Source organism: Macaca mulatta, chromosome 7 (genome assembly GCF_049350105.2).
Source record: "Macaca mulatta isolate MMU2019108-1 chromosome 7, T2T-MMU8v2.0, whole genome shotgun sequence".
NCBI classification, from domain to species: Eukaryota; Metazoa; Chordata; class Mammalia; order Primates; family Cercopithecidae; genus Macaca; species Macaca mulatta.
Genome location: NC_133412.1, coordinates 126,478,373 through 126,550,461, shown reverse-complemented (window position 1 = coordinate 126,550,461; position 72,089 = coordinate 126,478,373). Strand labels below are relative to the sequence as shown.

The 72,089-nt window shown below is 39.9% G+C and overlaps 1 long non-coding RNA gene across 1 annotated transcript; it reads right to left on the bottom strand.

Moving 5' to 3' along the window:
- Positions 1-16,758: 16,758 nt before the first annotated feature.
- Positions 16,759-68,316, bottom strand: LOC114679563 (uncharacterized). The gene is made up of 3 exons (XR_003731586.2): positions 68,208-68,316; positions 27,097-27,218; positions 16,759-17,028 (listed from the first exon to the last, which is right to left on the bottom strand). It is a non-coding gene; the product is annotated as an uncharacterized LOC114679563 (long non-coding RNA).
- Positions 68,317-72,089: the final 3,773 nt, after the last annotated feature.

Genomic DNA, 72,089 nt, shown 5'->3' with positions numbered 1-72,089 from the left:
CACACCAATAGTGTTGAGAAATTGTAAGATAAGAGAGACAAAGCAGTTAAAGAGAATTAATTTTTCCAATTGCAAACAACACTTTCAAAAAGCTTAAGTAAGAATTTTAAATTATTGAGTAAATGAAAATCTCTGAGTTTTGGGGAATTTTCAGTGATCTGTATTTCTTTGGTGGCCACCTTCGTGCTGTGATTTAAGGAAAGTCACTCCATTCCTAAGCCCTCCTTCAGAGTACCCAAAAAGTCTTCTTTTCAGTTTTTCACATGGCTTGACACACACCATCTACTAGAGATTTATCTCAGTTAAAAAGTCTTTACAAAATGTGAACATTCCTGGGGATGGTAAAAATATCTGTTCATTCTCCATTTATGATTAATTAGTCAAATCCAGTTTTTGATCTCCAAAAATAGAAGGATTGACTGAGTTGGAGTTCTGTGGGGAATGAGGTGAACAAGAAAGAAGTAACTAAAGTTTTGGATTGGGAAGACATGAGAGGAAAAGCATTTCTGGGGTGTTTCTTAGAGTGGTCGAGGGTAGCTGAAGAGCAGATTAAGATCATTAGAAACAGAAGAGAAAGGAAGGTTGAGAAGAATGGAGGTGGGGAAGAGAGACTGAAGGGCACAAAGATGGAAGTGAGAGCTGAGAAGGCATCAAGGATGAATTTGACCATCTTGAAATTTTGCCTAGAGTTGACCATGAATGCTACAATATTTATGTGATCTCTTAGCAAAATATGCAAGAATAGAGCTTTTTTTCAATTAAGAAATTAAAAGGCATATAAGAAGTTAAAATGCAGTGCTCATCTAAACTGACAGTGTTTTGTGTACAATCAACAAAAGCAAAAGAAATTGCATTGTCTGGACTAAAAAACTTGTCTTACTGTTCTGGAAATGTATTAATTCATTTTAATTTAGCTGTTTTTTTAAAAAAATTCTACCTAACAACAATAACAATGATGATAGCATTAAACAAGTATACTTTGAGGAAGGCACCATACCAAGGGCTTTACATGTATTATTTCATTTAATGAGCACAGCATCTCTTTGAGGTAGATATTGTTATATCCCTTTTACAGAGAAGGGAACTGATGCTTAGGAAGGTTGGGTGACTTGCCTTAGTTGTGGCAGAGCCAGGTTCCAGACCTATAAAGCCAAGCTCCAGATTCCTTGCTCTTAATCCCTATACTGACACTGCCTCCCGACTTGGTGTTTGGTAGAAATAGAAATGATTCACATTTAGATCAAAAGTGACACCTGAACAGACTATATAATTTAGACGCCTTTCTCCATAAGGCACTCTCCATGTGGCTGACATCACTTCTGACTGCTTCAAATGTCCATTATGCGGATGACCTGCAACTTACTCCTAAAACCTTCTTCACTGTCTCTCCCTGGCTCCCTGCCTCACGCACCACCCCCCACCACCCTCACCACCACCTCCAGACAGCAGCCAAGGTGTTTTCTGTCAATTGTGTCACCTAGTGGTCAGAAGGTAGAACTCCTTTATTTGACTTCCCTTTTCTACACCCTATTCTTTATTCCTCTTCAAGGACTTTTTGGCAGAATCTATCTACCTCTATTAAGTCATCACTCAGGGTTCATTCAATTCGCCCTTAATCTTTTTCACTTACATACACTCATCTCCTTTAGCTCCCTTTCTCCTCATCCTCTCTCTTTGATGGAGGATCTCTCTCCCTTCATCATTTATTTCACTAGCCAAAATGTTGACCCCAATCATCAGAGAATAGTGAGCTCTGAAGTCAGACAGAACTGAATTTTAATTCCAGAGCCATCGCACTAATTGTGAGATGTTGAGCAAATTGTATGGCCTTTCTAAATCTCAGTTTTCAAATCCATAAAATGGAGATAAATTTCCTACTTCAGAGTACTTATAGAAATGAGATGACTTAAGAAAAGCCTTAATTATCTAATTGCACATAATCAGTATTTAATGAATATTACTCATCTCCACACCATCATGAGTAATGCATAAAATAATCATGCTGCTGTATCAAGAAAAAGGAAAGCCATATTCTTGGAGATTAAATTTGTTCTACCTAAGAACCAGTGTGTATAATACTTAAAATCTTTTCAATAAGTTCCCATCAAAACCTCCACAAGGGTCCATCTACTTGCTGATTTTCTCCTTGTTACAAATAGTATTTCTTCTTCATGATAGATAAATCAAATATTTATAAGATAGTCTGGGAGTGTAATGTTAAATCAAGCTTAGCCTAAAGCTAACCCTCCTTACATATTTCAAATTCGGCCTAAAGGTTTTGCTGTACATTGTGAACTATAGTAAGAGGAAGTGTAAACCAACTGTAGCCTACACTTGTGCCAATCACCACGTTTTGGCCAATCAACTGTAGCCAACTGTTTGAATGGTGTTCAAATAAGGCAAACGCCAAGCTGCAACCAATTTGGCTGTTTCTGTACCTCACTTCCATTTTCTGTATGTCACTTTCCCTTTTCTGTCCATAAATCTTCTTCCCCTACGTAGCTGCGCTGGAGTCTCAGAGCCTACTCTGGCTCGAGAGGCTGCCTGATTCGCGAGTTGTTCATTGCTCAATTAAACTCCTTTAAATTTAATTCTGCTGAAGTTTTTCTTTTATCAGTAAACCATCATTTACAAATACTACTTCTATGCAAAAGTGCATTCTAAATTCCAAAGAGCCATCAATTAGGAATGTATTCTAGTTTTGGTTTGAAAATTATGAAAAGCTTTAAACTAAGAAAACCCAAAAGTAAAGAGTCCATTTTGCTTTTTTCCTAATGGAGGTCAGGACTTCTTAATGGGTCAGCTGGCAAAATACAGTGGAATGTGTGCTGATACACTGCAGAAGAATGGGAAAATTCACCCTGCCCTGAGCAGCACTGATTATCCTCTTCAAGCATAGTTTGTTATCTCAGCTACACATGTGACACAAAACAAGCGTGTGAACTAGCATTTGACAATATATGCAGATTACTGGTTTGTGTTATTTATCAAAATGTAGTATACCAAAGACAATGCAATAAAGTATCATTTTTTAAACAAATGATACTGGAACAAATGGACACCCATATACAAAAGACTGAATCTTGATTCATACTTCATACCATATGTATATAAAAATTCACCTAATATCAACCATAAACTTAAATGTAAAAACTAAGCTATAAACTTCTAAAAGATACAGGAAATAATCTTGTGACCTTGGGTTAGGCAATGATTTCTAAGACATGACACAAAAAGCATGATACACAAAACAAAAAGCTGATAAACTGAATTTTATCAAAATTTAAAATTTTTATTCATCAAAGACACTGTAAATAAAATGAAAGAACCAGCCACAGACTGGAAAAAACATATTTTCAAAACACGTATCTGAAAGAGAGCTTGAATCCAAAATATGTGAATTCTCAAAATTTAATAAGTATATAAAAATGGGCAAAAGATTCAAACACTTTACCAAAGGAGATATACAAATGTCAAATAAGCACATTAAAAGATGTTAAACATCATTAGTCATTGGGTGAATGCAAATTAAAACCATGATGAGACACCAGTATGTATCAGATTGGCAAGTAACAAAGATGAAAATATCAAGTGCTGACATAGATGCTATGCAATTTGAATTTTACACATTTCTCCTAGAAATGAAAAATGGTTTAGCCACTTTGGAAAAGAATGTAGAAGTTTCTTTTTTTAAATTATACTTTAAGTTCTAGGGTACATGTGCACAAGGTGCAGGTTTGATACATAGGCATGCATGTGCCATGTTGGTTTGCTGCACCCATCAACTCATCACTTACATTAGATATTTCTCCTAATGCTATCCCTCCCCCAGGCCCCCACTCCACAATAGGCCCCAGTGTATAATGTTCCCTGCTCTGTGTCCAAGTGATCTCATTCTTCAGTTCCCACCTATGAGTGAGAACATGCAGTGTTTGGTTTTCTGTCCTTGTGATGGTTTCCAGCTTCATCCATGTCCCTGCAAAGGACATAAACTCATCCTTTTTTATGGCTGCATAGTATTCCATGGTGTATATGTGTCACATTTTCTTAATCCACTCTATCATTGATGGACATTTGGGTTGGTTCCAAGTCTTTGCTATTGTGAACAGTGCCACAATAAACATACATGTGCTTGTGTCTTTATAATAGCATAATTTATAATCCTTTGGGTATATACCCAGTAATGGGATTGCTGGGTCAAATGGTAATTCTAGTTCTAGATCCTTGAGGAATCACCACACTGTCTTCCACAATGGTTGAACTAATTTACACTCCCACCAACAGTGTAAAAGTGTTCCTACTTCTCCACATCCTCTCCAGCATCTGTTGTTTCCTGACTTTAATGATTGTCATTCTAACTGGTGTGAGATGGTATCTCATTGTGATTTTGATTTGCATTTCTCTGATAACCAGTGATGATGAGCATTTTTTCATGTGTCTGTTGGTTGCATAAATGTCTTTTTTTGAGAAATATCTGTTCATATCCTTTGCCCACTTTTGATGGGGTTGTTTTTTTCTTGTAAATTTGTTTGAGCTCTTTGTAGGTTCTGGATTTTACCCTTTGTCAGATAGGTAGATTGCAAAAATTTTCTCCCATTCTATAGGTTTCCAGTTCACTCTGATGATAGTTTCTTTTGCTGTGCAGAAGCTCTTTAATCAGATCCCATTTGTCTATATTGGCTTTTGTTGCCATTGCTTTTGGTGATTTAGTCATGAAGTCCTTGCTCATGGCTATGTCCTGAATGGTATTGGCTAGGTTTTCTTCTAGGGCTTTTAGGGTTTTAGGTCTAACATTTAAGTCTTTAATCTATCTTGAATTAACTTTTGTATAAGGTATAAGGAAGGGATTCAGTTTCAGCTTTCTACATATGGCTAGCCAGTTTTCCCAGCACCATTTATTAAATAGGGAATCCTTTCCCCATTTCCTGTTTTTGTCACATTTGTCAAAGATCAGATGGTTGTAGATGTGTGGTGTTATTGCTGAGGCCTCTGTTCTGTTCCATTGGTCTATATATCTGTTTTGGTACCAGTACCATGTTGTTTTGGTTACTGTAGCCTTGTAGTATAGTTTGAAGTCAGTTAGCATGATGCCTCCAGCTTTGTTCTTTTTGCTTAGGATTGTCTTGGCAACGTGGGCTCTTTTTTGGTTCCATATGAACTTTAAAGTAGTTTTTTCCAATTATATGAAGAAAGTCATTGGTAGCTTGATGGGGATGGCACTGAATCTATAAATTACTTTGGGCAGTATGGCCATTTTCACGATATTGATTGTTCCTATCCATGAGCACTGAATATTCTTCCATTTGTTTGTGTCCTTTTTTATTTCATTGAGCAGTGGTTTATAGTTCTCCTTGAAGAGGTACTTCACATCCCTTGTAAGTTGAATTCCTAGGTATTTTATTCTCTTTGTAGCAATTGTAAATGGGAGTTCACTCATGATTTGGCTCTCTGTGTTACTGGTGTATAGGAATTCTTGTGATTTTTGCACATTGATTTTGTATCCTGAGACTCTGCTGAAGTTGCTTATCAGCTTAAGGAGATTTGGGGCTGAGAATGGGGTTTTCTAAATATACAATCACGTTATCTACAAACAGAGACAATTTGACTTCTTCTTTTCTAATTGAATACCCTTTATTTCTTTCTCTTGCCTAATTGCCCTGGCCAGAACTTCCAACATTATATTGAATAGGAGTGGTGAGAGAGGGCATCCCTGTCTTGTGCCAGTTTTCAAAAGGAATGCTTCCAGTTTTTGCCCATTTAGTATGATATTGGCTGTGGGTTTGTGATAAATAGCTCTTATTATTTTGAGATACATTCCATCAATACCTAGTTTATTGAGAGTTTTTAGCATGAAGGGCTGTTGATTTTGTCAAAAGCCTTTTCTGCTTCTATCAAGATAATCAAGTGGTTTTTGTCATTGATTCTGTTTATGTGATGGATTACGTTGATTGATTTGCATATGTTGAACCAGACTTGCATCCCAGGGATGAAGTCAACTTGATGGTGGTGGATAAGCTTTTTGACCTTCTGCTGGACTCGACTTGCCAGTATTTTATTGAGGGTTTTCCAATTGATGTTCATCAGGGATATTGGTCTAAAATTCTCTTTTTTTGTTGTGTCTCTGCCAGGCTTTGGTATCAGGATGATGTTGGCCTCATAAAATGAGTTAGGGAGGATTCCCTCTTTTTCTATTGATTGGAATAGTTTCAGGAGGAATGGTACCAGCTCCTCTTTGTACCTCTGGTAGAATTCAGCTGTGAATCCATCTGGTCCTGGACTTTTTTTGGTTGGTAGGCTATTAATTACTGCCTCAATTTCAGAGCCTGTTATTGGTCTATTCAGAGATTCAACTTCTTCTGGGTTTAGTCTTGGGAGTGTGTATGTGTCCAGGAATTTATCCATTTCTTCTAGATTTTCTAGTTCATTTACATAGAAGTGTTTATAGTATTCTCTGATGGTAGTTTGCATTTCTGTGGTATCAGTGGTGATACTCCCTTAATCATTTTTTCTTGCATGTATTTGATTATTCTCTCGTTTATTCTTTATTAGTCTTGCTAGCAGTCTATCGATTTTGTTGATCTTTTAAAAAAACTAACTCCTGAATTTATTGATTTTTTGAAAAGCTTGTGTCTCTCTCTCTTTCACTTCTGCTCTGATCTTAGTTATTTCTTGCCTTCTGCTAGCTTTTGAATTTATTTGCTCTTGCTTCTCTAGTTCTTTTGTGATGTTAGGGTGTCCATTTTAGATCTTTCCTGCTTTCTCTTGTGGGCAGTTAGTGCTATACATTTCCCTCTACACAGTGCTTTAAATGTGTCCCAGAGATTCTAGTACATTGTATCTTTGTTCTCATTGGTTTCAAAGAGCATCTTTATTTCTGCCTTCATTTCGTTATTTACCCAGTAGTCATTCAGGAGCAAGTTGTTCAGTTTCCATGTAGTTGTGCGGTTTTGAGTGAGTTTCTTAGTCCTGAATTCTAATTTGATTGCACTGTGGTCTGAGAGACAGTTTGTTGTGATTTGTGTTCTTTTACATTTGCTGAGGAGTGCTTTACTTCCAATTATGTGGTCAATTTTAGAATAAGTGTGATGTGCTGAGAAGAATGTATATTCTATTGATTTGGGGTGGAGAGTTCTGTAGATGTCTATTAGGTCTGCTTGTTGCAGAGCTGAGTTCAGGTCCTGGATATCCTTGTTAACCTTCTGTCTTGTTGATCTGTCTAATATTGACAGTGGGGTGTTAACGTCTCCCATTATTATTGTGTGGGAGTCTAAGTCTCTTTGTAGGTCTCCAAGGACTTGCTTTATGAATCTGGATGCTTCTGTATTGGGTGCATATATAGGATAGTCAGCTCTTCTTGTTTAATTGATCCCTTTACCATTACGTAATGTCCTTTGTGTCTTTTTATCTTTGTTGGTTGAAAGTCTGTTTTATCAGAGACTGGGATTGCAACTCCTGCATAGCTGAAACTGCAGGAATGCACCAACATGCCTGGTTTAGATATTTTTTAAAATAAATAGTTTTCATTCTGAGAGTGAGAAATTGGTATGGTTTTTATTTGTGTTTTAATTATTAGTGAGATTGAACATTTATTATATATCTATTGATTACTGGGTTTTTTTTCCTTTGCAACTTGACTTTGCCCAATTTTCTATACGGGCATTGTTATTGTATGTATAAGAACTTTCCTTCACCATAAGATATACACAGGAATTCTGATAGGTACTAGAATAATGGCAATGCTTAAATGTAAATTCGTGCATCCCTTCTCACAAAAATCACAAGATCAAAAAGAATAAACCATACATGACCCAGAAGACAGAATACTCCAAACTTAAAAATACTATATTCCAACAGAGCTATTATTAGATTTCCTGCTGCCACTACAAGACAATTGATGTAAGGAATAGTGGGAGGGCAGTCCTAAGATTACTCCATGGAAAAGAGAAAAGACAAGTGGAGATCATAGGTAAGTCACAGGCAAAATCACTCCCCAAAAGAGAAGGTCCGGTGCTGTATTAGTCTGTGCTCACACTACTATGAAGAAATAACCAAGACTGGGTAATTTAGAAAGAAAACAGGTTTAATTTACTCACATTTTCACATGGCTGGGGAGGCCTCAGGAAACTTACAATCATTGCAGAAGAGGAAGCAAACACATACTTCTTCACATAGCGGCAGGAGAGAGAAGTGTAGAGCAAGGGGAGGAAAATCCCCTGATAAAACCATCAGATCTCATGAGAACTCACTCACTATCACAAGAACAGCATGGGAGAACTGCCACCATGATCTAATCACCTCCCATGAGGTCCCTCCCCCAACACATGGGGATTACAATTCAGATTACAAGTCAAGATGAGATTTGGGTGTGGACACAGAGCCAGACCATATCATTCTGCCCTTAATCCCTTCCAAATCTTGTCTTTCTCACATTTCAAAACACAATTATGCCTTCTCAACAGTTCCCCAAAGTCTTAACTCATTTCAGCATTAACCCAAAAGTCCAAGTCCATAGCCTCATCTGAGAAAAGGCAAGTCCCTTCCCACCTATGATCCTGTAAAATCAAAAGCAGGTTAGTTATTTCCTATTAATAGATACAATGGGGGTACAGGCATTGGGTAACTACACCCATTCCAAATGGGAGAAATTGGCCAAAACAAAGGGGCTACCAGCCCCATGCAAGTCTAAAATCCAACGAGGTAGTAATTAAGTCTTAAAGCTCTGAAATAATTTCCTTTGACTCCATGTCTCACATCCAGGTCATGCTGATGCAAGAGGTAGGCTCCCATAGCCTTCAGCAGCTCCAGTCCCGTAGCTTTGCAGGGTACAGTTCCCCTTCCAGCTGCTTCCATGGGTTGCTATTGAGTGTCTGCAACTTTTCCAGGTGTGTGGTGCAAGCTGTTGGTGAATCTACCATTCTGGAGTCTGGAGGATAGTGGCCTCTTCTGACAGCTCCACTAGGCAATGGCCCAGTGTGGACTCTGTGGGGGCTCTAATCCCATATTTCCCTTCTGCATTGCCCTAGCAGAGGTTGTCTATGAGGGTGCTGCCCCTGCAGCAGACTTGTACTTGGACATCCAGGCATTTCCATACATCATGTGAAATCCAGGTGGAGGTTCCCAAACCTCAATTCTTATCTTCTAAACACCTGCAGGACCAATACCATGTGGAAGCTGCCAAGGCTTGGGGCTTGCACCCTCTGAAGCCACAGCCTAATCTGTAGCTTGGCTGCTTTTAGCCACAGCTGGAGTAGCTGGGAGGCAGGGCACCAAGTTCCAAGGCTGCACTCAGCAGGGGGACACTGGACCTGGCCCATGAAACCATTTTTCCCTCCTAGGCCTCCAGGCCTGTGATGGGAGGGGCTGTCATGACATGCCCTGGAGACATTTTCCTCATTGCCTTGGTAATTAACATTTGGCTTCTTGTTACTTATGCAAATGTCTGCAGCTGGCTTGAATTTCTCCCCAGAAAATGGGTTTTTCTCTTCTATCACATCATCGGGCTGCAAATTTTCCAAGCTTATACGCTCTGCTTCCTCTTGAACACTGTGTTGCTTAGAAATTTTTTCCACCAGATATCCTAAATTGTCTCTCTCAAGCTCAAAGTTCTACACATCTCTAAGCCAGGGGCAAAATGCTGCCAGTCTCTTTGCTAAAGCATAGCCAGAATCACCTTTATTCCAGTTCCCAACAAGTTTCTCATCTCCATCTGAGACCACCTCAGCCTGGACTTCATTGTCCGTATCACTATCAGCATTTTAGTCAAAGCCATTCAACACATCTGTAGGAAGTTCCAAACTTTCTACATCTTCCTGTCATCTGAGCTATCCAAGTCTCTAGGAAGTTCCAAACTTTCCCACATTTTCCTGTCTTCTTCTGAGTCCTCCAAAGTGTTCCACAGTCTCTGCCTGTTACCCAGTTCCAAAGTTGCTTCCACATTTTTGGGTGTCTTTATAGCAGCACCCCACTCTCTACAGTACTAATTTACTGTGTTAGTCCATTCTCATGCTGCTATGAAGAAATACCCCAAACTGGGTAATTTATAAAGGAAAGAGGTTAATTGACTCAGTTCTGCATGGCTAGGGAAGCCTCAGGAAACTTACAATCATGGCAGAGGGGAAACAAACACATCCTTCTTCACATGGTGGCAGGAGAGAGAAGTTCAGAGCAAAATCAGGGAAACCCCCTTATAAAACCGTCAGATCTCCTGAGAACTCACTCACCATCATGAGAAGAGCATGGGGGATCCACCCTTATGATCTAATCCCCTTTCCCAACATGTGGGGATATCAATTCAGATTACAATTCAAGATGAGGTTTGGGTGGGGATACAGAACCAAACCCTATCAAATACTAAGAACTAAAATGATAAAGACAAGTCTGAAACTTTGTAGATCACAGCGCTAGTTACAGGGGATTTAGTAAAACTGGACATGGCAGTCTTGAAGACAAAAAAACTTCTGGAAGATTAAAAAGATAAATCAAGAGAGGGAAGTATCATTCTGAGATGTGGAGGTGAAAGAAAAGACGTAAGAGGGGAAAAGTAGTGATTCTGCACAAATAAAAGAGAATCAGAAGATATGCCAACAGCTCCAGTTCCCAACCACCACAAAGATGCCATTCATTAAAAAACTGCATTTTACTATACTGTCAGAAGAGAATGATTTTAAACCAGGAACCTTTATAAAATACCTAAAATTAGTAGAAATCAGAACACCTCTATTCAAAGCCACTAAAATTTTTTTAAAATGCAAATAAACATATTTCACCTGATAAATATTCCCAAAAAACTCCAAATCTGAAGAAAATTGTAACACAACACTCCAAATAAAACTAAATACCCTCAAACATTTATTTGGAGTATTAAAAAACACATAACATTAGAAATTCAAAAACTGTGAATGGAAATTGTACAAAAAGAGGAAGAAAGAGACAAGATTTAATTTAATGCAAGAAAAAAGTTGAAAATAAAAAAAACTCATCAGAAATGAAGAATAAATTACAAGCTGCCCAAAGGAAAGTATTTTCAAATGCAGAAAGGCAGGAAAACAGATCATAAAAATCAGATAATAAAGAAGTAAAAATGGGTCAGAGAGAAAATGGTTGAAATAGAAGACTGGCAAGGAAGAGCCAGGAAAACTGGAGTCCCTGAAGAAGAAAAACAACACTTTATGAAAAGAAGAGAAAATATAAGCAGACATAAAAAAGCCCATTGTGGACCTGGGAAAATTGATTTAGAATGGTTAACTCTGAGAATGCCTGTCTTTATTTTAAAGGAAAGTAAACACAATTAACATGACTCAACAACTACAAGAAAAATGATTGAACACATGTATCAGGAGATAAGAGTGTTCACAGCAACATAGTCTCAACTGGTAGAATGTTCAGCAATAGAAGAGATAAATATATTGTTGCATATTCAGACAATGGACTACTATACAGTAGTGAAAAATGAATAAGCCATAGCTACCCGCATCAACATAAATACATCTCAAATCAATGTCAAGCAGAATAAGCAAGTCTCAGAGGAATATATTCAATATTATCTTGCATATTTAAAAGTCATAAATAGGTAAAATTAAATGATATACTGCTTAGGGATGATAAATAGGCAATAAAACTCTGAAGAGAAGCAAGAGAATGACTAACACAAAGTTGAGAACCATGATTACCTCTTGGTGGAGAGAGTGGAAGATGTTTTTGGTGAGGGGCACAAAATATGTGTCTCATTACTAGTAATATTTTATGTCTTAAGCTAGGTGTTGGATATAACACTGTTTAAATTATACATACACTTTAAACAGTTGTATTTATGATACATTTCACCATTAAAATTCCACAGGAAAGCATTGTAGTGGAAACTGCATTTTGTGCTACCTTCTTCTGGGATGCTAGGCAAATAAAATTTGAACATTTAAACTAGTATCTCTTGGAAATCAAAAACAAAGCAGGTAGGCTCCATGCCTCAGATTTCTGAAGGTGGGTAAGTGATTTTGCTTGTGCTATCTGCTTTGGTTGTTTAAATGACTGATCTTCTCTATCTGCCCACGAGAAATTCATTTATGAAGCCGGAAGGCCCGAGCTACATTTAACTAATAAGGTGCCTGTGTGTCTCATCTTCTCTTTCCTTGACTTTTTGTTGCAATTTCACAGCTCCTGGGAAGACAGCTTTCCACTGGCACCTGTGTGTACCAGCATAAGTATCTAATACATTTTAGTGGAGGATTAATTTATATCATACTCTAAACCAGCTGGGCCAACTGTCTGATTTACAGATCTGTGAGCAGGCTCCTAAATAACTCCACCAAGCAGAAGAGTGTGAGTGTATGAGTGTGTGAGTGTGTGACAGAATGTGTGTGTTACCTATCAATAGACAATAGGCAAGTCATAGACAGTGATGAAACATGAAGATAAATATGTAAGCAAATGAGAAAGAATATTTTGACAGGATTTTTAACGTGCATGCTCATATGAACTCTAAGTATAAACAATCTAACCCCAATTCTTTCACCTCAGCTATTCTTAACATTTTCTTAACTCATGTAAATTCTATCTTTATGTTTTAAATGTATATTTCTTCCGACTGGTTCTTTTAATAGCAGTCACCTCCTTATATAATTATGTATCTGTACCATAAAATTCCTGTAGTCAGAGACTATGTTGTTGTATCTATAACGGCTTTCCCTTGCAACACACAGTACAGGCTTCCTCTCCCCTAGAGTAAATTGGGTCTCATCTCCCAGCCTGTCAAAACACAGGACCTCTCTGAGTTCTAACTCTTCTGTAGGAAGTAGGTATCTGCTGGTTATACCTATTGCACTCCCTTCCCGCTTTGCCACCAGAATCTATTTTTGTTATGGGGAACTGATTTCTCCTGGTTCCGGTGAGGCTGGCCCATCCTTATTGACCACAGGACCAGGCACGTGATCCAGCCCTAGCCAATCAGACTCTTCCATGACCTGGCCACAGTGATGGGCTCAGCCATGGGAAATAATCATTGCAAACAAAGCTGATCATATTCCTCCCTGAGATTGATCTGCAAAACCTATCAAAAAAGACTTTCTTCTCACCCTAGACTTTCTACACAGATACAATGTGAGTCTGCCTTTGAGTAGCCCTCTTGTTCATCACCTGACGATCAAGTTACCAAGAGATATAAAGCAAGATTGGCCGTAACAGTGTGATAGGAGCCCTTAGATCCAGCAAGCCTGAGGCAGGCCTCTACCCCATGCCTATTCCACCATATGAGTAAAAAAAATTTTTTTATTCCTAAAGGATCTAAATTTTATTTGTTTCTACATATAAAACTACTATAGCACAGTGATGCTAAAGGCCACTGGATGCAGCGTGACATAGTGGAAGGTTTGTGGAATGCAAGATACTGACTTCACAGGGAAAAGAACAATGATATTTTGTTGCAGAGAAAATGAAATCTGCAGCAATCTGGGTGCCCAGACACTGATGTGGGTGTGCAGCAGACCTATATTGAATGAGGCAAGGATAGCCAGATTTAAAAATCGTACTTCTCAGTCTCTTCCATTTAAGAATTCTTTCAATATTTGCACACATAATATCTTCACTGCCAAATCAATAAAATATCATTTTGATATGGACCTGTGTTGAGAATTTTCTGTTTCTCATGCAGCGTTCTTTGAACTGGTCAGTGGCTCCACCCTGGAAAGGAGAAACCCAAATAGAGAATATGGGCCCTTCTGCTCTCCTCCATGTTTTCTGAAGAGAACAGAAAACAGCTTCACCTAAGGAATGAAAACTTAAAATGCCTCAGAAACAAGAGCTCACTGAGATGCAAAGAGAGAGGATGGAAAGATATTAAGTTTGGCCATGACTTTCAATTAATGTAATCCAGATGTCAGTCTACAATCTAGATACAATTATCTTGAAACCGCTATTCCACCATTTGAAGAAACGTCCAGATTTCCGTGAATTCCTGAGTTTCTTATGTTCTCACAGTCACCTGAAGAACTCCTTCTGGTTTTGGATCATCTTCTCATCTTCCAATCCAGAAAGGGAAATCAGCTACCTTTCATTATTTCCATACCAAACAAGCAAAAGCAGAAATGGTGACAAAAAGCTTTGTGTGGGTGTGTTTCAATCCATAAACATAAAATGTACATCATTGTTCTTCAAAGTCCTGCATCACTCCACAGAGCTGCTTACCTTTCCCCCACCTCTCACCCCATCTCCTCAACCCACAGCCCTATTCAGTTCAAGAGCAGAGCCAGCCATCTATCTCTCTGCTTGCCCTTTCTACAGTTAACCCACACTTCTCAGTGTTTACCCCTGAGAGTTTAGCAAATGTTCTCCTACACAAAGCAACCAAGAATAATTTTGGCTTTGGGTGTTAGGATAATAAGGTTATCACGATGATACATTAATAACCAAACAGAATGGAAGTATACCCAGAGAAGTGCATTTTCTCTGTGTCCCTGAGTTTGCTGGAGAGGCTAAGGGTTCATAGGATAAGCTAGACCCTCTGCTCTGAAGGCTCAAATCTACAGGGTGTGCACCAAAGAGGGTCCAGAAAAAGGAGTCCCCAGGCAATGGTCCCTAGGGATAGTGCTAGACGCCCCTGACACTCAAAGACAGAAAGAGACCCTGCTCTTTGCTGGGGGCTAAGAGCGATATTTAAGTTTCCAAGACTGAAACGGTCTTCCTATGCAATTTGCAGGTCTAGGCATGTTGATCCTGTTTTCTACTCATTGAATCTTTTCCTAAAACACCATTTGGAGCTGATGATGGCAGGGAAGGAGGAGGGATAGCTTAAGTTTAACCTGTGCTTAGATATGCTTTTAAAAAGATGTTATTGGACATGCTTTTTAAACACATTAGCTACAGCAGATCTTATCTTGCCCATATGCCAATGATGGGAAAAGAAAAAAATATCGTATATGCCAATGAAAGCTATCTCAGCCCCTTCTTGGTCTCATTCTGTCTTACATAGGTTAAATATTCAGTCAATTCAAAGTTAGAAATCTGGAGCAAGGCTGATTATTTCTTCTTGGGATATCTTTCTTTATTCTTTCTCAAGATGTGTCTGTGAAGGAGAAGTTGCATGGCTATGTAGAGAACTGGAAGGAAGGACTTCAAGGGCTGAAATGGAGTGGCTCATCTTGGGACTGGAGGTACAGTTGGCCTTTAATGGTTCTTGAGACATAACCATGATGCCCTTTACTGAAGCCCTTGGTCCCTATCTCAGACTCCAAGTGGAAATCTCTGCTATTTACAATCTCCTAATCCTGGCTCTTCGGTTCTCAAGACTTTTGTGTCTCACCAAGACAGGAAAGAACATGGAGGTCCCTTTCATGTCATTTCCATACTGTAAGACACAGAAAACTAAGGGGCCCTGTCTCATCAAGTTTCTTCATAAAACCCCCAAGCAGCCATTTTTCTAGCTGCAGATGGCTGTACTGAGTTGAAAGTCTCAGCAAGACCATCTCACTGAATTCCAAAAAGGAAGTAAGAAACAAAATTCTTCTGTGTCAACCCTATTCCTCAGTTTATCTGGAGTTTTTGCCTCTTTTTGCCACACTTCCCTTCCCACGCCCAACCTTGGCTGAGGCACAGAGGAATGTAGTGGCGGGTCCAAGACAATTCGCTCCTGGAAACTGATAATCCATTCATTTGACATCTTTTGTTGAAATCTACCATGTACCAGGTACGCTTCTAGGCTCTGAAGATACAATAGCAAACAAAATGCTTTCCAGTCCCCTGGAGTTTACATTCTCTTCATGGTGGAGAGTGAAGAGCCGATATATACAAAATACAGGCCATGGTCAGTTTAACAGAAGTACCAAGAAGAAAAAATGAAGCAGAAAGGTGTATAGAATGTGATAAAGGTAGATTTCAGCCAGTGGATCACGTATAATTAAACTGGAGATGACTCAGCTATTCTCCAGCTAATATTTATACTATAAAGATGACTATAGATGCCTCAGAGAGAGAGAGAGAGAGTGATGTTGTGGGGGAGGGTGGGAATGATGAGGGGGTGAGGGATCCAAACACTGGAGACCTAAGAAACTTGCCCTTCTAGAGAAGAAAAATGTTGAAGGGGTGGCTCCCAGATTTTGCAGCACATACAGTTAGTACACATCTCATGGAAAGAAAAGGGGAGAGGGGAAAGAAGAATGCCTCTGAAGTTACCAACCCAATCGGTCATCTGTTTATAGAAGGCAAAGAAGGAGCACAGCTGTTGGAGACAGCGACTGCAGTTCTCCTGGGCCAGCTGTGGAGCCGTTCGACAGGCAGCGTTCTGGGTGTGTGGGACCAGCATCTTCAAGCAACCCACCCGCCAGCAGACATGCCTTGAGAAAACAAATTCCTCCCAATCCTGATTCAAACCAGTGCCAGGCTGGTCACCAGCTGGAGGGCTTAATCACTGGGGGCAGGCATTGCTAGAGAACCAGGAAACGTTTAAAAACCGGAAGTGATCTCAGAAACGATCCAGCCCAAATACCTCATTTCAAATATATCTCTCTGGGAACACATGGGAGAGATAAGGGAGGAAGGTAGTCTCGGGAAGGATTGAAAAAAAGAGGAGGTGTTAGTACTCAGACTTTCTTTAAAAACTAAAATTTATTTCAATAGCTTTTGTGGTACAAGTGGTTTTCTGTTACATGAATCAATTGTATATTGGTGAAGTCTGAGATTTTAGTGAACACGTCACCCAAGTAGTATACATTATAACCAGTATGTAGATTTTTGTCACTCACCCCCACCCACCCCTGCCTTCTGAGTCTCCAATGTCCATTATACCATTCTGCATGCCTTTGTGTACCGATAGCTTAGCTCCTATTAATAAGTGAGAATATACAGTATTTTGTTTTCCATTCCTGACTTACTTGCTGAGAAAAATGGCCTCCAGCTCCATCCAAGTTGCTGCAAAAGACGTCAGTTCATTCTTTTTTATGGCTGAGTAGTATTCCTTGGTGTATATATACCACATTTTCTTCATTTGCTCGTCCATTGATGGGTACTTTGGTTGGTTCCATATCTTTGCAATTGTGAGTTGCGCTGCAATAAACATACACATACGGGTTTTTTTATGCAATGACTCCTTTTACTTTGGGTAGATACTCAGTAGTGGGATTGCTATATCAAGTAGTAATCTACTTTTAGTTCTTTAAGAAATCTCCATACTGTTTTCCATAGAGGTTGTACTAATTTATATTCCCACCAAGTGCTCAGTATTGAAGGATGAACAGCAGTTTGCCAGACAAACAAGGAGGAAATAGGCAGGAGGAAACATTATCACAATAAACGCACCAAAACATCATCTCCCTGGATTTGCCCTGGCCAGCCTACCAGACCCCTGAGTCCGTCAACCTATCCTGGGGATGCCAGGGGAGGGCTCATGGTTCCTGCATGCCAGTCTTTTGGCTCTGCAATGGTCATCCCTGCTATGCTGCATAAACAGGACAACACACATAAAAAGAAAATGACAACATTTATCAACCATGTTAGATGACATAAGAAGAGTGGTCATTCCATGACTCAACTCCAAGTAAGCAGTGAAAACTTCAGAGAAAAAAGAAGTGATGTGGTTTCTCCAACCTCCTTTGCTCCAACCTTGGTAAAGGGGCCCTCCATTCCCTGCCCCTATAAGCTAGCTCACCAGAACCAGGGAGGGAACAGATACAAGTTTCTTCACCACCTCTTAGCCCTTCTTGATAGCCAGGAATGATCTTCATCAACACAGGTACAAGTTTTCAGTGACTATAAATTTCTCAAGTGTGAGGCTTTTAAAGGGATGGAGGAAGCACCAAGAATAAGTAAATGCGTAAAGACATAGAGCTATAAACCAAAAAATATGAATTCCAGTAACAACCCTGGACAAACTGGGTGACCATAAGCAACTCCTCCACCCTCTCTGATGCTTGGTGTGCATATCTGTAAAATGAGGAGGTTAGCAGATAACCTCTGAGGCCCCACCAGGTCTGACATTGAGTGGTTTCATGTTCACACTACAAAAACACTAAAAGTACCAACATCTTTTTTGGTCACAAACTCCTGAACTTTGGATTTAATTGCCATTTAATTCGTATTATTTTGTGTGATGCCACACCCCTGGAATGTCACACAGTAAGCATCTGAAATGATTGGCCCTACTTATTCCTGTTTATCAACCCTTAGGACAAACAAATCCCATAGCAACAACACACACATTCAAAACAGTTTTGATCTTTTGTCAGAAAATATTCTAAGCACACAAGTATAATGCTCTTACCATGTTACCCTTAATTGAAGCACCTATCATAATTCGAACTACCAAGATACTTTAAAATAGATATTTAGGTTCGGATTTGACTCAAAATGACTGGCTCTCATGATTTACCTTGACTACAAAGGGAGTTAACTGGTAAGATGTACGTGTTTTTGGGTCCCCTCTGTGCTTTTACACATTTTTTTTCTCTTTGATGATTTAAACCACATGTCAAGATATTTAAAGGATTATTTTATCAGGAATTCTCCAGTGTGAAATAAATACAGGGAAGAGCCCACAGGTTTATGCAAGATGTATATACACACACATGTGTACAGACACACACACAGCCTCACAGTCGGGTGTAAATCATCCCTTGTCCTCCATCAGCCTGTCTGCCATATTGATAAACAGGAGCTACTATATTAATTTAATTCTAAATTGCTGAAACATAGTTTGGGTATAATATAAATTTGGTAGAAAAATGGAATGTGCCAAGCCTTTAACAAATGAATGTTTAATGACTATTTGTGGAAAAAAAAATCAATAATGAGAAACAAAAACTTACAAGATTTGACAAAGTTATCCTCTAAGTTGGCAAAGCCTGAAAAATATTTAAGGGAGGCAATATCATATTATACTTCAAATAATGCCCTTGAAAAGCATTTCTGTGACAGACTCTGCCAACATACTAATGGAGCTCTTGCAACTGAATGAGTTCCGCATAGTGACTCTAAGAGCTGCAAAACATACGCACTAGGTGATGCTTCATTAACAGCTGTTACATATTTTAACTCGAGAGTCTGAGGTGGCAGTTGCTTTTTATCTTCTGCCCATTCTGATCGACAAATATGAAGGTCAAGAGTGCTGTCTCGAGAAGGGTTCTGAGGTTGCATCTGAGATCACAGTCCTAGTTTATTGTTGATGTCTGCTGTGGGGGAGGGAGGCAGGAGTGGGGGAGGGAGGCAGGAGTGGGGGAGGGAGGCAGGAGTGGGGGAGGGAGGCAGGAGTGGGGGAGGGAGGCAGGAGTGGGGGAGGGAGGCAGGAGTGGGGGAGGGAGGCAGGAGTGGGGGAGGGAGGCAGGAGTGGGGGAGGGAGGCAGGAGTGGGGGAGGGAGGCAGGAGTGGGGGAGGGAGGCAGGAGTGGGGGAGGGAGGCAGGAGTGGGGGAGGGAGGCAGGAGTGGGGGAGGGAGGCAGGAGTGGGGGAGGGAGGCAGGAGTGGGGGAGGGAGGCAGGAGTGGAGGAGGGAGGCAGGAGTGGAGGAGGGAGGCAGGAGTGGTGACACGTGCACATTTCACACATCCCACAGGTGTCCATAGCCTGAACCACTATGCATGGTGCTGTAAGCACAGTCTTCCTTACACACAGTTCCACAGCAATACCTGGGTAATTTATGGTTTGTAGTCCAAGAGTTCAAAATGGGAAGGGTAAGCGATATACTTCTCATCTACAATGTTTGTGTGTGTGTGGTGGGTGGGGAGAAGGGATGATATGGGAACTAGCAATACCACTACATCCAGGCCTCACCATGACACAAAATGGTACGAAATGTACACATCAGTCAGTTTACAACGTTAGGAGGTACAAATTCCTGAGTATAGTTGATGTGGGAACCTGGGCTCAAATCTGACACGTTAACATGTAGTTGGTGTATCTCTAATGTCCATAATCTCACTATAACATGTTTCATCATATTCATTAAGGAAGAAAAGAAGAATACATGTGGTCACCAGATTTGTTTTTGTTTCTAAAAGAAAGCTGCATCCTTTAATTACCCCTTACCATCTTATTGCTCCAATTATTACTGCAACTTTGAAATAATTTTTTTGACATAGGCTTTTTAATCAAGAACAAACAAGACCACACATCCTCCTGATTGATACATTAAAAACATATGTCTATTATGATAAATACCCTATGAAGAATATGTTTTAGTGAAAAACCAAAAGCTGAACAAAATGATGGAATGAGACTCTTGACTATTGATCACCTTTTCCAAGGCCGCCCCTCTTCAGAATATCAATCCCATAATGTGCTGAATAGGACCTCAATAACGTGTGTGCTTTCTGCCAGGATATCTGTTTGGTTTAGAAGGTCCAGAGTGTGATTCTGACCTCAACTTCGCCATACTCAAGAGTGAGAATAATAGAACCAATGGGAAGAGAAATTTACTTGTGACATAAAACTTGTAAACATTGTAAAAACTTGTAAAACTTGTACATGACAAGTAGGTCTGCAGCCAGATGTCACTGACATTTTTAATTTTTCCGTATAAAATTTTCCACGCTTAACCAGCTGGTATTGAAGAACAGTTGGATAAAAAAGAAATTCTAGATACTGACTAGAGAATTCCAATGCATGACATTAAATAATGAACATGTGAGCTATGTGCAAAAGAATAGAAAGATTGACATCTATTGGGGATAGTCCACACATAAAATATTTTTATACAAAAGCAACATAAGAAGAGCAATTTGAGATCCAGCAGTACAGAATAATGGCATAGAAGAACATCAAATACAATGTGCAAAAAGGAAGAAAGGAAGAGGAAGAGAAACAACACACACAAAAAAATAGAACACAGAACACCACCACTACTAAAAGGGGAATCGCTAAAGACACAAGAGAAAATAAAGATCAACTGATAGGTTCACAGAATAAAATACTGCTTTTAAACATAACAAAATTGTGGGATTTTTGGCAGAGTTATAATTAAGGATTCATGATTTGTTTTGTTTTCACTTCAGATATTATTGAAGATTGAAGAAATTCCAGACTTCCAGGCTGAGAAATTGAAAATGAATGAGACCTAGATTGGTATGGAAGAATCAAATTGTAAGAGTCAGAGGAAAGAGAACCGTGTATCTCAAGGGACATGATTGGCTGCTCTGGGAATTGTGTAGTTGTACCATGTCAAAGCTTGAGGCATAAGTTGGAGGGATAAATCCCCATGAAGAGAGGATTTTTACGTTGTGAGAATGAGTAAGCGCATCAAACATAGTCCACACTCAATAAATATTAGAATAAACTGAATGAAAAGCAGTTGATTAAAAAATAAACAAAAGCAGGGAGCTAAAGAGCCTTAGAAGATCCCCTCGGTTGTCAAACAGAAACCTAGAAGTAATTTCAAAAGTGGAAGGAGGCGAAAAAGTCAGGTACAGTGTTAAGAAAAGTCAAAGTTATGGACATTATGCTGCTACACAAATTCTTTTTCTTCCGCTTTCTCAGATGAAAATGAAGCAGTGGAAACTAAGATCTTCCTGTGAGTATGTAGAAGTAGTTACAGAAAGAAGCTGGTTGCAAAATATCAAGAGTCTTCAACTAGGATGCTTGGGTCTTTGACCCCTGCTACACAGCATTCCATTCTCACTATTCATGTGTGAAAGATGGTCCATGGCTTCTACCAGATTCTCAAAGAGCTTGTTACCTTAACAAAGGTTAGGAACCACAATTCTAGAGAAAGTAATCTTTTTGGCCACTGGGGGGCAAGTTTGAAGGAGTTGATGGAAAGTTGGCTGACATGCGCCCATCCTTATTCATCCTCACCACTTTCCCTTCCATCTCAGCGGAAGTATTGCTGTCCTCTTGAGCCTTCTCTGCATTTTAAATCTCACCCCACCCCACCCACCCCATCTCCACTGCTTTTTCTCACTTGCCTTTGTTCCATAAATAATGTTGTTCCCAAGACTCTATATCCAATCCCTTTCTCTTCACACTTTATACATTCTGTCTGGCTGATCTGTATTCTATCTGGCTCCAGCCAATTTATAAATGATGGCTCCAAAGTCTGGAAACATAGGTGAATACATAAGAAATGATTTATTGATACAGTATTAAAATACCTGACAAAATATTATTATCTATGTTTCCAGAATTTATGGCCATCTGTACATATTTATGGTTTCCAAATCAAGCTCAAGCCAAGACGTCTTTCTTGAGCTGGATGTGATTTTTAGACTGTGGAGTGTCAATGGAACATCTCCACCTGGCATCCCCCAAACACTTCTTACACAATGTCCAAATCAAAGCTCACCATTTTTCCCCAACATCCTTCTGCACACCCCATCTCAGGGATTGGTATCCCCATTCTTATCCAACTCCCAAAGCAGAAACGTGGGAATTATCCTCAGCAGTTCCCTCCTCTTCACCACTTCTCTTTCTAACTGGTCACCAATCCCGTCTATTCTAACTCAAATACTTTACAACTCTGCTCCCACCCCAGCCCATCTTTACTGATATTACTTTAGTTTAAGCACTTACCATTTCTTGCCTCCTCTTTTATTACATTAGAGCTTCTCCCCACTGGTCTTCCTCCTAATCCAATCTCACCTCTTTTTAGGCCCTCCTCCAAAGAGCCTTTCTAAAATACAAATCTGATTGTGATAATTCATCACAAGCATACCTCAGATATTGTCAGTTTGGTTCCAGACCACCACAATAAAGCGAATATTGTAATAAAGTCAGTCACATGAATTATTTTTGGTTCCCAGTACATAGAAAAGTGGTGCACACATTGTTTCTTTAGTCATACTATTGCACACTTAATATGTGTGCACTTATTAAGTGTATGTATAATGTGTGCACTTAAGTGTACATACCTTAACATGTGTGCACTTAAGTGTATGAAACAATGTATGTACCTTAACTAAAAAATACTTCATTGCCAAAAATTACTAATGATCATTTGAGCCTTCAGCAAGTTGTAATCTTTTTGCTGGTGGAGGGTCTTGCCTCAATAGTGATGTCTGCTGACTGATTAGGGTGGTGGTTGGTGAAGGTTGGGGTGGCTGTGGCAATTTCTGAAAATAAAACAACAGTGAAGTTTGCCACTTCGATTGACTCTTCCTTTTACAAAAAGATTTCTTGTAGTGTCTGATGCTATTTGATATCATTTTACCCACAGTGGAACATCTTTCAAAACTGGAGTCAATCCTCTCAAACTCTGCTGCTACTTTACCAACAAAGTTTATGTAATATTCTAAATCCTTTATTGTCATTTCAATGATGTTCACAGCATCGTTACCAGGAGTAGATTTCATCTCAACAAACCACTTTATTTGCTCAACTACAAGAAGCAACTCCTCATCTTTTAAAGTTTTATCATAAGATTGCAGCAATTCAGTCACATCTTTGGGCTCAACTTCTAATTCTAGTTCTCTGGATATTTCTAACACATCTGAAGTTGCATCTGCCACTGAAGTCTTGAACCCTTCAAAGACATCCATAAGGACTGAAATCAACTTCTTCCAAACTTCTGTTGATATTTTGACCTCTTCCCATGAATCACAAATGTCCTTAATGGCATCTAGATTGGTGACTCCTTTCCAGAAGGTTTTCCATTTATTTTGCCAAGATCCACCCAGAGGAATCACTATCTATGGCAGCTATTGCCTTATTAAATGTATTTCTTAAGTAATAAGTCTTAAAAGTTAAAATTACTTCTTGCTCTATGAGCTACAGAATGGATGTTGTGTTGATAGGCATGAAAACAACATTCACCGGCTTGTATATCTGCACTAGACCTCTTGAGTAACTAGGTACATAGATAATGAGCAGTAATATTTTGAAAGAAATTTTTTTCAGTAAATGATGCTATAAACAGATATCTGACCATCTAGGCTTTGTTGTTCCATTTATAGAGTACAGAGCAGACTTAGCATAACTCTTAAAGGCCCCAGGATTTTCAGGATAGTAAATGAGGACTGGCTTCAACTTAAAGTCAGCAGCTGCATTAGCCCCTAACATGAAAGTCAATCTGTCCTTTGAAACTTTGAACCCAGGCATTGATTTCTCCTCTCTAGCTAGGAAAGTCCTAGATGAAATTTTCATCTACATTGAAAACCTGTTGTTTAGTGTAGCCACCTTCATCGATTATCTTAGCCAGATCTTCTGTATAACATGCTGCAGCATTTGCATCAGCACTTGCTGCTTCACCTTGCACTTTGACATTACAAAAGAACAGCTTCTTTTTTAAAAATGCATGAACCCATCTCTACTAGCTTCAAACTCCTCTTCTGTAGCTCCTTCACCTCTCTCAGCCATCACAGAATTGAAGAGAGTTAGGACCTTGCTCTGGATTAGGCTTCCATTAAAGGAATGTTGTGGCTCATTTGACCTTCTATCCAGGCCACTCAAACTTTCTCTGTATCAACAACAAGGTTTTTTCACTTTCTTATCATTTATGTGTTCACTGGAATAGCATTTTAAATTTCCTTCAAGAGCTTTTCCTTTGCATTCATGACTTGGCTGACTGGTGCCAGAAGTCCAGCTTTCAGCCTGTATTGGCTTTTGAATGCTTTCCTCACTAAGCTTAATCATTTCTAGCTTTTGATTTAAAGTGAGAGATGTAAACATTTCTCTGCCTTTTGGCTAAGATCAAGTGTAAAGAGAGAGACACGTGACTTTTCCTTTCACTTGAACACTTAGAGGCCACTGTAGAGTTATTAATTGGCCTAATTTCAATATTGCTGTGTCTCAGGGAGTGTAAGGTCAGAGGAGAGGGAAAGAAATGGGGGATTGTCCAGTCTATGGAGCAGTCACAACATATACAATGCTTATTAAATTCGCTATCTTATGTGGATACAGTTCATGTTCCCCCAAAATAATTACAACAGTAACAAAGATTACCAATCACACATCACCATAGTAGATGTAACAATAATGAAAAAGTTTGAAATATTGCAATTATTAAAATGTGGCAGAGACAGGAATTGAGCACAGGCTGCTGGAAAAAAATCGTGATAGGCTCGCTTGGCACAGGAGTGCCACAAACCTTCAATTTGTAAAAAAAAAAACAAACAAACAAAAAAAAAAAACACACACACAATATAAAGTGTATGCCTTTACTTCAAACCCTCCTATAGCCCAGTTGCTGAACAACAGAATCCAACTCCTTAGCCTGGCATAAAAGGCTATCGTCTTCTACCTTTTCGGCTTATCTTTGGTGCTATAACCACACCCACTGACTTGACCTTCCTCTAATGTGTGTAATCCCCTGCTTGGACTTTCCCTGGAACTACTCCTTCCCTCACCACTGTTGGAAACCCTCAGAGTTTGGACTTCTTATTCTGCATTCTGAGAGCAGCTTACATCACTATCAGAATGTATTACAATTGTCTGTCCATTTAGAATCTCTTCCCCACTATATTGCAAGCTCCCAATTTATTAACATATGTTTAACGGAAGAATGGCAGGTGCGAGAGAGAAACTGGAGAGTTTGGAACTGGAAAGGAATTTGTACTTTGTATTTTCTGATAAGCAAATGGTGTTATGTAAAATACTAGTCCCTGACACAGATCAGGCATGGAAGGTTTAACTGGAGTAGAACTATAGGAACCAGTGGTGCAGGACTTAGATCCCGTCGTTGTTACTGAAGAACAAATTGGTGAATGAGAGGAAGCCTAGCCTGGCAAGCTAACCCGGGTGCCCAAAAGGATAACAGACAACTGATTTTCTTAAGAAAGAAGTCTGTGAGGGGATGAATTCTCAGCAAGATCTAACAGCATGGCCTGTCAGGTAGATAGTACACAGCAGGATCCTGAAATAAGCCATATTTTGAGATTTTGATAGAAGGTAATCAGCATCGGCCAGGCACAATGGCTCACACCTATAATCCCAACATTTTGGGAGGCAGAGGCAGGCAGATCACTTGAGGCCAGGAGTTTGAGATCAGCTGGCCAACATAGCAGTCTCTACTAAAATGACAAAAACTTATCTGGGCATGGTGGTCCATGCCTATAATCTCTCAGCTAGTTGGGAGGCTGGGACATGAGAATTGCTTGAACCCAGGAGGTGGAGGTTGCAGTGAGCTGAGATAATGACACTGCACTCCAGCCTAGGCAACAGAATGAGACTCCGTCTAAAAAAAAAAAAAAAAAAAAAAAAAAAAAACGCAATTAGCGTCACAGAAGACTTTGAACAAGAAATAGTGTAGTGCCCAATCCTGGGGAGGAATTAGTAAGGCAGGCCTGGTGGGACTAAGATTCTCAACAGGTGATCAGGACTGGGAATCGGGCACAGGGAAACAAGGTGGATTTTATTTCAATATCGAGGCTAAGGGGGAGCCTGGAGTCAGGGATGCAACTGAACTGAGAGCAAAGTCAAAGTCAGAGCCCCAGCAATACTGAAGCTAAGTTATGAGCATCTTGCTAGGGCCCCTGGAAATCCCACCAAGGAGAGGATCGCTCCAGCATCTAAGGCAGAGCAGAGTTGAAGCTAAGAAGTTCTCTGAGCAGGAGGAGCAGACCTGCGGTCAGGCACTAGGGCAAGCCATGGCTATATCCATAGAACACTACATTTAGGAAACGTGAACATCCTTTTATGAGTGCAGGCCCAATTTTTTTTTACTTTTAGTAAGATACTTATCTGTTGGCTCTTTTTCTAATAACACCTTATGTATTCCAAGGAAACAGAGGTTTTCCTCCTTCACAGCAGAAATAGAGGTTTTTCCTCCTTCACAGCACAGTCAATTAAGAGAACTAAAAACAGGTTAAAAAAAATATTAGGCTTGTTTACATCTTAGTTAAAAAATTGGGAAATACAATCCTGGCAAAACAGTCATTATTTCTGGATTCCTTCAAGATGCAAAAAATCAAAATCTTTCAGAGCAGAATGTAAGCATGCTGCACCCAGTCATTTTGTGCTCCAGGTTTAAGGCAGTGGTGACTCAGGTCAATGTAGGAGACCAAGGAACGTCATCTGGAGGTCAGGGAGGCAAACTTAGGGGGTCCCACTTTACATGTTGAGGTTCAGGTCAGATTTAAAAAAAAAAAAAGGAGTTTTGAGGCTAAGTTTTTAAATGACCCATTACACATTTCTTCTTTTACAGATGCACAATAAATTGAGGCACAGAGAAGTTACATAAAATTCCAAAATCATACCTCTAGTTGGTGACAGAGATTTGATGACACAAAGGGAGACCAAGTCAAAAACTATTCAGACATTCTCTAGGAGCTTTCCATCTATGAGTAGAAAAATCAGTGTTCCATGTTCCAATACCCACCTGCAGAAAATCCAGAGTGGTATATATAAGTATTAAACAAAGACATGACTGAATAGGTATATACATCCATACAGACTAACATCAATATTCTCAGTTTCATATATTGAAAAAAACTCAAAAATAATGTGATAATTTATAATATCTAATTTATAAAATTTAGAAGTTGCTTTAGCTAAGCAGACCAGTGGGGGTACAGTCAATAAAACAAAAATCATTCTGTATCTTGAAAAACAAAAGTGTTTTGGGTACACAGAATTGGTTTCATATCTGATTAAAAAAAAAACAAAAAAACTGAGAATCTCAACAAATGGTACAACTTCCCCCAGACGAGCAATTGCAAGAAGGCATGGCCCCTCTTTGGGCTGGAGGTAAGCAGGAGGAGTTGGTGTCCCTAGAGCTAGGCCAGGAAGGGTGTTTCCAGCCAGGGACCAGGCCTGTAGAGGAAGAAGCTGTCCAGTGGGGCCTGAAGTCTTGGAAAAGACTCAGTCTCAACTTTATCCTCAAGAACCACAAAAAAAGGTAAGAAAGTCAACTTAAATTAGGAAATGACTCTTCCCCAACTCCACCCTATCTTTCCCTTTCTGTGTTTTGATTGCAATCCGATTCATCTTCACCCCCGAGGCATCTCTCCAAAGCAAGAAAGCCATCCAACGGTGCTGATCTGAGTCAATCTCTCTTCTCCTTTAGGGTTAGGAATAGCTGCATGAGGAGTGAGCCATCACATGAAAAGTGACCCAGAGGAGTGTGGTTCCTGAGCATAATGAAAATGCCAAGGTTAAAGATGATGACTAACTGCAGTTAAATCACCTTCCAAGTTCTACTTTGCTTAATTAATCCTTTCGTCACTCTCTGGCATATAATGAAATTCTTAAAGGAACATTTTAAACCTACACAGTCAATTTCCCCATTCAAGCCAGCAAAAGTATGATCCAGAAAGATAGGAAACAGAAAAATCAATTCTATTTACCAGTGAGGTGTTTTTGGAAACCCGCTATTCTTCATATCTATTCCTTAGGGGACAGGGGGATACCAGAAAGAGTCTCTGCCCTTCTGTTAACCATCTAGGGGGAATATGCAACAAGGGAGTGTGAATTCCCAACTTTCAAGGTCACCTTGACATGTGGAGGTTTTCCAACATTTTGGAACCTGACTCATTCCAGCACATTGCTTTGTTGTGGCATCAGCTGTCAGTGGGCTGGATGACAGGAGCAACCAAGCCTGAGTCCCTAAATTAAGAGTCTTCTATGTGCTATCTCATTTAATTTTTAGAATGACCATATGAAGACAGAACTTCTACCTCCTTATGAGGATGAGATGGCTTAGGAAGCCCTAACATGCAGAATTTAAATTCTCTTTCCTTCCAGTTCACACTCCCACATGGACACACAGGCCACACCTAATCCATTCCTCTCCCCTCATTCATTCATTCATCCATTCTTTCACTTAATAAACAGTTATTGGTTGGGCACAGTGACTCACACCTTTAATCCCAACCGAGGCTGGAGGATTGCTTGAGCACAGGAGTTTGAGACCAGCCTGGGTAACATAGCAACACCTCATGTCTACTAAAAATATTTTTTAAATTAGGCAGGCATGATGACATGTGCTTGCAGTCCCAGCTGCTTGGGAGGCTGAGGCGGGAGGATTGCTTGAGCCCAGGAGTTAGAGGTTGCAGTAAGTTATGATCTGCACTCCAGCCTGGGCAACAGAGCAAATCAAAAAAAAAAAAAAAAAAATGATTGCACTCCAGCCTGGGCAACAAAGCAAGACCCTGTCTTAAAAAAACCCAAAAAACAAACAAAAAAAAAGACCCTATTGATCACCTACTGTGTGCCAGGCACTAGGGATATAGCAGAGAATAAAAAAAAAGAAAAAATTCCCACTGTCATGGAGTTTATATTCTAGTCTAAGAGGATAGCCAAAATAAATCAAAATATATCATTTATCCAATGATACTATGGTGTTATCAATAAAAACAACAATAATGTAAGGAAAGGCCATGTATTTTCCTAGGATGAGAACAATTGACATTTTTTAAGAGGTCAAGGAAAGCTTTTTTTGTAAAGATGAACTATTGAGGAGAGCTCTAAAGTAGGTGAGAATGGGAGCCATACTAATAGGAAAGAGCATTCCAGCCAGAAGGAACAGCAAGTGCAGAGGCCCTCGGGTTGGAACATGCCTTGTAACATGCTCCACAAACAGCAAAGGGCCTACGGTAACTGAAGTGGAGTGAGGGTAAGAAAGAAATAGTGGGAGATGAGCTCAGAAATGTGAGAGAGATGAGATTTTGTAGGGCCTTCTGGGCTTTTTTAAGAACTCTGGCATTTACTCTGAGTGAGATGGGGAACCAGTAGAACAGAAGACTGACATGCTCTGACTTGCTTTTTAAAAAGGATTGCTCTGTCTGGTGGATGGAGAAAGGAATGGAGGGGCACAAGTACAAAAGCAAGGAAACCAATTGCAATAATCCAGAGGACAGATGGAGTTGGAGGCGATAAAAAGGTCAGATTCTGCATATATTCGAGACAAATTTTTAAGATCCTCCAGAGTACAAATTTATGGCCATTCATTCTTTCCCTGAGTCTTTAGGCTAAATCTGCGATGTTCATAAATCCAAGGTCCAGGAACTTGGACCAGTGAGGAGCTCAGTTACCAAAGCTTGGATTTGGTTAGTGTCTTTCATTGATTTTAAAGAAACTGAAGCAGAGAGTCTAATGAAAAGGAAAGGAGTTAAGTAGTTAATATTGGTCAGGATAAGGAACCACAGCATCAATATACTGAGTTCGTAATGTTTTTTGTTGTTTTTGTTTGTTTGTTTGTTTGAGATGGAGTTTCACTCTGTCACCCAGGCAGGAGTGCAATGGTGCGGTCTTGGCTCACTGCAACCTCTGCCTCCTGAGTTCAAGCAATTCTCCTGCCTCAGCCTCCCAAGTAGCTGGGATTACAGGTGCCCACCATTTAATATGTTAAGTCCATATATTTAAAAGATTTCTATATACTATCTCATTTAATCCTTAAAACAATCATGTAAAGACAGAACTTATTTTATGGGGAAGCAACAGCTCAGGAAGGCTTAGTAACTCGGTCTGAGTCACATGATTAAGACAAGGCTAAGCTGAAACTTAAGTCTGGCTCACTTGTCTCTAAAGTCTGTGGCATTTCCTCTACACTACAATTATTCATTCACTCAATGAATGTTTATTGAATCCCTAGTGCAGCCGCATAAGACACAGACATGAGCAAGATAGAAGTTTGTTGAGGTCAAGTACCCTAACCGTAAATGTGGCACTGATGCTTAGAAAAGAAGCTATTTCTGGAAAATATCATTTTCTTTCATTCATCGAACAAATATTTATTGAGTGCCTACTAAGTACTAGCATAAATATCTTTCTCTCCCGAAGCTTACATTGTGGTAGGGGGATCCAGACAACACACAAAATGTAAAACCCCTCAGGCAGGGATACATACTAGAGAGAGAAATAAAGTCGGGCTGCAGAGCTCTGATTATTCTACGTGGATTGGTCAGGGATGCTTCTTCTGTTAGGATCATGTGTAAGCAAGGACCTAAAAAAAAAAAGTGATGGAGCATGGCATGCAAATATCTCAGGAGAGAGCCTTCCTGCCAGAAGGAAGAGTTACTGCAAAAGCTCTGGATACTCCAGGAAGAGCAAGAAAGCAAAATGGCAGGAGTGGCAGGAGCAAGGGAGATGGTGGTAGTGGATGGCCTAGCCAAGAGATCAGCTGGGAGGCTATTGCCATAATTCAGGAGAGAAATTATGCAAATTTAGACCATGTGAGAAGGAGTGGCCAACAGTGAGAAGTAAAAAGATTTGGGATATATTTTGAAAGTTGGGAATTTGCTGACACATTTTATATGGAGTGTATGAGAAAAAAATTTGACCTCAGCTACAGGAAGCACAGAGTTGTGTATTTGGAGTTGGGGAAGACTACAGGAAAAACAGACTTGGAAGGGAATCAAGACAAATTAAGTTTTAGGTGTTGGATGGGGATTGATGTGTTAGTCCGAAGTGCAAGGGGGAGAAGCAGGCTGAAGATATAAGCATAAGTGTATACCTGGTATTTACATCTCTGAGTCCAGATACAATCACCTAGGGAGCAAGCACAGCTGGAGAACAGAAGACATCTGAGCCTGCGGACTCTCCAAACCTTTAGATGAAAAGGAGGCAGCAGAAAAATCCTAACCCCATACCTACTAAGTCAGAATCTTGGGAGTTTGAGTTTAGATATTTATATTTTTAACAAGCTCTCCCAACCATGGTAATGTACAGTTGAGCCTGGGAACAACTGAAAAACTTAGACCTGCACTCAATGACACACTTTGTCATAATTTAGTAAAGTACTTTTAATTGTTTGTGTCACTAATTTTAGGTAATCTAGTAAAGTGCTTGTGAGATGGGAATTATGAATAGACAGCCAGGGAAGGAGGAAATATCCGATGCTATAGCTTATGCTTCCAACCAAAAGATGTGATGATTTCTATAAATTCCAAAAAATTGGCTGTCCCAAATTTCCATTCCTATACGCTCTCAGATGTGTTTCTAGTTTTTGAATAGAGAAAGGTGGGGAGATGTTTTTAAGCATCTTGGTTGGGTTTTGTTAATTCATTGTTTCATCACATGAGGTAGCCAAAGAAACCTTAGCTTGCTTCTGTGTGCCTATTAAACAAGGGAGCAGATGACAAAAAGATTGATGCTAACCAATTTTTCATGGGGTTAGAGTTATCCAGGAAAGTGTCAAGAGTAGATACCCTAAAAAGGGATTCTGATAGATAGATATGTATCACTGGAGTTTCACAAAGCCGTGCGTCTGAATGTGAGATCAACAAAAGGGAGAGTAAGAGCCAAAAGCCAGTGCAAGCAAAATGGCCCCAAGAGAGTCACTGCAGCTGACTACACATTTATATATAGTATATACTGCTTGTCACAGCAATAGCCACATATGCAAGGATTGAAATTCTAAGTGGATGATAAATAACAACACAAGAGGAACTAATCAAGAGGAGTGGAGCTGATTAAGGCCGCAGTGTTTAGCACTGCCAAAAGATAAAATGATCAGAAAGCTCAAACTGAGGATTCAGGGAGGAAAAATGGCTGTATTTGCTGAAAGGTTCAATAAATGTTTGGAGAATCAAATCCCTATAGAACCTCATATATATAACTTGGGATGAAGTTATACTTGATCTCTTGATCTGTTTACTGGCAGCATGGGAATTACCTGGAAACTTATTAGAAATACAGAATCTCAGGCCAACCCCCAACCTCCTAAATCAGAATCAGCATGTTAATAAAGATCCCAGAGGATCTGTGTGCACACTAAAGTTTGAGAAACTCTGATGAAGGAGTCTGTTGCCTTTAAAATTATCACCGACAAGGAGGGTGGAAGGAAGGGAAGTAGTGGCTGGCTCAGCACTAGACTTAAGAATGAACAGATACCTAAACTTGTCTTCTCAGAGTTCAATAAAAAATCCAGGAAGCTCCTCAGTTTGTTTTAGAGACAAGGTCTGAGCCCTCAATCAAGTGCAATCCCAGACTAGTTACTTGGGCTCCAACTGTTCCCATAGCAAGGCACAGATATGGAAGCATAAACTCTGATTTAGGGGACATTCTGTGTGAGCCGACAAGGCACTAAGAGAAGAATCAAGGTGGTTTGGGTAGTCACAGCAGTCACTAAGAGGAGCAGGCACTCACCCTTCAGAAAGTCCTTTCCATTCAGAAAGGAATGGAAATTATGGTCAAATAGCAACAATTCAATTTTGGTAAGTGGAATTTCCAGATGCACGGAAAATATGAACTTTAGAGGACTTCACAAACATTAACATTTCTGCAAAGGCTTCAGTGGCCATGAATCACACTTTCTTGCATAGCACTGAATTCTAACCATCTCCTATACAGTGAACCTCAACCCCACAGGCCTAACCAAGCCCATCAGGAACAGAATCCGAGAACTATGTGTTCTAAGACAAACCAACACACGTGCTCTTGCCATTCTGAAAGTGTTTTCTGAAGAGGCCTCTTCCTTCTATACCACAGTGTTGAGCAAGGAGAGGAAAGAGTCCTATCATTATCCCATATATTCTTTTCATCCAGCCACAATTACAGGGGGGCTTGCAGCATGTTATGTGAGCCTGTCATCAAGGCTGAAGCTAAAAAATTTGAATTACACAACAGTAAGACGGGCCCGTGCATCCCGCTCAAACAAGGGAATTCAACCTCAAACCAACTTACTTAAGGCACTTCTGCCATCCATGCCAACTGCCAGTTACCCTGAAGAGCTTAAACACACATTGGTACTGATGGTTTGCAAAGGGATCAGAAAAAAATATATATTCTTAAAGCATTTAATAGTATTACCTTCAAGTCAGGTGCTATGCTAAGTGCATTCCATGCATTTTCACATTTTCTCTTCAAATGTAACACCTTCAAAAATTATGATTAGCTGTATTATCACCATAGTATAGATATGGGAACCAACACTCAAAAAGGTTCAATAACTTGTCCAAGGCCACATGGTAAGTATACAAGCAGGATTCAAACTCAGGCCACTTGACTCTAATACCTTATAGTTCACTGCCAAAGGGCTCAACTTCCCATTATCAACTGCCCAGCCTCCCAACGTGAATTATAATAGAATAGAATTTATGAGACAGACACATTTACCATCTGCTTAAAGAGAACTTGTCTGGACAAGTGCCCACTTGCAAAGGAATGCCATAGAATACGTATTTATGGTATCTACTAAGCATGGGAAATAAATAATTGAAGTGAAAGATCTATGCAGAAGTAGAGCCATCTGCCTTTCCAATGTCACTTGGCCAGTAGACTTGGGCTCCCACTGTTCCCATAGCAAGGCACAATTATGGTAGCATAAGCTCTGATTTGGGGGACATTTCTGCCTGAGCTAACAAGGCACCAAGAGAAGAATCACGGGGGTTTGGGTAGACAGCAGTCACTGAAAGGAGCAGGCACTCACCCTTCAGAAAACCTCTCTGATTCTAAGAGAGATTTCTACCACACTGTTACCACATTCTAGAAAAGGGTCAAGGGGAGTCCACTCTCTTCCTTCGAGGTGGGTGGTTAGCAGCCAACCCTCATGCAAGCCTCCAGGAGCACTCCATGGGGCAGTGGCAGATTTATATGTCAGCAGGAAGCCAGCTTGCCACCCAGACACTAAACTATTATTGGAGCAGGCTAGACCTTGGCATCTGGCTGGGTCCAGCTGCCAACACACCTTGCCAGTAACTGCAGGTGCTGGCTGCTGCTCTGGCACTGTCTCAGGAAAAGGAGAGTGCTAGAAAATATTGCACGGACAAATTTTCAGCTAAGGGGCAGTGATTCTATCAATGTGCCAATGTGCCTTATCATTGTGTTGCTAGATAGAAGTTGGGTTATGATGTTACTGTGAGCCTATCTTAAGCATGGACACATAATCAGGGTTAGGAGGAGGCCTTTCTCATAATATTATAGTTCTCAGTCAAGAGAGCTTCATCATTGAGAACACACACACTCGCCAAATAAATATATTTAAACATCAGCGGAAAATTTTTCTGAGTTTGAGGAGGTTCTATATAAAGGATCACAGTGGGGAGGAGAAAACATTAATTTATTATGGAAAGAAAGGATGACATCTTCAAACACCCAGATGAAACAGCATCTCCTTCCTGGCTGGGAATTTGTGGTGCTACGTGTGTGTCGTGGAGGAGGTGGTTGGGGGAGGCCGGGAGATGGCAGAAGTCTAAATAGAGCATAGTGTGGGTTGTTGGGCTCCCCAGGGTGAAGAAACCTTACTGGAAAACTAGTTTTAAAAGAACAGAGTGTTTGTAAGCAGGGTTCCTATATGACACCAGTGAAAGGAAAGAAGATGGAAAACATCTTCCAATTCCAAAAGTTGAAAAAGAAGATAAAGACTAAGTTTCACGTGAGAAACGTCCTCTCATCGATAAACAGCTATTTGTCACTGCTTCCAAGAAGTCATGTGTTTGATCTGGAAGGTTTCTGGCCTCCACTATGCCACACCTGGAACCTCAGGTGTAGGTCTCCTGATCTCTTGTAACCTGAGATTCTCCATCTACACACAGAAGCTAATAATGCCTCCAGGCCCAGCACTGTCCACACCTGCAACATACCTGCCAGGAGAAGGTGTCTAACCTCTCCAGAACATAATTAGTCACCCATCCCCAAGAAAATAAATACAAGGAGGTGTTAGAAAATGATGTCATTGCATTTAATTCACCAGTATTCGCTGCACTGGACATGTCCAGCACTGTGTGCTAACCAGCTAACCAGGATCAGAAAGGTGCTAAGGATTAATTTGTCCATTCCTCAGCCACTTAGTAAGTACTTAGTCAATGTGGAACATTGGATTAGGTCCAGAGAAGGGTACCTGTCCCATGTCCTCAAGATGCTTGCTCCACAGTAGAGAATCTTAAGAAATATACATAAATCACAATGAGTTACGGTATTCTGTGGGATGTACCAAATGGTGTAAGCTGGATTTGTTCACTGCTTGCCTTATAAAGGCCTTATTCTTCTTAAGGTTGATTTTGCTGGTTAAAAGGCTAAGAAGTTTTCAAGAGTAGTTGGCAGGGTGGGTTCAGTAATTAGTTCTGTGTGAATCCTACCATTTAGAAAGCAAGAATGAGGCTGGATGTAGGAAAAGGGTAAAAGGAGCTCAACTTCTTCTAAAAAACAAGGCTGTGGACTCACTTTGCTGAAAATTATCTTTTTTATTCAAGCTAGAAGAGTTGCCATGGGTTTTGAAGCATTCTTACACCAATAGCATAATACTCAGTTCCAAAAACGTTGGGAAGCTTTATTATTTTTCCTAATACTTCATCTTTTACCTTTACACTAACAAAATTATATTTCAGTTGTATCCTAAAAAAAAAAAGTTGAGGTAATATACCAAAGATTCCAAGCTCCTCATGCAAACAAAACCAAGTTCTTTCCTGCAGCAATATATCATTAACTTGCCAACATCTGGGCTGGGAGGTTTGTGATGTTTTGAATAAAACTTCAAAGGTCAAGGGTAAGCAAGGACCTAGAATTACTATTGCATCTAAAATTATTTTACAGCCTTCAAAAGAACATGGAAAAAATGATTGCAATTCTCAAAATTATATACTGCCTTTGGGGAAAACACATTTTGGAGTCCTTGGAAGTACACAGGTAATGTAAGAAGAGCCAGGCCATTTTCCACATTATAGTCAGTGCCAGACAGGAGGCACGGAGGCCCGGGTACTGCCTTAGAATCCCAACCTGTTGTCTGAAATTTGCATACGGGTTTTCATCATTACCCCTACAAACAGATACTCCTTCTCATTTTTTTCTATTAGTTTCTTGGTTCCTAAGCTTGCAGACCTCAGTTGGTTTTTCTTGCTCTTCCTCGTCTCACATTGTTTATTCACTTATTTGACAACTACCTAAATGGCTGCCTGTACCACATTAGGCCTTGTCCTGGGTATTAGGATTATAATGGCCTCTGCCTTTCCAGAGCTGCAGTCCAGTTGGGATTACTAATAAGTAAACAACCAATTACAATACAGCAGTGTTTCCAAAAGTGTGGGTTTGGTCAAGCTCTACTACATCAGTCTTTAGCCTGAGCCTGGAAGTGGGCATTTAGGAAGCACTGGAGGTTAATTTTGTGCCCACCAAAATTTGAAAAGACTTTCAGTATAATAGTTTGTGCTAAAGTAGGATGCACTTGTGCTGGGCTGGGTAATAAAGAGACCCATGGGAGAAAACATTAGCCCTAGTTGAGGGAAGGGAGGCTTGTCAGGAGAGATTTTCTGCCGAGTGATGTCTAAATTGAGATCTCAAGTATACATAGGAATTACCCCTATTCAGGGGAAAAGGTAGAGGGTAGGTACAAAAAGAAGAAATGTCCCAGGAGAGCCATTGCTTACAAAATCCAGAAGAGTGGAGAGAGTTCTTCAAGGTGGCTAGAATGAGAGGCAGCAGCAAGGAGACATGGGTGTTTGGAGAGGCAGGCAGGAAACAGATTAGGAAGAACCTCATAGTATTATTGTGGAATTTGGACCTTATCTTGACCACACTGAGGAACTACTGGAGAATTCTTAAGGCCAAGAAGAGAAAATTAAATGAGCAGTATGAGTCCCTTTCCCATTACTAGGGGTTTGTGCTACCCTTAGAGAGAGCCCATGAGGTTCTGGGAACCACCTTTAAAAGGTAGAGTTTTTTTTCCACCATCTGTCCTCAATTTGTTCCTCTCTCCTTTCCACCTCTGCAGACAAAATCTTATTGCAGTATTTCTAATCTCTCCTGTCTGGATTATGATAACATCTTTCAAAGTGGCTGCCTTGTCATTGTGCCCAAACTTGTCTATTGGCTATGCTGTCAAAATGACCTCAGCCATTGATTTCATCATGTTATTCTCCTCCATAAGAATCTTCCTCTTTCTACCAGTGACTAAACTTCTTGTCCTAACACTCAAGGCCTGCCACCATCTTCTCTTCTCATCTCTGTCTCCTTAGCACTTACGGTCTTCATGCTTTTTCAGCCCTTCAGGCCCAGCATGGAACCATCGGGTACCTCTTGATAAAAAAGTTTACTCTTGAGTATCGACTCCCAATTATATCACATGTTCAAGCCTGTTAGCTTTAATTATAAAGCAAGCAACCTTATTTTTTATCTAAGGAATATTAGGCATCAACAAAGGAGGAAGGAAAGATTTTATGAGAGCGAAGCTTCTTCTGACTTTCCAGTGTCATGTGCGGTCTGACAAAGTTGCCCAGTGAAGCACCACCTGAGGCACAGTAATAGGAAAAGACGTCTTGTGTTTAGCTTCTGTCCTGCCCTTCCCCATCCTCTCCCCTGTGTGATTTTGCATTTCACAATGTCTAGAGGTGGTTGGGTTTTCTTCCTAATGAACTGTCAGATTTTATGTTTTTCCATTACCTCTTTGTTTCCTGTTTATGTTTTGGGTAGTTACCAAAAGGTTTTCTTCATCTCGAATACCAGGACCTTATTTGGATTGTTTCATTGCAATATTGGGGACTGGTATGCTGCTGTACTAAATTCTCTCCAACCCTCTGACTGGTAGAAAGGAACTTAGTATCTGTTCTTGATGGGAGTGGCAATGTCCCTTCCCCAGCCTCTGGTCCAGTACCCGAATCTGAATCCACCCCACTTTAAGGTTATGCTAGCGCCCCTCCTCCCCATCCCAAACACTAGAATGGGTGAGTGGCTTACCCAGTTACCTATTCAGCTATCTAAGACTTCTACCAATTCTCTTGAAAGATTTATAGAAATTGTGTAAGAAATATTTTTTCTTATTTCTAGGTTGAGTTTTCCTTTTCTCAGTTTCAAGTTGGTTACCTAAAAGTCAATCATAAAATTTGTGAGTCATAAATTATGTCTCTTGTGGAATAAGTCACAAGGGAGAGACAAACAAATGAAAAGAGACAGACAGAGGTAGGAGGAGAGAGGCTGAAAAAAAAAAAAATGTGTGAGCTCTTTTAAGATCAAAAGAACATTTTCATTTAGCTTTAGTGATGCCCAGCAAAATGGAATCCTTTCCTTTTTTAAAACAGCTTTATTGAAATATAATTCACGTATCATGCAATTCATCCACTTAAAATGTACAGTTCAATGGTTTTTAGTCTATTCACAGAGTTATGCTATCACAATCTAATTTTAGAACATTTTCATACCCCTACTCCGCTCCCATTCATGGCAACCACTAATCTACTTTTGTCTCTATAGATTTGCCTATTTTGGACATTTTACATAAATGGAATTATACAGTAGGTGGTTTTTTATGAATGGCTTCTTTCATTTAGCATAGTGTTTTCAAGTTTCACCCATGTTGTGGCATGTGTCAATATTCCATTCCTTTTATTGCCAAATAATATTCCGTTATATGGATATACCACATTTGCTTATCTATTCATCAGCTGATGGACATTTGGGCTCTTATAAATATGCTGCTGTGAATATTCATATACAAGTTTTTGTGTTCATGTTTTTAATTCTCCGTGGTATCCTAGGAGTAGAATCACTGAATCACGTGCTAATTCTGTATTTAACATTTAAGGAATTGCTAACATGTTTTCCATAGCAGCTGCACCATTTTACATTCCCACTAGCCTTGTATGAGGCTTCCAATTTCTCCACATCCTTACCAACAGTTATTATCTGTGTTTTTCATTATAGCCATCCAAGTGGGTTGAAGCAATATCTCATTGTGATTTTAATTTACATTTCCCTGATGACTAATAGTTTGAACATCTTTTCATGTGCTTATTGGCCATTTGTAAATCTTTGGAGAAATGTATATTCAGATATTTTGCTCATTTTTAATTAGGTTGTCTTTTTTATTATTGAGCTATAATAATGTTTTTCATGTTCTGGGTAAAAGTCCCTTATCAAATACATAATTTGCAAATATTTTTCTCCCATTCTGTGGGCTGTCTTTTCGTTTTCTTAATGGTAACTGTTTGCAACACAAAACTTTTTAATCTCACCGAAATCTAACTTATCTATTTTTTCTTTAGTTGCTTATGCTTTTGGTGTCATATTTTCAGCAAAGTAACACAACAAGAGAAAACCAAACACCGCATGTTCTCACTCATAAGTGGGAGTTGAACAATGAGAACACATGGACACAGGGAGGGGAACATCACACACGGGGGCCTGTCGGGGATGTGGGGCTGGGGGAGGGATAACATAAGAAAAAATACCTAATGTAAATGACAAGTTGATAGGTGCAGCAAACCAACATGGCATATGTATACCTATGTATCAAACCTGTACATTGTGCACATGTACCCCAGAACTTAAAGTATAATAATAATAATAAAAGCTGTTGCTCAACCCAGGTCACAAAGATTTACACCTATGTTTTCTTCCAAGAGCTCTACAGTTTTAGCTCTAAAATTTATATCCATACCCCATTTTGAGTTAATTTTTGTGTATGCTGTGAGGTAAGCATCCAAATTCATTCTGTTGCCTGTGGGTATACAGATGTCCCAGTACCATTTTGTGAAATTACTATTCTTTCTCCTATCAAATTGTCTTGGCACCTTCTCAAAGATCAATTGACCATAAATGTAAGGGTGTATTAATAGACCCTCAATTATGTTTCATTGATCTGTGTCTATCCTTATACCAGTTCAATTCAAAAGGCATTATACCAGTACTGCACTATCTTGATTACTGTACTTTGTAGTAAGTTTTGAAATTGGGGAGTGTGAATCCCCCAACTTTGATTGTAGTGTTCTTCTTTCTTAAGAGTGTTTGCTATCCTGTGCCCCTTGCATTTCCATATGAATTTTAGAATCAGCTTATACGAACTTTAGAATCAGCTTATTAATTTCTGAAAGAAAAAAGCTAGCTGTAATTTTGATATGTATTGAATTAAATCTGTAGGCCAATTTGGGGGATATTGTCATCTTCACATTAAGCCTTCCAATTCATGAATATGAGCTGTCTTTCCATTTACATAGATCTTCTTAAATGACTTAACATGTTTCATGGTTTTCAGTGTACAAGTTTTGCACTTTTATGATAAATTTATACCTAAGAATTTTATTCTTTGGATACTATCATAAATGGATTTTTAATCTCATTTTTGAATGTTCATTACCATTCTACAGAAATATTTTTAATTTTTGTATATTGATCTTATATCCTGCAACTTTGCTGAACTTATTTCTAATAGGGTTTTTAGTTTGTTTGTTTTTTAGTAACTTGTTTCGAATTTTCTATATACAACACCATTTTCTATATACAACTATTTCCACTGCAACCAGAAATAGTTTTACCTTTTCCTTTATCATCTGGATAGATTTTATAGTAGTTCTCCCTTATCTGTGGCTTTACTTTCTACAATTTCAGTTACACAAAGTCAAGAAAGTAACAAAAATGTTAAATGGAAAATTCCAGAAGTAAACAATTCATACATTCTAAATTGCACACCATTCTGAGTATCATTATGAAACTGTTCAGAGTCCCATTCTGTCCCACCTGGGACATGAATCATCCTGTTGTCCAGCATATCCACACTGTATACACTACCCACTTAGTAGCCTTCTTGGTTATCAGATTGGCTGTTGTGGTATCAAAAGTGCTTGTTTCAAGCAGCCCGTATTTTACTTAATAATGGCCCCAAATCACAAAAGTAGTGATGCTGGCAGTTCAGATATGGCCAAAGAGAAGCCACAAAGTGCTTCCTTTATGTGGGAAGGTGAATGTTCTTGACTTAATAAAAGAAAGAAAAAAAAAATGTATGTTGAGGTTGCTAAGATCTATGATAAAAAAAAAATCTATCCACATGAAGAAAAAAATTGTACGAGTTTTGCTGTCACATCTCAAACTGCAAAATTGTGAAAGACATGAATGGAAACATGTTTCAATTGACAGCAACTGGGTTCAGTACAATCCATGCTTTCAAGCATCCACTGGAGGGGTCTTGAGTGTACCCTGGATAAGTAAAAGATATACAGTAGTCACCACTTACCTAATTACCCTAGATAACACTTCCAGTATAATTTTAAACAGAAGTGATGATTGTGGATATCCTTGTTCTGTTCCTGATCTTTGGGAAAGGATTGTTGTTGAGAATTGTTCATCTACATTCAAAAGTAGTTTCCTTGTGATAACTTTGTCTGGTTTAGTTTGTAATGACCGCCTCATAGGATGAGTTGGAAAATGCTCCCTTCTCTTCTATTTTTTGAAAGAATTTGTGAAAAATTGGTGCTAACTCTTTTTTACATGTTTGTTAGAATTCACCAGTGAAGCTGTCTGGTCCTAGGCTTTTCTTTGTGGGAAGTTTTTTGATTACTAATTCAATCTCTTTACTTCTTACAGGTTTGTTCAAATTTCTATTTCTTCTTGAAGCAGTTTCAAAAACTTTTGTCTTTCACAGAAGTTGTCCATTTCATCTAAATAATCTAATTTGTTGGCCTATGGTCGTTTATAGTATTTCTCCATTATTCTCCTTACTTCCGTAGTGTCAGTAATGATTCCCCTTCTTTCATTCTTGATATTAGTAACTTGAGTCTTCAAGTTTTTTATTTTTTCCTGGCCCATATATTTAAAGGTTTATCAATGTTGTGGATCGTTTTAAATATCCAACATTTGGTTTTATTGCTTTTTCTATTGTTTTTCTATTCTCTGTTTTACATATTTCCACTCGAGTCTATTTCCTTCCCTCTGCTTACTTTAGGTTTACTTTGCTCTTTTGTATTCTGGTTTCTTAAGGGAGAAGTCAGGTTATTAGCTTGAGATTTGTATCATTTTAAAAGCATTTATAGGTGTAAGTTTTCCCTGAACACTGTGTTAGATGCACCCTGTAAGTTTTGGTATGTTGTATTTTCATTTGCATTTATCTTAAAGTCCTATGTAATTTCCTTGAGATTTGACTCATTGATTACTTGGGAGTATGTTTAGTTTCCATACATTTGTGAATTTTCCAAGTTTAATTCTGTTATTAAATTCTAATTAATTTAATTCCATTGGAGTCCTTTCAATTTCTAAGTATTTTTAAAGTATCCAATCAAAACTACTCTTGTCGCAATTCCACTCTGAAAGTAAAAAACAACTAAAGCCTGTACCCAAATAAGCCTGTACCCAAATTGAACAAAGCAATTTAAGGAATGAACTCTGCAAAGGAGGAAAAATGTAATCAACATCCTGGTGACCTTTTTTTTTTTTTTTCAGTGAATCTCACCCTTATTACTTATTTTTAAATTAAAAATAGATATAAAAATACCTTCAAGATTTTCACAGGGAGCATTTAATTTATGGAACTTACAAATACAAGCACAAAGAAATCACAGATTTTTTAGACAGAGAAATGGTGGAGTGGAGGAGGACTAAAAAATGTGAGTGGTTTATTCAATCTAGTTTTCAGTGATTTCAAATAACAAGACTGTACCACTTCCCTTGGCAGATTTATGGAACTTGGGTAGAAATATTTTCCTGACATTCAGGCTGAGTTTTCCTTTTCTCAATTTCATCATGTCAGGCATAGCTGTGCCTCTGTGCACCACCCCAAATAGTTCCTCTCCTTATTTGGTTTGAGTTTCAGTCCCTCAAGGACCTGCAGGTGGCTATTATATCTCCGTTTTTTCATTCTTCATCCAAGTCAAAGATATTTAGGCCTCTTAATCTGTCCTCTAAAGCCAGCTCTTACACTTTTGCATTTCTGTTCTTTGAATTTGATCCAGTACATTCGTTCTTTCTAATTCATGAAGACCCCAAATTGTGTATGAGTCACTAGGACTCACTCTCGATGTCACATAAGCTACTGTCCACCTCTGCACCTCTGGCATTTTACTTGGGGTGTGAAGCCCAAAATAGTACTTAAAATTAAAAAAGAAAAATAAAGACATTTACTTTCCTTTACCAGCCACAGGTGGTTTTCAGTCTCACTGCTTTCCAAGTACTGAACCACTGTCCTGTTGGATGTCTGTCATTTGGATTATTTTTTCCCTCTCTCAGGCAGCAGAAATAACCAAGTTCTTTCTCTGGCTCTCTCAACATTCCCAACAGTTCATCTGGTCTGGTGCAACCATTCACAGCTCATGCCAAGTTTACAAGTGCACAAGTTTTTTCAGAGTGCTGCTAGTGTATCCTAACTATTTCTGAAACCCTCGGCTAATCTTTTACCTTTACATGCCTCCCAGTGGCTCAGCAGATTTCCAAGCAAAACCTAAGTCTGATTCTTTTGTATGTTTTCTCAAACCCAGCTAAAAGTATAAGATATTCTTTAATCTTTAGAACAGTATTCTCTATAAGGTTCAGTAGCTCTTAGTACAGTATTACTACTTAGTGCTATATCAGTACTTAGTTCAGTAGCTCTTAGTATTAGTACTTACACAAGATACAAGATTCCCACAGGCACCCTCTCAACGCTATTAATGACTGAGCATTTTGCATTCGTTCCTACCCACTAACTTTTCTGCATGAGGTATACTCATATCTCATTCATTTGAATTCCACTAATTAAGAATGTAATGTTGCCTGGGCTGAATTTTATCTTTGCTCCATTGATGAAGATTCAAATAAATACTGTGTGAGCAGGGGTGGTACATTTGGCATATATAAAAGAATAACGCTGCCTGAGAACTAATACATCCTTTTTTTGTCCATCAAAGTGTTTTACATATGTATTTATTAAAGCAGGCTTGGTAGCATCTCTCCTTGAAAGAATGTGTTTAAAAATTAATTCAAATTACATGTGGTATAGAGGAGACTACATTGCTTTTCTTATGGGAATTCAGACTTTCTCTACTTCTAACAATGCTAGAAAAACTACGTGTGTCATTCATTTAGGTTCCATCCACAGATGAAAAGCCAAGATCCTAAAATGAAATCCATCTCCTATCAAAATGGCTTGCTTTCATTTAACATTTTACCTTCAATGGTCACTCCTTTGCTCAAAAATAACAAGAAATGTTATCATGTGACCTATTTCAGATAATGTATTTGTTAGATTGTGAGCTCCTAAGAGCAGAAATTGGATGTGCAATGCATTTCATATAGTATGGCCTGAAGAAATGTAAATTAATGTACAGACAAGGCTTGAATGCTTAAGACAAAGGAGTAAATAATAGTAAAAATATCAGGCATTCTGGATGACCCTTGAAATGGATGGGATCTTTATTTTTCATTTTTTTATACCAGGAAGAGTTTTTATGTGTTCTCCCAACAGGTCGTGTATCACAAAGTGGTGTGCAGGATTAAATGGAGCCCGACATTGGCTCAGATAACTGGACTTTGACAATAAACATTCCCTGGCAAAAAGAGACAAAGTAGAACCAGCAGCAAGATTAGACATTAAACCTAATGAGTCTAGGACAATTGAATCTAGGCATGCTTAGGTGAGATAAATGACAAACCCAGATATACGATTAATATCCTAGAACTGGAAGGGACCTTATTGAGTACTTTGCTCAATCCGTTTATTTTTCAGATTCAGAAATTGAGACCAGGAGAGATTAAGGGACTTTCTCAGGAACATAAAACAAGTGCTACAGCCAAGACTAAAATACACTTCTCCTGCCCGCCCCCCAATTCCTTGTTCCTCCAGCTGTGTCTCAGGTTCATTATTTATATTGCCAGTTGAATTGATGATCTTCCATACAAACAAAGACTTGCCACTGACTCTGATTTTTAAAGCTTGGATAGGAAAAACATTTGCTCATATATAACTGAAAAAAAAGCCTAAACCTCATGCTTTGCATAACATTATTTGGTTCTTCTTTATGCCAGGTGTCATATTTAATTACTCTTCATGGTATCCATTAAGATTTTTGTTTTAAAATAGTCATTATGTTACCACTGGGCCAAAAAAAAATATGTAAAATAACTTGGCTCCCCTGACTAGGGTGGTAAGTAGGATAACAGGCTGTCTTTGAAAGAACACCACTCAAATGAGCCAACTCAACTGTTTATATAGGTGGATGAATACACAAAGCTTTCTGGGTACAGGGCTGTTCTGCTGTGTCTTGGGGAGCCCAGAGGACCTGCAAGAGAACAGTTACTATTGTTCCTGGCCACAGTCTCATTTGGATGCTGTATCTGTACAGCAGGCAAAACAAATGGCAGAAAGTAGATTCCAGAAGAGAACAGCAGACCCCAGCTACATAGTTTTTCACATTTATAATGAGCAATAGCAGGTTTTCCTTCTCTTTTCTTAAATCCCAAGGTTTCTGACATTTCCCAGAACTTTGCCAAGGTATTCATGTTGGTGTCAAGTATCCATAACAAATGTTAGAAGCCAGCATGGCAAACCCAAGGAAAAATTATGAGATGCTTTCCCATATCTCAGCACCTCCTCAACACCTCTGTGCTTTCTTCAGGCTTCTGTTTCCTTTAAAAGTATCTTGTGTCCCAGGCATCCTGCTAAATCCTCATGGGAGGGATGGCAAATGCGTAACCTGTGTGCCTCGACTCCCTGCCTCCTGTGCCTATTGCAGACATTGCCAATCACAATTGTTTCCCCAAGGGATGTGGCCTCACAATTTACCTCAATATAGAACTCCAGACAAGTATTCCTCATCAACATACCACACAAATAAAACTGTTTGCCATCCCTGCCTTAAGATAGCATCACAATTAAAAAAAAAAAAAAGTAGCCTGGAGGGGAAATTCTTGAACCCCAAAAGTCTCCACTGACTCAATGGGCTTGGACAATAGTATGCAAAATAACAAGCAGCAAGGTTGCCATTTTGCCCCTCAAATTATATCATCCTAATGAAGAGGCAGTCTATGCTTGCCAAGATGAAATAGGAATATCTTTGAGAACTTTGTCCCCTAGGTTTACAGACCCTTCATTTTCACATATATGGGGGTGGGGGTGTGTGTGTAAAATATATGTGCGTGTATATATATACATATATATGTGCGTGTGTATATGTAATTTGTTTAAGACAGGGACTCACTGTCTCCCAGGCTGGAGTGCAGTAGTACTATCACAGCTCACTGCAGCCTTTACCTCTTGGGCTCAAGCGAGCCTCCTACTTTAGCCTCCCCAGTAGCTGGGATTACAGGTATATACCACCATGCCCGGCAAACTTTATAGACTCTTCAACAATCAAATTTAACACCTAAGAGCTCTAGGGCTTCACAGTCTCCTGTGTAGTCCCATAACACAGTGGTTCTCAAACTGTCAGTCATGAGAATCACATGGAGGGCTTGATGAAACACAGATTGCTGGGCTCCACCCTCAGAGTTTCTGATTCAGTAGGCCTAGGGTGGAGCCCAAGAATTTGCAGAAATGAGTGATACTGACACCGCTGATCTAAAGGCTACATTTTGGGAACCACTGCCATAATCTGTTGCACTGCAGACTCCAGCCTCACCCTTCCTCCTTTGCCTGCTCACCTGAAACCATGTTTTCAGGGTCACATAGTTGTAAAACAGCAATTCCAATGGCTGCTCTGTCTCTGCTCTGCTCTCCCTGGCCTCTCAGCCATACTTGGCATTCCATTTTCATACCCACTCCTCTCTCAGTTGCCTGAATGCTGAACCACCCAGAGTTCCTCCTAAATATATTACTGAGCAAATCTCCCTCTGTATCTCCTTATGCCTATAGAAATACAAAATACAAGATTTTGCCCTTAGTTTGTCTCTCTGAATGTCCTTTATCTCACCTATTTCCACAAATGACATCACTAATGAATTTAGATTAGATCTGCATCTCTAAAATGAATTATGTACTCACAGTTGTGCTTCCTATGGTTTTTGCTTCCAAACTTCAGGGTTTCATTCATTCTGTGTCTCCACCTGGAAGGCCCTCATGCTTACAGCTCCCTGCTCAAATCCTATACAGCCACCAAAATCCAATTATATGCTGCCACTTTTACAGACTCTTCCCTGATTACTCCAAATGGGTGAGCTCTCTCCCTTTCCTAGTCTCCTCTGGTAAAAGCTTCTCACATGCAGCCTCTATTACTCTCATATGTTCATACCTTCTTCCTTCTGTGCTGAGATAATTGCAAGGCATATCTTGGTGACCACATAGTCTCCTATTTACCAAAACAATCTTGATTGCAGGTATCTTATCCAATTATCCTCATCAGTATGCTCATACTTATCACACCATGTGTTCTCATTTTTGGTTCAAAGTATATGTTTCCCAGAATAAATAACCCATAATTTTTTCTGGAACATCAGCATGCTTCTCTTGGTATAAAACCACCCAGAAATATCACAAATCTACCCTTGATAATAGTTCAATGCTTTCCCCATTAATACTAACTGTTCTCTGTCACAAAGACTTTTTACTACCTTCAGGGAGAGAATGTTTGCCCCCACTCCATCCAGCCAAAGGTGTTAAAGATTTAATCTACATGTTTAGCCCCAGTTAGACCTTGAGCCACTTCTAACCCTCCCAGCATGGTAATCTTTCAGCAGCTTCGTTCCCACCAGTATGTAAGGGCCTAGGATTTGATTTGATGTGGCCAGCATGATATCCAGTGTCCCTGAAGAGAACCACTGAGACATATGTCTGCTGACTGTAGTCTCCTTGCCAAGACCTGCTGAAATTCTACCCAATTTATATGACTTTGCTTTCTTCCCAACTTCCCAACTTCCCAACTTGCACTCTAGTTCTTCCTGCTCTGAGCCACCTTCTTGACTGGGGGCCTACAGTTGACTTAGTCCTTCACCAGGCACCCTTCTGCAAGGACTTGGACCCTGTCACTATTCCTCCAGGCTTCCAAACAGATCTCCCCTGATGACAGTGCTAGCTTCTAAGTACAAGTATTGCTGCTTTCCAGGGATCTCTGCTGTTGAGCACCACTCACTAAATTAGAGCCTTCCCACCATTCCCCAGGACTCATTGGATGTAGTGATTTGAGCAGCCTCAGAGTCATGCCATTTTGGCTAATGATAGGCTAGGGCCTCACCAAAAGTCTATTTGATACCTTCCTTCCAAGAACCCCAAAACCTAAATCCCTGCCATGGACTCCCTTTCTCATGGTATCGCATGGCCCTGGGTCCACTGTTCCTTTTGGGTCTTCCTCTGCATGGAATTGAGGAAGGCCTTGCTGATATTACTACTGACTACTACGTGCTTCTCCCAGGGGTTCCACAGCATGGGCTTAATTATCATTAACTCATCGCCTCCATCACCCACCATCTCATGATGAACGAGACACACCATACTAGTCACAAAGGGTGAGGTCTCCTCCAGAGCTTTCTCCTGTGCAGTCTCTCATCCTCTAGTCAAGAGGATAACTACTCTACTCTCTCCTCCCAACCATCTCCAGAATAATTGTAAAGATTGGGTTGGGGAAGAGAAATCTTGGTCTTACCTTCATGGGAGGCCTCAAGGCTTGAGATTTCTTTTACTGAAACTTTCACCCACCCTTTGGGTACCAAAGATTGAAACCTCACCAATGACCATCAAGAAGCCCCACTGTCTACAGCTAGCATTGGGCCAGATGTCTGATAGGTTGTAGGGAGAGTAGTTCTAGTCTTCAGCTCAGACTTCTCATGCTTATACACTGGATTTGGATGATTTTCAGATTCTCCTGAAGGCTACTTTAATAGCTCCTCAAAACAATGGGACCCCTAGGGTGAGTTTAGCACAGAGGGAAAACAAAGACATACTCACCCTTACAATCACCAGGCGTGACATTCAAATTCAACACCTGGCAGCCGTTCATTAATTTGCCGGCTTGTCAACATTCTCAAAAAAATAAAATTTCAGAATTTTTGTGGGAATATACTATTATTGTATCCAGCAAATCCTTTTCCATGGAGTTGCCAACCAAAATAAGCCATCTGCTGACCCACCACTGCTAATAGCATAGTTTTCCACAGAGAGTGCTAAGTGTCAACTTTCTCAGCCTTCTACTTCCACTTGTTACTTGCAATTGTCCAACCTTACAACAACTCAGCAAACATTGATTTGAGGGCTATCACATGACAAAGCCTGCTGTTTCAGATGTTGCAGTAATCAATAATAGCCGAGGATTGGAGAATGTTTAAGACACTTTTCCCATACTTCATCTAATTATCTACACCAAATTATTACACAGCTCAGATCAGTGAAACATTGATAGTCCTGTTTCTTACCCTCCTTCCATCCAGCAAGCTATTCTTGATCCTGCTGAAGTCAGCTCTCTAACTTCAAAAAAAGAAAAGAAATAAGAAAACTCAGTGGCCCATGGAGTTTCAACAACCAGTTTACCTAACTGTTCTACTTGTTCCAGTACAGGCCACAAAGTCCTCTACATTTATTCAGTGACCTCAAGAATAAAAAAAATTAAAGTTTCCTCCAAATAAAAATTCCTTAAATGACTTTCACTAAATTTTCAGGCTAGCTTTAATGCTGGCATAAACTACATAAACAGAATAGAATTTTGTTTATAAACTCTCAAGATTTGGACTATTAGTCACGAGCAACCCATACAAATTTTTCAGACTGACCTTTTCTACCCTTGCCACTTCAGTGTAAGTCATCCGTGACTTCTGGTCATCCCACATACTTTGTACTGACAAACCTTTAATTTGAAAATGGAGATGGGATGACTTAATAGGTAATTTTTCATTTAAGTAGTAATATTTTTGTTAAGTGCCTTGTCTGACTAAGTTAGCAACCAAAGTTAAATCCACACAGAGTATGAAAAGTTTTGTTTACACAAAAAAAAGAAAGGAAGAAAAATTCTTGTCCACATCATTCTTTGACAATGCATCTGAATAATAGTGGGCTATAAATAGAAGATGCAAGAGTGACTAATTCTGTTTTGACTCCATCTCTTCAATGACAAAGGAAACCCCTCTGTACAAACATATTAAGCTAAATCATAACAGCTGGATTTTAGGAATTTTATCTAGAACATCTACATCAAACAACTAAGGGTGCCAACCTTGAAGATGTACAAATAACTCCCAGTGGAACCCAGTTTTATAACTATCAACTCAAGGGACTTGTGATTTAAAAGAAAGATTTAAATACTGCCTTGCTTTAAAAGAATACTCCCTTGAAATCATCACTGCTAATAAAATACAGGAGAAATTTACCCCAAATTACTTTATCCTGGAAAAATCTGTCTTTTGTGACAGAGAGCACACATGATTCATTTACAGCTAGAATCTTTTTCTGAAAACTTAGTTATCCTTCAGAAATTTGTCAGCTAAATTAAGCCCTTAGCCATATAGAGAGAAGTCTGCTAGCACTGCACTGGGAAGAGAATGAATGAAAGACTGGATTGAATTTTCCATGGAAGCCGACAATTAAAATTGTTTTCTTTGGTATATCCCTTTCTGTCCGTTGTTTTGGAGCTCTCCAAGAGAAGAAAAAGGTTAAGAAGCCTGATTCAGTCATTTCCAAATCTCACTTCCAGTTTCCATCTTATTTAGGACATGACTTAACTTTAATGTGTGTAACATAAACAGAATCATAAAAGGGAAAGAATTAGAACAGTCTGGAAGAGTCAATGTCCAAAGCAGGAAAATGCCACAGCTGATTTGCCCTTTTTATTGTTGGTCTTTTGCGTTGTTTACTGCAAGAAGAAATTCTCTGTCCTCTGCTGCCGCTTCCTCACCCTCCATTACAATCACTGAGAATTCCAATTTCACAAAGTTATTACAATACAGCCACAAATAATCCATCTTGTCAAGTCCATCTTCGGGGCCGAAGATAAAGTTGGAGCTGAGTTGCTACACACATCTGGAGAAGGTTCGTTACTTGTAATCGTGAGCCGCTCTGTTAATGCACCCATGAGAAAGGGGCTGACAGGCTGCATATTTCTGCAAACTGTTCCCAGAAAGAACCAATTTCCTGACTTCCATGTGGTGTCAATAATGGAGGCATGAGATGGAGCAGTGCTTATGAAATATTAAATCTGCTTACAGGACCAGCTAGAAGCAAATTCAGACCACCTGTGAGAGGGAGTCTAGCAGTGGGTACGCATACTTTGGCACACACGTGGCACATGTGAATGATATGCTCTAATCTATGCATTTGGGCTCATTTGCCACAAAACTTCCTGACAGCAGTAGTGAGAGAAAGAGAGAGATGCAGTAAAACACATTTCTGCACATTTAGAACTGAAACAGTTCAAATCACTGACATTATTAAATTTACTATCATAAGCAGCCAAAGTTCATCTTATTCATCAGGAAAAAAGTGACTGATGTTTCGTGGCATTAGTATTAGATCATTTTGGTTCTTGCCAATAAAAACAAAGCATTAGTGTTTCAATGTTTTAATATCATGATTTAATTCTCTCAATGATATTAGGACCAAGAAGCTCAACCAACGTGAAGACCCCATCAAAATTCTTGAGTCAAAACTATGGTTCTGAAATGAGTTCACCATCCTGACCTCCCATTTCACAGTATATATTTTATGCTTGTGACTTTCCAAATATGGGCTCTTAACATTGCAAATGTAAAGTTTTATATGACTAACTTGTGTTTCAAGGGTTTGCCTAAGTAAATAGAAAAACATCTGGGCTCTTTTTACTGGCAAAAGCAAGAGATATTTGACCTAAGATCAGATTCTGAGACTTGAACATTAACTTGGTCTTTCCACAGAACGTCTCTAATTTTCCACAACTCTCTGCTGAGAGGGTTCAGCCCAGTACTTTTAGAGAAAGGACGGACTAAGCATGTGTCCCCCTAAGACATATGTCCCAGTTGGCTTCCTTCACTCCAAAACTTTACCCACTGTTGTAATCCACTCCCACCTAAACAAAAAGGTACTATTGCAGGGCTGGAACAACCCTCCAAAGTCAGAGTGTCTCAGTTAGACTGGGGGCACCTAGCCCAAAATCTCTCCAGATGGGAGGGTGTGCAGGATACTGCTTTAGCTGGAAGTCAGGACTTTCAAACTATCCCATCAGCTCTTCAAGGGCACCATCTACAATTCTAGTCTGAAATTCCTTAGGTTTTAAGATAAGCCCCCTGCCCAGGACTCCCTAGAGTCTGGAACTAGAGTAGTCTGCAGAGTGGCATTCTGGGCCTTGACTCCCTTTCTGACTTGGCACTGACCTCTAGAAACAGAATAGGCCCACCCTCCAGGGACAGAGTGGAGATTACCCAGACTCAAGGACTAGCAGTATGGACACCTGTTCACACATAGGTCTGGACAGCACCATTCCCACTGCATCCCCACATGAAGGGCACACCTGCACACATAACTCCAATGAGAGGAAGCAGCCTGCAGCTGTGCAGCATTGCAGCCATTGGAATCTAGTCTAACTTTTCTTGAAATTTTACATTAAAATGTAAAAGCAATCAACCTAATCCCCAATCTACTTTTGTCCACGTATATTATTAAAAAATCAACTTTTAAATTTAATTGAAAGTTAAATTCTATCTTGGATATAAATAATTATGCTTCTTCATGACATTCTGACAAAAAGTGGTTATATCCAAAGGATAAGAACCAAGGTTAGTTTCAATAGTCATTTTCTTCACAAGTTCAATGAATTCTTAGAATTTTAGACTTTTAGAACAAGATTATATATTAATATGTCTACACAAGGACTTGTACACGAATGTTCATAGCAGCATTATTCATGGTTGCCAAAATGTGGAAACAATTCAAGTGTTCACAAACTGGTGAATTCATAGACAAAGTGCAGTATGCCCATACAATGGGCTGCTATTCGACAATAAGAGGAAACACAAGTACTACAGATGACCCTCAAAAAGATTATACTGTGAAAGAAGCCAGACACAAGACTTCATGATTCCATTTATATAAAATGCCCAGAAAACGTTTATAGAAATAGAAAATAGATTCCTGGCAGCCTGGGGGGTTGTGGTGGGAACAGGTTGTGAATACAAATGGACACACCTTATTGCAGATATAAAAATGTTCCAAGTGGATTGTGATGATGATTTCCCAACTCTGTTACTTTAAATATCATCGAACTGTAGCAAAAATAAGGAATCAACCTAAATGTCCATCACCAGATGGTTGGATAAAGAAAATGTAGTGTATGTACACAAAGGGATACTATTCAGCCATAAAAAAAGAACAGAATCACATCTTTTGCAGCATCAAAGTTGAAACTGGAAATCATTGTCTTAAATGAAATAAGTCAGTGATGTGGTTTGGCTGTGTCTCCACCCAAATCTCAACTTGAATTTTGTATCTCCCAGAATTCCCACATGTTATGGGAGAGACCCAGGGGAAGGTAACTGAATCATGGGGGCTGGTCTTTCCTGTGTTATTCTCATGAGAGTGATTAAGTCGCATGAAAACTGATGGGTTTATCAGGGGTTTCTGTTTTTGCTTCTTCCTCATTTTCTCTTGCTGCTGCCACGTAAGAAATGCCTTTCACCTCCCACTGTGATTCTGGGGCCTCCCCAGCCATGTGGAACTATAAGTCCAATTAAACCTTTTTCTTCCCAGTCTTAGGTATATCTTTATCAGCAGCGTGAAAACAGACTAATACAGGAAATCCGTACCAGTAGAGTGGGGCATTGCTGAAACAATACCTGAAAATGTGGAAGAGACTTTGGAACTAGGTAACAGGCAGAGGTTGGAACAGTTTGGAGGGCTCAGAAGACAGAAAAATGTGGGAAAGTTTGGAACTATCTAGGGACTTATTGAATGGCTTTGCCCATAATGATGATAGCAATATGAAAAATAAGGTCCAGGCTAAGGTAGTCTCAGATGGAGATGAGGAACTTGTTGGAAACTGGAGCAAAGGTGACTCTTCTGTTGTTTTAGCAAAGAGACTGGCAGTATTTTGCCCCTGCCCTAGGGATTTGTGGAACTTTGAACTTGAGAGAGATGATTTAGGGTATCTGGCAGAAGAAATTTCTAAGCAGCAAAGCATTCAAGAGGTAACTTGGGTGCTGTTAAAGGCACTTGGCTTTATAAGGGAAGCAGAGCATAAAACTTTGGAAAATTTGCAGCTTGACTATACAATAGAAAAGAAAAACCCATTTTCTGAGGATAAATTCAAGCTAGCTGCAGAAATTTACGTAAGTAGCAAGGAGCCTAATGTTAATCCCCAACACCATGGGGAAAATGTCTCCAGGGCATATCAGAGACTCTCATGGCAGCCCCTCCCATCACAGGCCTGAAGGCCCAGGAGGAAAAAGTGGTTTTGTGGGCCAGGCCCAGGGTCCCCATGCTGTGTGCAGCCTAGGGACTTGGTACCCTGCATCCCAGCCACTCCAGTCATGGCTGACTCCAGTCATCCCAGCCACTCCAACATACAGCTTGGGCTGTGGCTTCCGAGGGTGGAAGCCCCAATCCTTGGCAGTTTCCACATGGTGTTGAGCCTGCAGGTGCACAGAAGTCAAGAATTGAGTTTGGGAACCTCTGCCTATATTTCAGAAGATGTATGGAAATGCCTGGATGCCCAAGCAAAAGTTTGCTGCAGGGGCAGGGCCCTCACACAGAATCTCTGCTAGGGAAGTGTAGAAGGGAAATGTGGGTTTGGCTTCCCAACACACAGTCCCTATTGGGGCACTGCCTAGTGGAGCTGTGAGAAGAGGGCCACCATCCTCCAGACCCCAGAATGGTAGATCCACCAACAGCTTGCACCATGCTCCTGGAAAAGCCACAGACATTCAATGCCAGCCCATGAAAGCAGCTGGGAGGGAGGCTGTACCCTGCAAAGCCACAGGGGAGGAGCTACCCAAGACCACGGGAACCCACCTCTTACATCGGCATGACCTGGATTGTGGGACCTGGAGTCAAAGGAGATCATTTTTGGAGCTTTGAAATTTGACTGCCCTGCTGGATTTCAGACTTGCATGGGCCCCGTTACCTCTTTGTTTTGGCCAATTTCTCCCATTTTGAATGGCTGTATTTACCCAATACCTGTATCCCCATTGTATCTAGGAAGTAACTAGCTTGCTTTTGATTTTACAGGCTCATAGGCAAACGGGACTTGCCTTGTCTCAGACAAGACTTTGGACTGTGGACTTTTGGGTTAATGCTGAAATGAGTTAAGACTTTGGGGGACTGTTAAAAAGGCATGATTGGTTTTGAAATGTGAGGACATGAGAATTGGAGGGGCCAGGGGCAGAATGATATGGTTTGGCTGTGTCCACACCCAAATCTCAACTTGAATTGTATCTCTCAGAATTCCCACATTGTAGGGGGAACCCAGAGGAGGTAACTGAATCATAGAGGCTGGTCTTTCCTGTGCTATTCTTGTGATAGTGACTAAGTCTCATGAGATCTGATGGGTTTTTATCAGGGGTTTCTGCTTTTGCTTCTTCCTCATTTTCTCTTGCTGCCACCATGTAAGAAGTGCCTTTCACCTCCCACCGTGATTCTGAGGCCTCCCCAGCCATGCGGAACTGTAAGTCCGATTCAACCTCTTTTTCTTCCCAGTGTCGAGTATGTCTATCAGCAGTGTGAAAACGGACTAATAAAGTCAGACACAGAAAGACAGATATTGCATGTTCTCATTCATAAGTAGGAGCTAAAAAATGTGTACACATGAACATAGAGAGTGGTATGGTAGACAGTGGAGACTCGGAAGGGTGAAAGGGTCAGGGCATGAATTATGAGATATTACTGAATGAGTAATGTTCATTAGTCAGGATAGGGATATCTTAAAGCCCTGACGTGACCACTACCCAATCTATGCATATAACAAAATTGCACTTGTGCCCCATAAATGTATGAATAAAAATCATTGAATTGTACACATTGGAGAAAAGATTATATTAAAAAATTACTGGCAAATATGTATTGAGCATTTACTCTGTATCCAGGAGCTCAAATGTTTACATATATTACTTAATCTTTACAACAATCCTGGTGGACAGGTATTATTATTCCTATTTCACAGATGACAAAATTGAAGCAAAATGATTAATTTTCTTGGAGTCAAACAGCTAGTAAATGGTGGAACGAAGACCCTAGTCTGAACTTCATGACTCAAGAATTTAATCACTATGCCAGAGCTTCCTTAAAGGTATTCTTCGGCATACTGGTATGCTCTACATTTGTTATAGGTGGGACAAAATATGGATCCTCCTCTCAGTCCCTGGAATAATCAGGCAGGACCTAGGGCAGGCAGAACCCCAGGCTAGTCTCTTTAGTCCAAGAGCAGCCTCACCAGTTTACACCAAGTGTCATGTTCATTTTGTATAGGCACCATAACTCAAAGCCCCACCCCAGCTTATAATTATGCTATCTTACACTACAGCTGTTCACTCTCCCCACAAGGGGCTCAAATGATTGACCCAGGATCTTATTTGGGGTTTGTGGTAAAGCTGTACTGGCCCCCAGGCTTACAGGCAAGGACTTTTTCCATCATGCCATGAGGATTTCTGTCATGATAGAATGTCTGACTAGATGACATGACAGCAACTGCCCTGAAGTCAAAATAATTTCAGATTTAAACACACACACACACACACCATTTTCAAGAACGTAAAGATACAGACTAGAAGGACTCTGGGCTTCATCTTTAACTGCTGTCTCTTCCACACATCTGATTGACAACCACGTTACAATCTTCTCCTATCTTCTAAAATATCTTTTGATTCCATCTATTTCTTTCCATCTGCACTGCCACCACCACATTCCTGATCATGCATCTTCTGCCTGGATTACCTCAATGGTGACATAATGTCTCCATGCAGCCAGCACTGCCCTCACTACTGATGCTCTATGCTGTGGCCTAAGTGATTTTCCTAAAGTATAGATCCTGTCATGTCACTGCCATCCTTAAAACATCTCAGTGAGCCAGACTAAGTGGCTCATGCCCAGTAATCCTAATGCTTTCAGAGGCCAAGGTGGGTAGATTGCTTGAGCCCAGGAGTTTGAGACCAGCCTGGGTAACATGGCAAAACCCCATCTCCACCAAAAACAAAAATTAGTCACGTGTGGCGGCACACACCTGTAGTCCCAGATACTTGGAAGGCACAGGTGGGAGGATGGCTTAGCTTGGAGGCAGAGGTTAGAGTGAACTAAGATAGTACTACTGCACTTCAGCCTGGGCAACAGAGCCAAACCCTGTCTCAAAAGAACAACAAAAAAAAACTTTCAGTGGCTTCCCACTGACCACAGAGGGAAGTCCAAACACCTTATTATAGATGCCTTTCACCTCCACACTTTTCCTATAGCCAGAATATTCTCAGTTCTGCAAACCCTGGTGTGCAGTCAGTGAGTCTTTGCACATGATGTTCCCACAGCCTTACCTGAGTGATATGGTTTGGCTGTGTCCCCACCCAAATCTCATCTTGAATTGTAGCTCTCATAATTCCCACATGCTGTGGGAGGGATCCAGTGGGAGATAACTGAATTGTGGGGGCAATTCTCCCATACCGTTCTCATGGTAGTGAATAAGTCTCATGAAATCTGATGATTTTATAAGGGGAAACCCCTTTCCCTTGGTTCTCATTCTCTTCTCTTTGCTACCATGTGAGATGTGCCTTTCGCCTTCTACAGTGATTGTGAGGCCTCACCACCCATGTGGAATTGTGAGTCCATTAAACCTTTCTTTTGTAAATTGCCCAGTCTCGGGTATGTCTTTATCAGCAGCATGAAAACCGACTAATACACTGAGGTTCATAGCTTTGCCTAAATGAATAGAAAACCATCTGGATTCTGTTTTATGCAAAAGCAGGTTTTTTTCCTTCTACCAAAAGATAAAGATATTGACCCCCTCACTGTTCTTCATCTGGCTAACTCCTACTCATCCTTCAGAACTCAATTTAGAAGATCCAGGATGCCTCCTTCTCTTTTCCTCCCCCAACCCTCAAATGAACCACTCTGTTGTGGACCTTACGTGTCTCCCTACTGTCAGTCTTACCTTCTAGTCTGCACCTCTGGAGAGCAGGTCTCTGGTGCGTTTGCTGGTTGGATAGATGCTCAGTGGCCAATGCACAATACATTGAAAGAGCTCAACACATTTTAAATTAATGAAAGAATAACATAAATAAAAAACATAATAATGCAGAACTGGATTAACCTTTTCTCTCCAATAACAGATTACACCTATAATCCATTCAGTAGTGTTAGTCCTTCAACTACCCTTTTTGAGGAAAGCAGTGAGATGCAAAACACCTAGACAGCTTGTCTGCCAAGCTGGCACACCATGAAAACCATTATTCCAGCAGCTCAGATCCATAGTAAAAATTAGAGATGGACTATAATTTTCAACCAGAATACAATTAATTTGGCTACTTTAATATCTTAACACCTATTGTGTTCATTGGAAAACAGCCAAATGCAAACATTAATCCATCTTGAATACAGCTCTGTAAATAATATGTTTATGTATGTATGGGGAAGGATTAGAGAACAGAAAAATAAACACAGTTGATCTGTTGGGATGATAGACATAAATCATAGATGATCTATGTTATTTTTATATTAGTATTAGCATATTATATTCATACCATTGTGCTAATGAATATTTTTAAATATTAATCAGTCAACGTCTAACAACTTAAACATTTGTTCTGATGGCAAATCAATAAACACAATAGATAGAGTTGATTGCTCTATTTGATTTCCAATACATAATTTACTTAAGAACTCACAACAATCATAATACAGGCAACAGGTACTGACCACTTAGTATATCCAGGCACTGAGCAAAGTTTTATTCTACCTCCTTTTTACAAAAGAGAAATTCAGTGTAAAGAAGTTGAGTGACTTGCCAGTAAGTTAAAAGCTAGAGTAATGATTGATTTTATGTGTGAACTTGGCTTGGCCATGGTGACCAGTTGTGTGGACAAACACTAGTTTAGATATCTCTGTAAAGGTATTTTTTTATGTGATTAACACTTAAAATTAGTTGACTTTAATTTTACCATCCATAATGTGGGTGGGCCTCATTTAATCAGTTGAAGGCCTTAATAGCAAAGACTCAGGTTTCGTGAAAAAGCAGTTCTGCCTCCAGACTGACACAGAGATTCCACCTGAGTTTCTGGCCTTCAGACTTAAGACTGCAATATCCACTCTTACCTGAATCTCTAACCTACTGGCTTACCCTACAGATTTCAAATTCAACAGTGCACATGCTCGTTCTCTTTCACTACTATATATTTGTATCTATACATAGTATAGATATTGTATATGTTTTCTATATGTTTCTATATGTTCCTATATTATATATGTAGTATATATTATATATCTATGGACTATATAAGAGGATATATATAAAATCAACAGGAGATACATGTGTGTATGTGTATGTGTATATATATGTACACACACGGTCATGTATTAACCTCAGGGATATGCTCTAAGACATGCATCTTTAGGCAATTTGTTATGGTGAACATCATAGAGTATACTGACATCAGCCTAGATGGTATAGCCTACTATATGACATAGCCTACTACTCCTAGGCTACAAATCTGTTACCACACTGAATACTGTAGGCAGTTGTAACACAATGGTAAGTATTTGCATATCTAAAACATAGAAAAGATACAGTAAAAATACTGTATAAAAGATTAAAATGGTACGCCTGCATAGGGCACTTGTGGATGGTGCTTGCAGGACTAGAAATTGTTCTGGGTGAGTGAGTGGTGATTGAATATAAAAACCTGGACTATTACTGTCCACAACTGTTGACTTTATAAACACTGTATAGTTAGGCTGCACTAAACACATTTAATTTTTTTTCTTCTAAGTAAAACCTTAGCTTATTATAAAAAAGTAAAAAAGTTAAAATGTTTATAGTAACACTTAGCTTAACACACAAACACATTATACAGTTATACAAAAATATTTTCTTTATATCCTTGTTCTATAAGCTTTTTGTTCATTTTTAATTTTTTCAACTATTTAAACTTTGTTAAAAACTGAGGCACACAATTAGGCCTACACAGGATTAGACTTATCCATATCACTGTCTTTCACCTCCACATCTCATCCCACTGGAAGATCTTCAAGGGCAATAAAACGCATGGAACCTGTCATCTTATATAACAATGCCTACTTCTGGAAAACTCCTGAGAACCTGTTTGAGGCTGTTTTATAGTTAACTATTTAAGTAGTATACTCTAAAATCACCATAAAAATTATACTATAGTGTATATAGAAACCAGTAACAGAGGTGTTTATCATCAAGTATTATGTGCTATACATAATTGTATGAGCTATACGTTTATACAACTTTTAGACACAGGTTTGTTTCCACCAGCATCACCACAAACATGTGAGTAATGTGTTGTGCTATGCAGTTATGACAGCTATAAGGTCACTAGGTGATGGGAATTTTTCAGCTCCAATATGATCTCATGGGACCACTGTAATATATGCCATCCATTATTGATCAAAATGTCATGCAGCACATGAGTGTGGAGATTATATAGATATAGGTATACAGAGATAAAGATAGATACAGATCCTACTAGCTTTGTTCCTCTGGAGAACTCTAACACACCTAATAAGTAGTGTCGCCAGGATTTGAATTCTGTAAAGCCACTGCTTATAACTGTTACCAGAATAAGCTACATTACCAACTTGGATCTAAGAGTTTGTCTACAGAGCAGGCCATTTGGCTGGAGGAGGACAGTTCAGCTGTGCTGGGCACGGGGCAGTTGTGGGCGTTGTTGAGCAGCAGAGTTCAGCATGACCTCCTTCCCTTTGCCCTCCTCGGCACAACAGTGCTTCCCCATGGCTTTACCCTGGTTCCCAAACCCTTTCCCAGTGCCCTCTTTTACAAGATGGAGACAACAGTGAAACTCTCTGCATTTCACTTCCCAGAGACACAATCTTCTATGGTTTTCTTCTTTTGCCCTCCCGATAGCTTTGCTTACTCAATCACAACAATGAGACAGAAACACTACCTGTGACTCTTGGGAAACCACGTGCCATTAAGGAAAAAAGAGGAAAGAATTAAATTGCTGCAGGGAAGATTTACATTCTTGCAAAAAAGGATTTTGGAAAAAAAAAAAAAGTATTGCTGAGTAAAATCATAAAAGTTTCTATCCTTAAAAGAAATTTAAGAACAAGGCTGGTGTTTTTTATGGCTTTCTGGGACATTTTAGGTTTGGCTCACTACAACAGCTCAAAGATGTAGCTGATGCCTTTGCAAGGTTCCTTCCAGCCCCATTGCCCTGTGAGTGCAGCAGGCACCGTGGAAGGATGGGAGCATGCACAAGCCTCCATGCCCCTCTCCCAGTCTAAATGGCCCCGGCAGGCCCAGGCAAGGGCCAAGGGCCGCGGGCCTGGGCTGAGAGCACTTCCTCCTCCATTTCTGAGCAGCACTCACAGTTTGAAAGTCCTGGCACTTAGCAACCTTCCTGCTGAGCTGTAAAGTCATTCCAGACAAATCCCTGTGTTTACAGAGATTCCAGAGCAGCAGGGAACATCTCAGAATACCAGTCTGGACGTGGAAATTAGTGTATCTGTGCTAAGCTGCTCTCCACACCTGCCCTGGCCTTCATCTCCCCACTCCTTCCACATCCCCTCCTCCCCTTTATTCTCTACATCTGCTGTGGTTTCCTTCACACTGAGTCAATCCTGGATGTTAATAGTGAAGTCCTTTAAGAATCAAGCTAAGCCAGAGGGAGTGAAGAAAGGAAGCAAATCGGAGAAATAAAGGTGAGGGAAGAAAGAAGAGAAAGTGGGAAAAAGAAAGGAAGTGCGCATGGGGAGCTCTGATCCAGAGACTTTTCTCAGTGTCTTAAGGAGTCAGAAATGACCTAGTATTAAGAAACTGGTGGTTCCATAAACCATATAAGCAATTCAGGTACATCACCCCATCTTGTTACTGCCTACACTCTTAACGTGAATGCAAACTTCAACCAGAGATAGAGGACTGAATTTAGATTTGAAAGACAGTTTTCAAGACCGAACTTCACCACTTTCTCGCTGTTTAACTTCTCTAGCCTTCAGTTTGCTAAATCTTGAAAATGGGAATGAAATACTGCTTTGCAGAACTTCAGGGCTGATATAAAGATAAAATGAGATCGTGTGTTTGAAATGCCTGTTAGCTATACAAATAAGATACTTTTATTAAATTCAATAAGCAGCAAACATTTCTTACTATTTGTTCTTTCTGCTTTTCAACCTCTAGAAAATCTTTTGCAGAACTGCCTTCCAACCACCATAACTGGTTATTTTGAAAGTACATAGGAAAGCTCTAAAATGGAAAGTAAAGCTAAAAATTGCCATCAGGTGGGGTTTCAAAGACAGCTGTAAGTGATCCAGAGTCATTCTATAAGCTCTGTTCAGATCCCTCAATAGCCCATTTCTTCGGTGTCAGTGTATATGTAACTGGAAAGTGGCAGGTAATCTTTCTAATACCTGTTGTTTACAGAGATCGAGAAAATTACACCTCACTATATCTCAGCCAGTTCTTAATCACAGCTTTTCCTTGTTAGATTCCTCTGTAAGCATATGAGCTGTTCTCAATGAGCTTTAAACAACATTTCAAGTAAATTCTTATGTAACCAGGTAACCCAGAATGAGGCTACGCTCCCAGGTTTCAGAATACTTTATGAGAAAAACTGTAAAGAAAGTTGCCAAGGCTGCTGAGATCCCACATGTGCCTTCAAGACCATACAACCCGGACTTTAGGGAATGTGCTTATGTCAGTCAATTATATACTGGACCACACCTCTATGGGTGGGAGGTGGGGTTTCCCCTTGAAGAGAATGGCTATTTTCCCCATCAGTCATCCTGGGGAAGGGTCAGTTCTGGGTCAGGAAACAAGGGCTTGGACAAGCAGTCCTAAGGCTGAAGTCAGAGAATAATTTTTCTTCTCTCCCTGCATTCAGAATTTTGGTTTGATCAGGACTCTGTGGCAGGGAGCTGCCTGGAGAAGTTCCAGTAATAGAGGTGGAGCCATCCCAGGCCACAGGAGGGACAGACCAAGAGAGTTCCGAGAGCATCTCAGGGAGGTTCTAGGATATTCTAGTATCTCCTCATCAAGTTCTGTTTTGCTGAAGGTTACCCTTTGGACTTTACTGAACTACATCCCACCCATGACTTGGATGAGCAAGAGGTGTGGCCCTGTCCCAAATGACAGAAACAGTGATGCAGCAGTCACCATCAGGACTCAGCTGTGCTGCATGAGGCAGGGATCTCTGGAGGGTCCTGAGATGATAAATGGTAGCTACCACTACCAGCTGGAACTACCTTCCAGATCACCCAGCACCTAGGCCTGCACGTGACATAAGATTCACCTGAAGATCTCGTTAAATAGCCAGTTCTGACCCAGTGGGTCTAGATTGGGGTCTAAGAGTCTGCAGTTCTAGCAAGATCCCAGGTGATACTAATGCTGCTTGCTGGTCCTCACACCACACCTGTAACAAAGGTCTAGCCCCGAGGTTCAAGTCTAAGAAGGAGCTCCATCGGCCAGCAGAGAGGACAACCCAGACGGGCAGTAAGACACAAGTGAGCATGCCCAAGCATGCCCTGGATTCATATCCAGGGAGGACGACCCCAGGGGAAGACAAGCTAAGGTCCTTATTGATTAGGGAGATATTAATTCTAACTTGCTGTACTTTGTAGAACAAAGGGTGAGGCGTTTGCAACCCCAAGCTGGCAAACAGTGGCCCTACCTACACTTAAATATCCAACCATCTCAGAATCAGAAGAGTGAACACAAAATGATTTTTTTTTTTAGTTCAGTGGCGTGATCTCGGCTCACTGCAACCTCTGTCTCCCGGGTTCAAGCAAGTCTCCTGCCTCAGTCTCCTGAGTAGCCGAGATTACAGGCAGGCGTCACCACGTCTGGCTAATTTTTGTATTTTTAGTAGAAGCGAGGTTTCACCATGTTGGCCAGGCTGGTCTCAAACTCCTGACCTCATGATCCGCCTGCCTCGGCCTCCCAAAGTGCTGGGATTACAGGCATGAGCCACCGTGCCCGGCTGATCATCTATTTTAATGCTTTATAGCTACATCATAGTAAAGTTAAAAAGCACTGAGAACATGAGCAAAGAGTAGTCAGGATGGAAGACTTAGAGGCTTGCTGCTATGTAGACAGCTTTTGAACTTTAGAACCCACTAGCTTCCTGCCCCACTATTTTGTTACCGGTGGCAAATTCACTTCCATACGGGGTCTGCAGCAACCCCAATTCTTACCCCCTCAGAAGAAAGAATTCGACTGAAGAGCATAAGGCAGAAGGAGAGACTGAGGGAAGTTTTAGAGCAGGCGTGGAAGTTTATCAAAAAGCTTTAGCGCAAGAATGAAAGGAAAAGAAAGTACACTCCAAAGAGGGAGGGCCGAGTGGGCAACTTGAGAGATCAAGTGCGCAGTGTGACCTGTTGACGTGGCAGTTTTATACGTTGGATACTTCCAGGGTCTCGCGTTACTTCGTCCTGATTCTTCCCTTGGGGTAAGTTGTCCACGTGCATGTGCTTGAGCCCACTCACCTGACTCCTGAGATCTTCTCAGGAAGTTGCTAACCACCAGTGTCAGGTGTTTTCTATCTATTAGGAGCGCGCCTTTCCCTGGCGCCAGCTGTGACCAATTATTATTATAGAGAGACAGTTAACAACCACCTGACTGTCACCTGATGGTCGCCTGACAGTCCTGATGTGAGGAGTGGCGGAGCCCTCTCCGGCCTTGCTCATGCCTGACCAGCCACCACTGTGACACTTTAATTCAAAAAATAATCACTCAACACCTACTCTGTCCCAGTCATTGATGAACCAAACAGCAAGGTATCTGGTCTTGTGGAGCTTCCATTCTGATGGAGGAGACAATGACTAAGTAAAAACTATATGAGATAACTATGAAGGAAATAAAGAAGGTGATTTGCGATAGAGAACAAGTGTGGGCAATTCTCTAGAAAGTGATACTCAAAGTGAGACCTGAAGGATGAGAACAAACGTTTAAAGGCAGAAGATGCAGCAAGAATAAAAGGCCTGAGCCAGGGGAGCCTGTGATATGCTTGAGGAAGAGAAAAGAGGCCTAGTAGTTGAAGAAGTAGCAGCCAGAACAAGGACGGCCTGGAGTCTTTTTTTTTTTTTTTTTTTTTTGAGACGGAGTCTCGCTCTGTCACCCAGGCTGCAGTGCAGTGGCCGGATCTCAGCTCACTGCAAGCTCCGCCTCCCGGGTTCCCGCCATTCTCCGGCCTCCGCCTCCCGGCCTGGAGTCTTTTGAGTTGTGCACAGAAGAGATAATGACAGGGTGGACCAGGGTTTGGCAAACTGTAAAGTACCAGATAAAAAATATTTTAGGCTTTGCAGGCCAATAGGCAAAATCAAGGATGTTATGTAGGTACTTCTACAACAGAGAAGAAAAACTCCACAAATTTTTTACTGATGAAATTCAAAACATTATAATTGGGAATAATTGTTTGTAATACAGGTCTACTAATGAGAAGACTGGAATTCTCTTGGGGAGGGGTAACATTTTACTTAATTGGGGTTCGAAATTAGTGTTCCTTATCGAAATTGGTTGAAATGTTGGTGTTCATCTCTTACTGTTGATCTGTAATGAGATTTTATATACTTCATCTTTGAAAATATATTTCACAAAGATATTAACAAACACCGATATCTCCTGCAAGCACATGATTTTCATTGAGCATACTCACCACTCAGAAGGAATTTATGGAATTCTACTAGATTCTTCTCTTGATATTTGCCTTTTGGCATATCCTTGCATTTCAGATTAATTGAAGGTTAGGTGGCAGTTCCTCAACTGCCCACTAAATGGATTTCAAAATGTGAAATGTGCACTGCAATGAGGTCCTGAAACACTGTTGGAACTGCAGTTTGAGCTCAGAAAATATATCTGCCACAAATTTGTGTGAAAATAGAGATCCTGCTTCTTATTTTAACTTTTGACAGCATGGAAAATGTATTTGATCTTGCCATTACTTATTGAAACAACATTAGTTGTCATCAAAATGACTTTTCCGCGTATAAATTTCACATAGAAGCACTGTCTTATAATGTAATTTTAGATTAAATCCATTAAGAAACATTATCATATCTGCAACAAGGTTTTTGAAGCCATTCAACATTCAATAATGTGATTCAGGACAAGTATTCTTGTTCAGGAAAATTTCAATTGCAGTTTGAAAAATTGCAATAAAACTATACTATTGCTAAGCCATCAAACTGTGGTGTGGTAGGGCAAGTCAGGGTATTCAGCATCTATTTCTGACAAAAATTCCTGGAACTAATATCTAGGGTGGTGCCCCAAAGCACTCCAATATGTAGTCATCAGGTAGAGAAGGAAAGAAGATAGAGAAGTAGAAACCAGCAAAAGATACTCAAGGGGAACAGCCTTAAGTAGGAAGGAAACCAGAGGAAAGAAGAGTGTTAAAAGGAAGTTAAAAGTTGCCGAAAGGTCAGGTAAGCTGACAAAAAAAAAATCACTGGTTTGGAGGTGATTGGTAATGACCTTGCAAATGCAGTTTCCATCCTGTAGTAGGAAAGAAACGAAATTGAAGTTCCAACAAAAGTGGAAAACAGGACAGAAATCTCATCTAAGATGTTTTTCTGTGAAGTGGGGACAGAGAAATGCAGCCACAGATAGAGGAAGTTATGGTAGCAAAGAAGAAAGGTTTTTGTTTAGTTTTGGTCTTTTTTTTTTTTTTTTTAATCTCCATCCTTTAACAAGAAATCACAAAGCCTCATACACATACCGGTCTACTGAAAATGTGAAAGTGACCACAATAAGGCTCAATGGCCAGGCATCCATGAAGTGTGAGGTATTCCACATACACGGCTTTGGCAGACAACTAGTTTACCCTACTACGCATTAAATATTTTAGTTTTTATGCATTTTTTTGTAAGTCTTGCCAAAATATACTAACTGATTCTCTACTTTCTGAATCATATTATGGACAGCAATTATATTCTGGACTACATAGTACAGCGATGTCCTCTCAGGGAGTATCAAAGTGGGTTTGAATATGTGCTACCTCACAAGATGATCCCAGAAGACTAGAGATTTTGAATTAGCTTCTCCCTCTCTTTAAGATTATCATCTGTTCCTCGCAGTCACAGATGTGCGAGTTTACCTGGCCCAGTGGATCTCAATGTGGCTGCCGAGTAGAATTGCCCGCTGGGGGTCAGGGAGAGGTTTTTAAAAATACCAGTGCCAGCCCGGGTGCGGTGGCTCACATCTGTAATCCCAACACTTTGGGAGGCCGAGGCAAGTGGATTAGGAGGTCAAGAGATCAAGACCATCCTGGTTAATACGGTGAAACCCCGTCTCTACTAAAAATACAAAAAAAGTAGCCGGGCATGGTGGTGGGCGCCTGTAGTCTCAGCTACTCAGGAATCTGGGGCAGAGAATGGCATGAACCAGGGAGACGGAGCTTGCAGTGAGCAGAGATAGCACCACTGCACTCAAGCCTGGGCAACAGAGCGAGACTCCATCTCAAAAAAAAAAAAAAAAAAAAAGGCAGTGCCAAGATACCAAAGATTCTGACTCAATCCATGTGAGGTGCGGCCTGAGCATTAGAGGTTTTTGGTTTTTTTCTTTTCTTTAGTTTTGGCAGGTGGTTCTAATATGCAACAAGGGTTGAAAATCATTGATAGGACTCTAACTTTGTCTTCTAAGATGAGGAAACAGATCCAGAGGTTGTATAAAATAGGAGCACATAACTTCCAGTAGTCAGTGTACCACACCTCTTTGAAAGATCCTTGTCCCCAACTTGAATATAAGCCAGGAGATTACTTCATTCACTGGAACATTCGTTGAGCTCTTACTATGTGCTAGAATCCAGTCAAAGCACCTAGAGACAAAGATAAATAACACAGCGGGTTAGTGGTGAGTAGTTGAGAATCTATGGGGTTAAAACCGCAAAAATAAAATTATAGTTAAATGTAGCATAACAATCATTTATACCATGGAGTACAGACTAGGGAATGACTGAAGACTGTCTAAAATCAAAGAAAGTAGTTCTGGGCAGGAGCCTGAATAAAGAGCATGAGCTTTAGTGGCAACACAATTCCTACCGAAACCACAGAACCATGATAGGCCAGTAAACAGCCTGTAAAGCACCACTGCAACCAGCTGACCCTAAACTAGATTTGCCTACATCAATCCCTTTTTCTTGTGAAATGTTGTGGGTTTAGCTTTTTATAATGATAAGCCCTGACTTTGCCTTTGTTCAAGGAGTTCGCCTCCACAGAGGCTATTCTTCCTTGTCTATACCATCAAATCCTTAGTGCTTTAAATACTCATCTCTGAGTTGTTATTTAACCTATCTACTTTATATTCTTACGTGTTTCTCATTTCAAAGACTTCACCTGTGTTCAAGTGAAGGACACTTAAGGAGCATTTTTAATTTCTGGATAAGACAGCTATAGCTATGGAAAGAGAGCTTAACTTGAAATGTAAAGTGCACTTAATGTATACCAGAAATGTCCTAGGTGCTTTGCATGAGATTTACTTATCCCTTAAGGAACTCTATGAGCTAGGTACTATTAATATCATACCCATTTTGCAGAAGAGAAAACTGAGACAAGCAAGATTAAGCAACTTGTGCAGAGTCTCTTGATTGGTCAGGCTTTGAACCCAGGCATCTGATTCCAGAGCACACATGCTCTGTACTACTCTACACTGATTACTGACAAGAAATGTGCAGATCCTACCAAAAGGCAGAAAAGAAGCTTAATTGAGGGACATAAAAGAGGACCAATTACATTGAAAAACATACTATATTCCTGGAAGGACATGCTGAATACTCAATGTCAATGCTGCTTCCTCTACCAGATTAATTTGTAAATTGAACGAAAATCTGACTAAGATCTCAGAGACTTTTCCAGAACCAAGCAAACATTATTCTCTTAGATATAAAAGTCAACCCAATGAAAAAATATTCAAGGTGAAGAATAATGAAAGACAATCAGCTCTATGAAATAATGGATTGTACTATAAAGATACCATAATTAAGAAAGAATGATAGCAGTAGAATAGCAGCTATATCAAGGGAAGAAGACACCCAGAAATAGAGCCAAGTAGGTATGTGACATATGATAAATACTACATTTCAAATCTGTGGGAAAATAGATTGTTCTTATCGAATTGTAAATATAATTGGTAAATTATTTGGGATAAGAATTAAGATGGATCCTTACCTTATACCTAATACCAAAAAAAAAACAAAACAAAAACTCAGCTATACTGTAAAAAAAAAGGAAGCCATAACAAAGCTAAAAAAGAAGTGAATTTTGAGGAGCCTTGTTGGTTTGCGTGCTTGATTATTCTTAGAATTACGGATTGAAGAAGGCCTTTCAAATCATGATACAGAGGAGAAGATTGGGAGATTTAGATCTGTAGATGTGGATGAACAGATTTCTACAAGTAATATCTTACCAGATGCCTTATTTTATTTTATTTATTTTATTTTATTTTATTTTATTCATACAAAGTCTGTTCCTGTTGCCCCAGGCTGGAGTGCAGAGGCATGATCTTGGCTGACTGCAACCTCCACCTCCTGGGTTCAAGTGATTCTCATGTCTCAGCTACCCGAGTAGCTGGGATTACAGGCATGCACTACCATGCCCAGCTAATTGTATTTTTAGTAGAGAGGGGAGTTTTGCCATGTCTTGGCCAGGCTGGTCTTAAACTCCTGGCCTCAAGCAATCTGCCTGCCTCAGCCCCCCAAAGTGCTGGGATTACAGGTTAGAGCCACTGCACCTGGCCAGATGCCTCATTTTAAAAAGATAAAAGCAGATACATTTTGACTGACAGTGAATGAACCCTGGAACCCTCCCTGACTGCAGTGCCTGAAACATTTCCACAGAACGCCTGGGGTAGAATGGAATTCTATAAGATTATTAATTAAAATGCAGGTTCCTGGGCCCCATCCTTTACCCACTGAAGGAGAATCTCTGGAGCTAGGACTTTGAGTTTCAAGCAAACCTCAATAAATACTCAGGTATGCTACATTTTGAGGGTCACCATATGGCCCTAAGCAATAGGGAAAACAGTTTGAAAGGAGAACAGCGATCACCTAACAATAGATTCAGGAGCAACTGGGTCCTTAAACTTGTTCAAAGCCAGCCCAGAACCACCTCTAGGGAGAAGAGTCCCCAGAGGCTGAGAAGCAGATAGTTTGAGATGGAGAATTTAAGCATAACTTGAGAGCACGTCTTGGGAGAGTGAGCAATCAAAAGTGCAATGGGATGTTATTTAACACCTTGTATTCTAGAAGCTGAGAACAAACTGAAAGCGAAAAGCTTGTAATAAGTAATAAAAATTGCCCAAGGTGGCCAAAATAATAGAAACACTAAACCAAGTGGTAGAAGAGCTGACTTAAGTCAGTAACAAAAACATACTATTTGTGTTTAATCACCTTGTATACTTTACCAGATTTGCTTCAAATAAACTATTTTGCAAGTTCTCATCTACTTTTAAGTTTTTTATTTTTATAATCTCAAAAATATTATCCTTTCCTTGTAAAAATTTAAACCACACTGAAATATTTTCAGTAAAAATCCCCCATGCCCTCAGGGACAACTGTAATGAAGTTTGTGTATTTTTCTGATTATTTTTCTATGCACAAGTCATATATTTTATAATACTATTACAATTACATAAAAATAGCAACATATTATAAAACTGTTCTGTAACTTGATTTTTAACAATACTTTGTGGACATTTTTTCCTCTCACAATGTAGAAGTTATACCTCATTCTTTTAAATGGCCAAAGAATATTATGTATTTTGCAATTTTGGAGGAGAAGGTGAGGTTAACTTATGCCCACTCAATATTTTGATAAAACACATAAATGTGTGTTATTCCCAATTATATTCAAGTTTGCATATACTGCCTGTGTGCTTTGAATTAATAAGAGATCACTAATTGTCTGGTGGAAACTTCCGGTAAAGTCAAAGCACCTAAGGGGAACTTGAAAGCTTTTGGGATGTTCAACCTTCCTTTGGATATTGGACACGTTTCTTAGTATCTCAGTGATTAGAGAGATAGTATTTTTTCATGGCAAAAATTGAGCAAATAAAACAATGAAAACAGAAAAACCAAACCACTCAAGATAAATGTTTTCAAAATTTCAGGGTATTTGATCCCACAGTGAATAATAACCACCATCAAACACTGATCATCTATTAAATGCCAGGTGCATACATGGGTCACTTCATTTAATCACCATGACAACCCATGGGAATATCCTTATTATCCCTAAAATGTGAAATCTCTTAGTTATGATACCTTTCCCATTTAACATTCCACATTCTTATAATACTAAAATGCTCATGGACACTGCTTTCCCTCATAGGATTTCTGCATAGATAACAGAGGTCTGGAATTTACATCTAGATCTCTTCTGAAGTTGATAAATACATGCACAATCAAGAAAGACCATCTTCAACTAAATTAAGGGACAGCTAACTCTCAACACAGATTTTTTTTTTTTTTTTAAGACGGAGTCTCCCTCTGTCTCTTCCAGGCTGGAGTGCAGTGGTGGGATCTCAGTTCATTGCAGCCTCTGCCTCCCGGGTTCAAGTGATTCTCCTATCTCAGCCTCCCAGGTAGCTGGGACTAA